At 32.2% G+C, this 60948-nt stretch overlaps 1 protein-coding gene across 1 annotated transcript; it reads left to right on the top strand.

The window, feature by feature from the left end:
- Positions 1 to 32308: 32308 nt before the first annotated feature.
- On the top strand, positions 32309 to 39852 carry LOC127715288 (homeobox protein CHOX-CAD-like). Its single transcript, XM_052221329.1, has 2 exons — positions 32309 to 32981; positions 39072 to 39852. The coding sequence occupies exons 1-2, from the start codon at positions 32477 to 32479 to the stop codon at positions 39572 to 39574; spliced, it is 1008 nt and encodes a 335-aa protein (XP_052077289.1). The 5' UTR covers positions 32309 to 32476; the 3' UTR covers positions 39575 to 39852.
- The last annotated feature ends 21096 nt before the right edge of the window (positions 39853 to 60948 follow it).

Below are 60948 nucleotides of genomic sequence, written 5' to 3' on the forward strand. Positions count from 1 at the left end.
TTAATTTAGTTCAGTCTTAGTATAAAATCTGTGCTTAAGGTACAAGAATATATTTAAGAGCTTGTGCTACCAAAATAATCTATAAAAAAAAGACTTATCCAAACAAGAATCCCTTATGCAATCGTAAGTTTTAAATTAATCGACGTTCCAGGCCAATTTAAATCTGCAACTGACCAATAATTTGATGTTCTCAGAAAAAAAACTGTCGACATTTAGTGGATACGCATAAGATTTCCGAATTGCTACTCATAATCATTGGCTACTTAATATGAAAATAAGGAGATGTTGAATGACTTTCAATAAGACATCTATCGACCAGAGATCAAAAGACGTGGATGTAAGCAAACTATAAGTCACCGTAGCCTCCAACAATGAGAAAATTCCACACCGTATAAAAAGTTATAAAAGGTCCCGTAAATATGAAACCATTTAGGCGAGTAACCCAAAGACCTGGTTCGTGCTATAACAATAAACGAAAAACAAATATGGCACACAGCAACCCACGACAACCATTATATTACGGCCCCTCCTGGCACATAAAGAGTGTGGCGGGGTTAATAGAAATAAGAAGATGTGGTATGAGTGCCAATGAGACAACACTCCCTCCAAGTCACAATGTGTAAAAAGTAAACAATTATAGGTCAAAGTACGACCTTCAACACGGAGCCTTGGCTCACACCGAACAGCAAGCTATAAAGGGCCCCACAATGACTAGTGTAAAACAATTCAAACAGAAAAACCAACGGTCTAATCTATATAAAAACGAGAAACACTTATGAACCACAACAAAAAACGACAACCACTGAACAACAGGTTCCTGACTTAGGACAGGTGCAAACAAATGCAGCGGGTTTAAACGTTTTAACAGGCGCCAACCTTCACCCTAACCTGAAACAGTAGTGTAACATTACAACATAGAAAGACACACTATAAAGTATCAATTGAAATGGCTTAACTCGATCAAAAAGACATATTAACAAAAAACGAGTAAACATACACTGAACGAATAAATTTGATCTATGACACAATATAAATACAATATTAAACATGTTTGTGAGTGCTTAATCCTCCAACTTACCTTTGACAGTAGTGTAACAGCCCGACAAAAGAACAAGTATAAAAATCAGTTCGACAAGTCTTGAAACATTAAATCGACAAAATACAAATAACAAGATGACGAAAGACACTAAGAACCAACCTAAGAGGAGTCACAGTTTCTGAAAGCTAGTTCAAAGGCAATTATATGTAAGTATCGCATAATCATTCTTTACTCGCATCAACGTTACCTGCATCCACTATGTTGGTGACATTAAACCCGAAACACATGTTGCGAGAAAGTGTATTGGAACCAATCAGCAACGATTTGATAGGATCCATAGATGACATGTGTGGCAAAAGGTCTAGCCTATACCTAGGGCTTTTCCGTTTTCTAATTTAACTTCAGTTATTTGCACTTTCGATTCCCGAATGTGAAGATTCAATGAATTGATTTGTTTTTTTTTCTTGAATATGCATGTAATATTTGTCATTTGACAACAACAATGAATAAAAAAAAATAATAGCTGAAATCGAACTCTTTGTTAGTCCTTTGGTGGAGATAAAAAAAAATAGACGGCACAATCAGTATGTCTCTCCTAAATCAGGAACATTTGTGTTTTTTTTCTATTTTAATGCATTTTGTGTTGATGGTTACCGCTTAATTTATTCACAAACATTCTCACACAAGGCACGACTTTATATTATGAAAAGACACATGAAGTTAGATGAATTTTTTTTCTGTGTTCATTTGTGTGGTTGGTTTGTTGTATCATTGACGTATATCCCACATCTTCATTTTGTGAATTGTTACTTTTTTGTATGGACTTTAAATTAGACCTCTTATAGTGAACTATGATAAGAAATCAAAACAAACGATTATTTGTGTCGTTGGATTGCTGTGTCATTGGCGTAAGCCCCACATCTCTTTTTTTTTTTTGTAAATTGCACTTTTTAATATCGAAGTAAAGTAAGATCTTTACTGGTGAGCTATAAAGTTTTCTAAATTAAATTGTTTCATATTTTTCATGGCGGGGCCTTTAATAGCCGACTATACGGTATTGGTTTTTCTCATTGTTGAAGGCCGTACGGTTGCCTATAATTGCTTACATCCACTTCATTTGAACTTTGGTGTATAGTTGTCTCATAGGCAATCATACCACATCTCCTTATTTTTATAAAAAAAGAACACAGACGATTATTTGTATCGTTGGATTGCTGTCTCATTGACGTATACCACACATCTCCTTTTTGTAAATTGCACTTTTAACATCGAAGTTGAATAAGACCTTTACTAGGGAACTATAAAAAGAACACAAACGATTATTTGTTTCGTTAGATTACTGTCTCGTTGGTGTATATTGCACATCTCCTGTATGTAAATTGAGACTTTTGTTAATATCTAACTTTAGAAACTATTATACATATATTATGCATAGAACTAAGGAAAAACGATTATTTGTATCGTTGGATTGCTACATATCATTGACGTAAACGCCTTATCTCCTTTTTGTTGATTTCACTTTTAAACAAAAAACTTAAAAACAATACCCCACTGGTGACCTATAAATAGAACACAAACGATTATATGTATCGTTGGATTGTTGTCTTATTGACGTATATCACACATCTCCTTTGTGTAAATTAAACTTTTAATTTATCAAAGTTAAATAAGACCTTTACTAATGAACTATACTTTATATATTTTAGTCTTAGATGCATGATTTATTTATTAGTTGTTATTGAATTTGAACTTGCAGTCAGTAACTGCGAGTACTTAGTATCTTTTTGTTGTGGGGATGTATAAGTACCCTGCCACGTTCACTCTGTGTTTTTGTTAGATGTAGTACTATTTGTATCCATCTGATGAGTTAAGCCTTTTTCAACTGATTTTTATGATGATTTTTTTTAGTTTTTTGTTGTACTGTTACACCACTGTCCCAGGTTAGAAGGAGGGTTGGCACCTTCAAACTAGTTTAACCCCGCCACATTCTGTATGTGCCTGTCCCAAGTCAGGAGCCTATAATTCAGTGGTTGTCGTTTGTTCCTGTGTATTATATTTGTTTTTCGTTCATTATTTTGTACATAAATTAGGTCGTTTGATTTCTCATTTGAATTGTTTTACATTTGTCATTTCGGGGCCTTTTATAGCTGACTATGCGGTATGGGTTTTGCTCATTGTTGAAGGCCGTACGATGACCTATATTTGTTAATTTCTGTGTCATTTGGTCTCTTGTCTCATTGGCAATCATAACACATCTTCTTAATCTTATATAAAAAGAACACAAACCATAATTTGTATCGTTGGATTGCCGTCTCATTGACGTATACCACTAACCTCCTTTAAAAAGAAGACACTTGGAATAAGAATATGAAATTTAGCATCAGTATTTAAACACAATTTAACAAGCAGACAGTACAGATTATTTATTATGCTTAAGTTATCAATTAAATGATTTACATCATCTACATCATCATCTTGTCATACATTCTATACAATTTAACATACCCTGTAATATAAATATTTAAATGTTTATCAAAAATAGACTTTATGCACATATCAATGTCAATAATGTCAATTTACAACAATAAAAGAAAATTAGAACAAAGTCCTATTTCAGCACTTAAGATGTGTTTTCAATTGTTAACAATATTACAGAGTAAAAGATGGAGAACTATCACTGTCACTACTGTTGGTGTCTTTCCAGGGAAATGATGACGTCAGAAGAAAGCTTGAATCGGAAGCTGTGGCGGCACTTTGACTGAACTTCTCAACTGGTGAGGAAGAAGGAATTGATGACTGCTCATGAAATGTGTTCTGGCAATCTTCTGTTGTATCGGTAACAAGTGGTGAAGTAGTGATAGTGTCGAACTCTTTTTTCTGTCGGCGTTCTTTGGCACGGCGGTTCTGAAACCAAATCTTGACTTGACGGTCTGACAGGTTAAGCATGGTAGCGATTTCGGATTTGCGGCGGATTGAGATGAACTTGTTGTAGCAGAACTCTTTTTCCAGCTCCAAACGTTGGAAGTCAGAATAAACAACACGGTACTTGTCCTTGGTACGAGTTTTACCAGGTGCTAAAAGAGAATAAAATGTCATAAAATATAATTTGAAATTATTATATTAAACAGTATGTCAATGTTTCATCATATTAAGAATTAATTTGAGAAATTCATCCGTTTACTTCATATAATGCCTCAGATTTCGAAATCGTAATGATAAATGCACGCAATAATTTCTGAATTTACAGTATACGGAATTTATTTGAGTTTTCGCCTCTTTAAACTTCAAGATGCCTATATTAATAATATTAATATTATACAATGAATGTTAAATTTCAGTACAACAATATTCTATTCTTGGGAGATTTTGTACATTACTAACAGCATTGGTATATAAATAGAGTAGCTTATCCTGCGTCTTCCAGGATCTTCGATAATCTTCAGTATTTTAAATAAATAAATAAATAAATAAATAAATAAATAAATAAATAAATAAATAAATAAATAAATAAATAAATAAATAAATAAATAAATAAATAAATAAATAAATAAATAAATAAATAAATAAATAAATAAATAAATATTTACCTCTGGAACCGAAGCTGCTGGTTGGTTTCATCCAGTCAAAGTTTACAGTGGGAAGATGTTGATCTTGTGGTGAGGAACTTCCAGCGGAGCTGATAGGACTGATAGAGGCTGCAGGTGAGGTCTGAGTCATAGTAAATGGCTGAGGTTGTGGAGGTGTGGTATACTGGTGATGGAAGTTCTGTGCGAAGCTGCTGTGGTCATACATCTGGTAAGGGTTGTAGCGGTAGTGGTACATACTGGGCGGTAACGTAGCTGTTGTATTCTGGTAGTATACGTTACTAAGCCAGTCTTCAACTGGACGTGGCTGATATCTGTCATGGCTGGACTGAGAATAGTCGATAGGTTGGCTTAAATCTGTTAGCTGAGGCATGAATGCTGCAGGAAAAGATGAATATCCCTGAAACGGATTGTTGAATCTACAGCTTGATGTGGAGTGGGTCTCCTGGTACTGGCTGGTAGATGTTGATTCTTGATTAAGCACCATGTTTGCAAAAGTAATGAACAGGTTGTATAAAATCCAAATTCAGTGACAAGTTATTGATTGATAAGTCAAATTCAGTTTGATGATGAAGATGTAAAACTGCCAAAATTTATACTTTACGACCTGTGAAGTTCTAATTGACCTGCAACTGATTGGACATCATAAAATACCTGCTTTTGATTGGTTACTGATCAATTTTAAAATTTCACGGTCAGCTGCATTCTTCGATGAACTACCGTTATGATTACCTGATTTACCTACAGGGTATTGGACAATATTAATGATAATTAAAGGATTTTATGGATTAAGAATAAAATAAAATAATAATTGAAAATGATATTTGCGATGTTCTTTCCATTTTGTAAATTAATTATTGGCTTTAGAAAACAATGCGATGTTTAATAATATATCTATAAATATTAGTTCAAAGAGGTAAAATTATAATTTGGGATAACAGTTAAATTTAATGCATTGTTTATTTCATATATTCCTCAAGACTTATATTTTTAAAAAGGATTCATTCTTGGTTATTTTAAAAAAAAATTATACCTTTGAATTCTGTTATGTAAAACAAACTAACTCACATTAAGAAATTATACTTTTTCACAAAAAGTGAGAAATAAATATTCATGTCATAATTATTCATTCACTTTTTTTTTGTGTTTATCATTATCTTTTCTTTTGTGTTTATCATTATCTTTTCTTTTAATTTAATACGATTTCATAGATATTCTACCGGTAAATGACGATTTAACAGAAGTTAATCGTTTTGGTTTGAAAACATTAAATTTTACTTTTCGCGAAGCAGAGTTTTAAGTTAATTTTATCAAATATTTTAAAAGTAGATAACATAGGACGAGATTCTAGATTTGAAAAAGGAAAACCGTGTGACTTTTGTCCAATCGCTGTGAAAAATTCATTGTGTAACCTTCTGTCCATTCTACGGGAATAAAATGGAATATCTACTGCAACTTTTGGTCCTTTGTCATATAATGACTTGCAAAATATGGAATATTTGTCCAGTCATGTTGTTGTTAATTTGTTCTCGTCCTGAACTTGCATGAAATATTTGCCACTGGAAGTTAAACAACCAGCAATATCAATCCAGTCAATTTGTGTGTTTAATTTTTGTCTATATATGACTTTCAGCTATCATCTCCAGTCCAATTACCTTTTATGACTTAAATTTAGATATATATTTTTAATATATTGAAATCTCGTGCGCTCAGCATTGATTCAAGAAAATTCGAGGAAGTAAGGGATGTGTACTTTTCTTTAATACGAGATTGACGTGTAATCGATATTGCGTGATTCAAATGAAATGCTTGATTGTTGGTTGCTTAACTTCCAGTGGCAAATATTGCATACATGTTCATGACGAGTGATTAAAACTAAAAGCAGATATGAAATATATTCGCATGTTAACGTAATTGGCTTCTTTTTTTCTAAATTTTGTATATAGAACATTGATATATATATATACTCGTATTTAGTCAAATACGTGGTTTGAGTATTTTTTTTTCGAAATTCGTAATCGATTAATAAAGAAATAATTCGTCCAATTTTATCTTATAGTAGGTATTTACAGGACCGAACCTACGTATGTAAAGAAACATATTCTACCTTGATAGTACCAGAGACATATAATACATTAGATGTATCTTATAGTACCAAGCACCCTAAAAAAAGTCAAGGATAACCTTATATAGGCTTTTTTGTGAATACAGTTTTTTCTTATGGTTGTTAATTCTTATGTTTGAAATAATACATATTACAAATAAAAACTTGAACCTATTTTGGTCTGTCACTGCTAGATTTCTTTACGAAAATTTACTTTTTCCTGAGAGTGCAGGTTAATTTATTGTGCTTTCCTTCAGAAACAATAGTATGATGACCAAGAAAATTTATTCCAACACCATTTGTAAAAAGAACAAGATATAAAACATTTTGATTTTGCTTTATAATATGTTCAAACTTTATTATATAAGTTTATCATAGAATATAATTAAAATTCTAACAATTTATTTTTCAATTTCTTGGATTATGATGTGCACTTTTCTTTCGTGTCAAAATAATAATCAGAAGACATTTTTACGGTGGAAACTTAACACTTATTGCATAATCAGAAATCAGTAGGCGCCTTCTTCACATCCTGAAGATGACACAGGTATTGCTTTACCTACAAATTAGTTATCTTTTCGATGACAGTAGGGTATTCCCAGGTAAGATGTTTTTTATTGAAGTCATACCTCCGCATCGACACCTTGACATTCGGAAATTGGGATACACAAAATATATGGCACCAGGTAAACTTCATTTCAGGAGGTGGACGTAAAAACATAAATTTAGTGAAAGCGTGAGAAAATACATAAAAAAAATAAATAAATGATAAAATGTGTTTATCCTTCATCATTTTAAATACATAATAACTTACATGTTTAAGTGATTTTCAGTGTTACAAAGTATATTAACAACAATATTATTTTAATTAATCTAATTTGTTTTTATATTATTTCATATTCTATTTTAATCCTTATAATTTATTTAAGTAATTCATTTTTTATTTTTTTATAACTTTATTTTTGTAATTTCTTTCTTTCATTTTTTTTATTATTTGATAGTTTTTGAAGAATTCCTCAAAGTTGTATTCAAATACACAAATTTTAACAGAAAGCATCAATAATAGTATCCTCTTTGATGTTCATATACGGATTATCGGGATTAACATACATTATCATATTCTATATACATACGGTTAGGACTAAACATTACTATGTAACGATATTGTTCATGTAGACGGGAGTTAGGCAAGGTTATTATGTGTCTCGGACATTGTTTTACTACAAGGAGAGTAAATAAAAACCTATGTTTTAATCAGTACATCATATGTTGATCTCCTTATCAATCATGTTATCAAATTTGTGATTAGTAAATATTGTCTTTGAAAATACCGACTTGTCCAAAATAAATTCAATCGAATCTGACAATGGTATGGAATCAAATTTGTTTATAAACAATTCACTAAGTTTTTCATCAATGAAGTTTTTTTAAATTTAATTCAGCTTGAAACTTTCGAGGCTAATATCTAGGATTAAAAGTAAAGTTTTACAGTACTTTCGTATCACGTTCACATAGCATACACAATATTTGTCCGAAACATTTGTTTATGAATATTAGCATTTTTTTTTAGTATTCATACAAGGGAGTATTAAAATGGATTTCGACGCAATTTACGGTTATATATAAGTGTAGATTAATATATATGTTAGAGAATGAAAAATTCGCCGGTGTTAGCGTGAAATTCAAATTTGAATATTATCTGAGACTACTATAACTATATGTGTTACAGTAGTCTCAGATATTATAGAAATAATCGGAGCACTTAACTATAACATTAAACACGTCGACAAATACGAAGACAAACATTAAAAAGAATTGGTTTTCTTATCTGCAAAATAACAAGTTTTCGTCAAATTAAAAGTTTCAATTTTATCTTAATATTTTAAGCACTAATGTAAAGTAAAAAGAAAAAAAACCAAATTGTTATCTTCCTAGACAGTAACTGTCAAATGACCAAAAAAAAAAAAAAAAAAAAAAATGGGAAGCCGAACTTTTTATTCGTGCAAAAAGAAGTTACATAAAGATTTTTTTCTGTTTTGAATTTTTTCCTCAGAAAAACGATGTTTGTAACATTTCGAAGCAATTTACAGCAGTGTTCAAAAAGAATTTCAATATAACCAATAGAAATAATTTAATCGTTCATCGTGTTGCAGACAGGTTTAAGGCAATTCAATTAACTGTCTCGATATTTGTTTAACAACACTGATCATATGTTTTATCTGTTTATCATAAATATCCATTATCATATCAGTACATCATAATCATGTTAATAATGATTAAAATGCACTTTGAACTTGTTTTGTTTTGACCGGGGTTACGGAGAAGAAATTGTTAAATAATATAGAGATGATAGTTTCTTCATCTAATTCAACTTAAAATACGTTGACAACACAGAAACTCTGATAATGACTTCATTTTGTTTATTCTATTTGTTCATAAATTTTAATTCAGAGTGAACAAATGAAAAAGAAAATGTTTACATCACTGTAAAGTGCATTTACAGATCTATTTCACAATTTTCTAATTGATTGCATTTTGGGAGGTATAATTTTTTTTAAATTAAAAGGCAGTTTGACTAGTTCTAAAGGTTTCGTTCAAAATGCGTACACATTTCATAAAAATGTACGGAGCCCTGGTCTCATACAGAACAAGAGTTGTGGTTTTGAAAGTTAAGCGCTAAACATTAAAAGTCTATAGGCAAATGGTACTGCGCGGAAGATAATAAGTCTAGCGCTGCAAATGTAAAAAATAGAGCTGTAGATAAAAAGTCATGCTCTGTAGGTGTAAAGTCCAGTGCTGCAGACCTTAAGTCCAGCACTGTATATGGTAAGTTCAACACTGAAGATATAAAGATTTCCGCTGGAGATGCAAAGTCAAGCGCTGTAGATGTAATGTTGATATGTAAAGATCAGCGCTGTATGTATAAAAAACGGCGCTACATATGTATAAAGAACAACTGGGAGATGTTAAGTCGTCCACTATTACTGTCAGATGGACTTGACATCTCCAGCGATTGACTTAGATAGATGCATAACATTTAGTGGAAAATAGTTAATATATCTCCAGGAAGCGGACAAATTAACAATTATCATAATATGTATGCTTAGCAATGTGAGTTTATCTGGTTGAAAGAGGGAGAGGGATTGCAACTTGAAAATGAAACATTGAATGTTGGATAGGGACAGAAATTATGAGGATCCTGCACGTGTAGAATTTTTACAATACCTCTCTACATTTAAATCAAATATAGAAATGTTGTTTGTTAAGTTAAAAGTGTTTCAATATGATAAACATACAGTCTCAGAACAAAAAGTAAGAGGACAGAAAGTCAAAAAGTTGATGTGACCCAAAGTTACAATTTAATACTTAATTTGCAATTGTTTGAACAGATAAGAGAAAATTCTTGAAATACTTACTTCTTGTAAAATAAGTTAATTGTACAGTTTGGGAAATTGTTCATAATCATTGTTTGATGAAGTATGGAATTTGATTTTTACAATTGGTATATTTCTTGGCACATTAGAGCCTTGTTTTCTTTGCAATACTTTGTTCACTATTTTATATTTGACAATAAACTTCTTTATAAAATATCATAGTTTAATAAAAATATAATAAATTATTTAATAAAATAAGTCTTGTTTAAGCAAATATAAAATCATCTCACTTGAAACTGAATTGTGACTTTTTGTCCGTGACTTTTTGTCCGTAACTTTTTGTCTGTGACTTTTTATCCTACAGTCTAAAGAAAATAAGCTTCTTCATCAGAATCTGATCATGATTTTACGGTCGTCACTTTTTTTATGGTCATCAACTGTTCATTTTGATGACTTTCAGTCTATATCAACCACCTTAATTAACTACCAAGATGAAGATAAACAATATTAGTATTGTTCCTTTGAAAAATATTTATTTCATAATTATTCTACAAAAAATTGTTTTACGTAGATCCCACCGATATTTCCAGCTTTCAAACTGGACCTGATGGAACTTTCAGCTTGCCATTGAATATCGATGAAGATCAGTTGGTAACCTTTACTTTAGGCAATTAATTTGTCTGGACTTGTTTTCTAGGGTAGCTGTCACACTGTTTTCCATAATCTTCCGCATGAAAAAAATCCATTTATGTTCAGCAACCGCAATATAAAACCAGTTTCAGTTGTGAATCTTGTATTTTGAAAAGAAGGAGTGGAAGGGGGAACACTCAGGCAAAATTAGTAAAAAGTATATGCATATAATTATGTATCTCCATAGGGGAGCCCACCCCTAAATCCGCTCTGAGTTTTTTACTCTTTGGGTTAATTGTGTTATCAGATGACTTTCCCATTTACTGATGATGAGGGTGTTTTTTAATGACCTTGACTACCAATGAGGAACTTGCACGGTCGGCAGAATTAATGGACGACCCGGGCAACGATCCCGGTACCTCTCCCATTTACAAATGCCCCATGAATCCATTTTTTCATGTGAAAAAAATCAACAATGATGGTAAAAACGAAAGACACTGGTAAGATTTAACATTTTATATCTATTGAGAGCAGAGGCGGATTTAGGGGGCAGGGGGCCCGCCCCCCCCCCCTTTTGTGGGAAAAAGTTGATTGATTACTTAGGGAATCACTGAATAAAATTGAGAATGGAAATGGGGAATATGTCAAAGAGACAACAACCCGACCAAAGAGCAGACAACAGCAGAAGGCCACCAATGGGTCTTCAACGCAGCGAGAAAATCCTCAGCCCCTAAATAAAATTGTGTACTAGTTCAGTGAAAATGGACGTCACACTAAACTCCAAAACATATAAATGAACTAAAATTAAAAAAAACATACAAGACTAACAAAGGCCAGAGGCTCCTGACTTGGGACAGGCGCAAAAATGCGGCGGGGTTAAACATGTTTTGTGAGATCTCAACCCTCCCCTATACCTCTAGCCAATGTAGAATAAAGAAACACATAGCAATACGCACAGTAAAACTCAGTTTAAAAGAAATCCGAGTCCGATGTCAGAATAGGTAACAAAAAAAACTATGCAAAATGACAATGATACATAAATTAACAAAGGACTACTAGCAGTTACTGACATGCCAGCTCCAGACCTCAATTAAACTGATTGAAAGATTATGTCTTCATCATATGAAAATCAAGTACAATCCCTCCCGTTAGGGGTTAAGTATCATACAATCATAAAATATATAAGAAGAACATACCCCGTATCATGACTAGAGCGTGCTAGAGCGGGCCCCCTCTTAGGCAGTCAGTGGGCCCCCACTTATGAAAATTTCTGGATCCGCCACGGGAAAGAATAAGACATTTAAGATTTACGATCGCTGTTGTCCGGGATCTCTTACTCTAGGATCCAAAGTACTTTTTGTCTATTACAGTAATTATCATTTCATTCATATTATTTTATCTAAATAATTCGTCTTCTAAATTTTGAATTTACACATTTTCTTTTAAAAATTTAGATGTGGCTTGTCTAAAAATTTACTCGTCAAATTAATCATAAATCAATATTCTATTAACTACTTCTATATAATTTCTAACAGACATGGTGTCATGTTAAATACATCTTGTGAAGTGTAACTCCTGTTAGTCAAGTTGAGGGTCATTTAATATCGAAGAAAATAAGCTTCTTCCTTAGAATCGGATCATGATTTTACGGTCGTCATTGTCATGGTCATTATCTTCTCCTTTACTTTACTCATCCTATATCTCAAACAGAGTTTTATTAGCATGATGAAGTAATAGCAAAATAACATGAAATTGTTTCTCTGAAAATTGTTTTATATAGAAATAAGGAGATGTGGTATGATTGACAATGAAACAAATATATCCACCAGAGACCAAATGATGTGGAGATGGTCACCTAACGACCTACAACAATGTGCAATATCTATATCGTACAGAAAGACACGGAAAAAAGAAAAAAAAAAAAAAACGATTCAAAGGAGATAACCAATGACCTGATTCATGATAAAACAATAAACGAAAAACAAATATGACAGATAGCAACCAGTGACAATCACTGAATTATTCTCAGGTCGGACCTTTGAATATCAAAAGTCTTAGTAGTTATTTTTCAAAAACACACTACACCCCTCATAAATTGTCTGAAACAGATAGATTAAAATTACTTCTATCTTCATTTGATATTATGCAGCTTACTGTTCCGTTTATTAAAAAGTCATCGCACTGAGCAGAGTGGACACAACACCTGCATAATTATTATTATTTTTACATCGGATGACCGTGAGGGCATTCCGGTGTATTGCTGTCGCCTAGATTTCCATTACGTAACTTTCGTGTTGGGATTGTAACCGATCTATAAACATGATAAATACGCGGACATTATCGAGTGCAAAATAACATTCCTTATCGCTTGTTATAAATTCATTTTTTCAATGGATACTCCTAAAAATATTTTTTTTAGAACATAAATTAATAATATGAAAATGTTTTGTCGTCGGAAATATATATATAAGTAAAATATCTTTAATATCTATGCACACGTACAGAAAATGTGTGTTAACGCATGCGGAAGAATATCTCAAGAACGTTTGCAATCTCCGATGCAGAGTTATCGGCCCTCCGGCTCTCTCTCAAGGACCGATAACTATGCATGGGAGATTGAAAGTTTGGCGGGAAAACATGAATGCCTAGTCAAATCCAATCTATTAGAAAAATCGAATTATTACAAAAGAGTGTCCACCATCACGCGGCACTTGCACTGCACTATTATTAATATAGTAGAATAGAATGATATACAAATGGATGAAAATTATATATACATGTAACTGTAATATACAAATATTAATATAATATATAACAACAAACCAGAGTATACTGATTTGTTATCACTTCAATATCATATTTATTACGGCGAGGTTGAATTCCCTGTCATTTATTTATCATCCACGCACGAACTTGTCTAAGAAAAAAAAAATAATCTGTACATTAAAATCACTTTCAGGTATAGAGATGTAATTTTTTTTCTGAGACAAGTGCTTGTGACCATCCACAAGAACTTGCAGTCATCCGATGTTCAGTACTTCAGTACTTTGATTTTCCTACTGCTATATATGATGTTTAATATGTTATGATTTTTGCATTGTTTATATATTTGTATTGTATTGTTTATATGCCTTCAACCTCTCGGGGTATAAATGTGCATTTCATTAATAATAAACATAAAAGAAAAACAGCTTAAACAATTACAAAAAAAAAACAAACAAAAAAATAAATAATCTCGAAACATAAATTTTGCTGTTAAAGACAATTGCGATAAAATATTGCTTAACTTATTTACTAATGAACTATGGCATGGAAGATTATATAGATTAACCCAATCTTTGCAACAATATTGAGTTTTTAAATCCGAATCATTTCTTCGACTGTATTATACAAGATTAAAAGACATCATGTCAAACCCAACATGATGTTGGAAGAAGCGTTGTTTATAGTTTTCCAGTAACTTGGTTTTTAACTGTTACCATTGAGAAATAATTCAGGTGTACGACATTTCCTATTTACGACAAAAGGGATAATTTTTCGTTCTCTATTGATAGTTTTCATTTTTTGGACGGTTATGTTCCTTTGGCACTATCTTACGGTGTTTATATATCACAACTCGTTCGCTATGCCCGTGCCTGTAGTGAAGTTTTGGATTTCTATGAACGTAATCTATGTATCACTGGTAAATTGTTAAAACAAGGATTTCGTTACCACAAATTACTCAAAACCTTAACTAATTTCTTCCATAGATTCAAAGATTTGTTTTGGAAGTTTGGAAATTTAGATACGATCCGGGTAATTATCGAGCCTTTAAATAAACTTATATTCTAAAAGATTAACAATTCAACACTTGATCTTTAAGGATGTACTTAGGTCAGGTTTAGGAATTTTTGTCAGATGTTCGGACATCTTGTTTTTTTCCTACGATACAGGGTAAAATATTTTGCCCCATAACACCCAATTTTCTTTTCATATAAGACTTCAATAGCTCATAAAAGGTCTTTTACCAAAATTTAAGCAGATTCTAGATTTCTTTTCCACTGTCCCGGGTTAGGGGGAGGGTTTGGCGCCAGTAAACTAGTTTAACCCCGCCACATTCTGTATATGTGCCTGTCCCAAGGCAGAAGCCTGTAATTCAGTGGTTGTCGTTTGTTGCTGTATATCGTATTTGTTTTATATTCATTGTTTTGTAAATATATCAGGCCGTTGTTTTTCTCGTTTGAATTGTTTCACATTTGTCATTTCGGAGCAATTTATAGCGTACTATATATGCGGTGTGGTTTTTGCTCATTGTCGCAGGCCGTACGGTGACCTATAACTGTTAAATCCTATGCCATTTGGTCTCTGGTGGAGAGTTGTCTCATTGGCAGTCATACCACATCTTCCTATTTTTATATCTTCAGGACCAGAAAGGTTAAGAAAAATGGGTATGTAGGGATGAATGGCGAAAAGTTGGACGGCAATCTGAAAAAGAGAATTTGCTTGATAAGGGTAACATTTGTCTTGAGTTGTGTCACATACATGAATCCCTCAATAAGTTATTGCATATATTAATTTACGCACTGATAGTGTAGTGAATGAAATTTTTGTGCGACCAAGGCGCATTTCTGGGTTGCCGGCGTCAGGAACTCTTAAACCCATTTATAACGCCAAGAATTATGAGAACCTGAATACGTGAAAAGCTTTGTTACCAAAAGAGAGCTAACAAATATAGCAAAATCCGTTCAAGGTCAACTTGAGGGCTTTGGAAACTTAGTTTCTTATCAACGGAGAATTTATAAAAGTAATGCTATAAATCATGTCAAATAACTACCAAGGACGTATATTATGTTAGTTATAAATCCTTGTGACTTCTAAGCAGATAATATCCTCGTGGACTAACCGTCCACCAGCCGCAAGGAGCATCGGATCTTAATCGCCTTTCGGGCTATGCGTTTTACAATCCAACAAAGCTAAACGGACGTCCAACCATACAGCTCGGGTCTTACTGACGACCATGTGAAGTCAAGTAAAAGAAATTCCCCCTAGATAAAATATTTCTAAATTGTCTTCTAAACCTCTAGCCTTTGTCAGTCTTGTATTATTTTTAATTTTAGTTTCTTGTGTACAATTTGGAGTTTAGTATGGCGTTCATTATCACTGAACTAGTATATATATTTGTTTAGGGGCCAGCTGAAGGACGCCTCCGGGTGCGGGAATTTCTCGCTGCATTGAAGACCTGTTGGTGACCTTCTGCTGTTGTCTGTTCTATGGTCGGGTTGTTGTCTCTTTGACACATTCCCCATTTCCATTCTCAATTTTATTTAATTGTGACTTTTTTCGATAACTTATTTTGTTACCCTCCTATTGAAAAAAATACGGGGAAATTAGTCCCAATTCTTATTAGAATGATAAAACTTGGAAAACAATTTTTTAATTGTCAGATGGAAACAAATATATATAAACAAGTTTTGCCAAGATCTCAAAAAGAAATCAATAATAAGTAAATGAATTATAAAAAATAAGGTCTTAACCAATTGCCAGAGCTTGGTCATCTTCAATAATGTTATCTTGTTTTAATTGTTAAGGGGGATTCTATTTTATTGCAAACAAAATGCTTAAGTAATTGCAATCTTTTGCTTGTATTATAATTTATTATTTGTAATAAAAAAAATTCGGGTAACAGATCCTTGTGTAATGTCAGACAATTTTAGTTACAGGTAAGAAAGTATTACCAGTTAACAAGATTTTGAAAGCTTGTCATCTTTGTCACAGGTATGTATTAATTAATTAATCATTTTAATTTACATATTTCATAAAGGTGAAAAATATCTGTCGATTGTAAAAACGTCAAGAAATTATACCTGACATGTTTACAGTAAAATTAACACGTGATAATACTGTTTACGTCTACACGTGTTTTTCTTCTTCTACAAATGTTTTTTGTTTGCTTCTGGCAACCAAGTTCTGTTACAATAACATTTAACAATGCATAAGTTTGTTTTAATTTTCAGTTTTTGAAAAAAATATTTTTTTAATGCATGGTTTCGCATCCTGCAGAATTAATTTCTTATTCAGGTTTGGCGAGCATAAATTTTCAAATCAGACGTGTTCTTTTGTAATTAATTTAGAACACACTTCACATAAGCTGCCAATCAATTTACAGCCAAATAACCTTCTATAATTGTATGTAACTGTATACAGCATTTCATATCAAATTTCTCTTGGTTTCGAATCCATGACAACTCGACACACTGCAAAATCGCCCCACATCAAATCGCCCCACTTTCTAAATAATCGCCCCACTCTTGTTTACCCGGTGAATATAGGTCTGCCAACTCGCCCACTTATTAAAAAGATTAAAATCTGCTGAATAAAGGTCTGCCAACTCGCCCCACTTATGAAAATAGTAAAATCCCGATGAATTTAGTCCTTCCAACTCGCCCCACTTATGAAAAAGGGTAAATTCCGTTGAATACAGGTCTGCCAACTAGCCCCACTTATTAAAAAGGCCAAGTTAAAATCCCGCTGAATAAAGGTCTGCCAACTCGCCCCACTCATGAAAAAAAGAATAACATCTTGCTGCATTAATGACTACCAACTCGCCCCACTTATAAAAAGGAGTTTAATCCCATTGAATAAAAGTCTGCCAACTCGCCCAACTAATGAATAAAAGAATTAAACTGTACTGAATTAAGGTCTACCAACTCGCCCCACTTATTAATTAAATAAATGAATACTGATGAAAACCTAAGAAATGCATCTTGCTTTTGTAACTATTTATGACGTTTGTTTTCTGGCAAATGTAATCACTGTTTTACTAGATAAGTCAAGAATCATGGGTGTTTATAATAATAATAAAGCTATTCTCCAATGAATACTTAAATTACATAATAATAAATAATGTATCTACAATTTTATTTTAAGAAATGAGGCATCATTTAATTTCAATCATAATCATATATTCAATTTTCGATTATTATTAGTATCACAAGTGATTTGTTTTATTCTGTGTAGATGAGTTTTCGTAAGTGGTGCGAGTTGGCAGACCTTTATTATATATTATCGGAATTTTACCTATCGTCATAAGTGGGGCGAGTTGGAAAACCAGAGTGGGGTGATTTTTTAGAAAGTGGGGCGAGTTGGTAAACAATAGTGGGGCGAGTTGGTGAAAAAGTGGGGCGATTTGGTGTGGGGCGAATTGGCAATGGGGCGAGTTGTTTTGCTTCCTTGGTTTCATAAAAGCTAACAAAACGAGAAAGAAAACACACAGTTTCTTATTTTCTATTGCTTATTTTTAAATGTAAATTATTTCAATATTATATAAATTTTATTGAAAATAAAACTTTAGACAAAAGTACATTCAACAACTACACACATTATGCTAAAAATGCATGAGAATGAGAGTTTTCAGCTATGGAATCACATTTAGAAATTTGATGTTAAAAAATTACATATGTAGTAATGAGCAATAAATTTGCTGACGTCTTACTTAGTCTACTACTCAATAGAATACTAAAAAGAAGAAATCTGTACGTTAAAAGTATCTGTACCCTTTTACATATAGCTCAATTTAAATTTTAATAATCCTCTATCAATATGTCTTGGTTTAAACATAGATGTATAAACCCATTTGATGTATAATACCATATGGGTTTATACATCTATGGTTTAAATGAGTTAAAAAAGTGTCAGAAGTGCAACGAGACGTCTCGGCAACCCAACCGCACAAATAAACAATACTCATTAGTTATTGTATTTAATGCACTAAAGTGGTTTGTGGACTCAGTTATCGTCCTTTGATTTTCAATACAAAATAGTCCCTAGTCTGGACAGTATAACTTTTTATAATTTTTTTTCCATACACCTTCCAAATTCATTTCTTTATATTTTATGCATAGAATATTAAGTAAGGGGATGGAATTAAACAGAAACAAATTTTAAGGTTAAGTAGTGAATTGGTCCAGTTGAAAAAGGTAAAAAATTAGTATGTTTGAAGCTGTCAAACTAAACAATAGACACCCTTAACATATATTTTTTTAGTTTGAGCTGGTAGAATTTTCTATAATTTTGTTAAAATTTGTCCCAAAAGTAGTACACTGTAAATAAATTTTGAGATAGAACCGGTGCGATTTTTTTATTTTGCATTTATTGTCTAAAAAAAACGCACTACAAAATAACTGTGTTCTCGGGCCATCTATAAGGTAATGTGAATAACAGATAAAACTTTTATTGATCAAAAAGTATATACAGTCGAACCTCATTAAGTTGGAGTCGACTGGACCGACGAAAGCATTCGACTTATCCGAGGTTCGACTCATGCGAGGTCGAGTGTGTCGTCATAAATTTGTTATCCATGAAATAGGGTATAAGATTTCTGTTAACTAGATATTTTGAACAGTGTATGAAACTTTATTATTGTGATGTTTTGGTCCCCGTAATAATTAAACTCACAAGTACCATAAATTTCACAAACAAAATTTACAAATGTCAATTACTATGAATTATGGAATCACTCGCGAAACAAAACAAATTCTGAAAGATCTCTGATGATGATCGTCTGCTTTGCATTCCATTATTATAAATCAATCATAAAAGTATATAGTTTATTTCAAACCAAAAGCAATACAGCTTTTAAGTATATATGTATCAGTAATCTTTCATTTCTTGGTCTTTCTATGAATCTCGAATAAAAGTATTCAACATTTAGCTTGTGTAATCATTGTCTATGCCTAGTTATAAATCTAAGACATCGTGGTGATCAGCTTTTTGTAAAATAAAACTATAAAATGAAAACCATACACCAGATGCTTATAGTATTCATACATTTCATGTTGTGTCCTGTGGTCCAAAATGTACTTTCTTTTGTTAAAGGTGTTACACACAAATCCTAATATCAAATTTACCATTTCTTAAACATATGCATCAATTGCGCCCAAAGTAATGAAACATTTGTGCAATTTACCTGAAAGTATTTTTTTTATGTTTTAAAAAGGTTTTTAATATTAATATATCAAGAATAAACTATTTAAATAATTCAGCAAAAATGTCGCATCGACTATCTTTCTCCATATTCTGGAGGGAAGAAAATTTTCTACACGTACATCATCAAAGATGCCTATCTTCCATGGCGGCTTAAACACATCCGTCAAAATATCTTTTTTGGTGTAGGCTGTGCTCACATCTTTATATATAGTCTCATTGATTAACGAGCTTTTGCCAGAATATCTATATAAATCACACTATGTAATCGGTGTACTCTATGAAATGTGTCTTTGCATTGTCGGTGTACTATGACTTCCATTTTGCAACACCAAATAACAACAATACATTATATTCATTTTGTTTATATATCTATTTTTCATTTTTTAATAAAATGATGTATTACAGAATGAATTTTGAATAAATTAATTGCATATTTACATTTAAATAATAATAATTTAATTTTGGATGTAACGCGTCTTCTGATTGGCTGACGTTGTTTTGTTTACTCATAGACATAATTTTGTCATGTGACCGTGACGTCATCAACGTTTTTTCATGGTTCACTCTGGTTTAAAATGGAATTTAGAATTAAATTATAAGAAATGAATGTAATATTTTTTCTGTCTATTCGAAATAACATAAAAAATGTGGTGCACACTTTAAAATAACCCGCTACGCGGGTTATTCAGTGTGCACCACATTTTTGATGTTATTTCTTTATAGACAGAAAAAATATTACAGTCATTCCTTAAGTAACTTTTAAAAGTATTTGTGTTATCTTTCTGAACGTTCTATGACGTATCAAGACCCCCTGAGGGGTTCACGCTTATATATTGGCGAGTTTTGGAAGTGTCTATGGGCCACTCGATATCCTCGGAATCACGATTCTCGGAACGTCTCGAAAATTTTCCATCATTTATACAGGTAGTTATTTATGTCTTTGATACGGTCCCTCTGTGAATAGGCTACCAGGTGACAATGTATATTTCAACAATCCGGCAGAGTTCATTTGTAGATTTGAAGGTAAAACAATAAAGACTAGGTTGCATTCTAAAATCATTTATATGTTATAACCTATTTGCCTTTTGACAAGACATCTATGTTTTTGATAATGTGAATGTTTATTAAATATCAAGTATAATGATAACGCAATTATATAATTCATGCTTTGAGGTCCCTCTACGCGTTTTGTGTGTAGTATTTAATAAACCTTGGAATAGTTTATTGATATACAATGACCCAGAATAAACTGAATTTTTCTGAACGTTTATCGTTTATATTTAGTATTTCAATCATAGCATGAGAAAATGTCGAAAAGCATGAAAAAAATTAAGAAAACGATATTTCTGTTAAAAATATTTATCTAAGGTCGGAAACACAGTGGTCGGAAAACGAAAGATAATCAAACAAAAAGATTTTTCTGTAAAAAAATATCTAATTTCATTAATAGATACTACCAGACTACGAGAATATTCATTGTTAAGGTAAAATTGAGACTTAATTTATTCCTAATAATTATAGAATGTAATTAGAATTGTAATGTATACGTGCATTATACATGTCTCACAGGTTTGATCAGTCATTACATTTATGAAAATTATATGTAACGTATGAGCACCCAAAGTTAGCTAAATATCTAAATTTTAAACGGTCGTGAATAAAAAAATACTTGCATGGTTTCAAAGATTTTAAATCCTTGCATCTCACAAAAAAGTATTTAATATTTTACAATAATCATAACAAAATTAATTACTATCATAATGCCAATTATTTTAATAATAATATACTGTTTTAGTAGGGATTTATAAGTCTCTGCTTATATTTTGTATAGCAATATATTCATACAGTGGAATGTTAGACTTTAAAAAGAGATTCATTTGACAAATAAAATGTCCATCCGTAAATACTTGACATTTGTGTTTATTGATATTAATAAATATATTCAAGCTATTTTCGGAAAAAAGTTCACTGACAGGAATGTATATGTTTATTATAAAATTTCAATTCTTTTTTCTTTTCTTTCTTTTATTAATTCAACCTTATAGCATCTAAAAATTTGTACTATGGAACGGTTTTGAAAATTATATTCATTGTGTTGACCAGCTATCCTACACGTCTTAATTCATTCCAATTATACATCACCCTGTTCACACGCACACTATCGGTTTGCGTTCACACAAATTCCGGATAAAATGTCAATGAATCCTGAGTCGAAACACTTGAGGTAGGTAGTTTGACATCCGAATTCAACTATTAGATTAATATATGTGATGACGCAAATAGTATTCTTATCCAGAGTATCAGTGCGTATGCTTTCTATTGACTATTTCTTGCGCAAAAATACCACGTTCATGCAAAAATATTAATTTCACTCGCGAATGCGAATTTTCGCTTTTCGTATCTAAATTCAGGACACGGCAGTAAGAGCTTGACATGTGACTTTCAAGCATGGCCATCGTTGCTTACTGTATTCTGACCCCTAGCTGTTTCTCTTTTGTTTTCTTTTTTGAGTCACTGTCCTTTTATTAAATTGACATTTTCGAAGTGCCAAGGATTTTCTACCCAAGGAATAGATTAAACTTAACTTCGTACATTATTTGACGCCTTTTTAACTATTTTTATTCGAGCGTCACTGATGATTCTTTGTAGACTTAACTCGCGTCTGGCGTACAACATGTTAATCCTAGTATCTTTTTATATCTACATGTCTTTTTATATAAATTGGTTCTTTTGAAAGTATATTCAGGTAAACATAAAACTTCTGAAAATAAGATATTCTCCAAAACCAAGTTTCCCTGTAGAATATTTGGATTGATTTAAGTAAAATCAGGAAATCCTTAAAATTTGAGATGTTTTATGAGACCAAAATAAGTCTCTTTATAAGAGGTCCAAATGAAGCTGGTGTGTTACTCTCAAGAAAAATAAACGAAACCTTCTTATAAGTTGCATGCCACAGAGTTTCACTGCACATGGAAAATGGACTTTAAATTTATCTATACAACATCAACCATGACAACTTCAATAACGAGTTGAGAATATGACGGCATCCATGCAGGAAACAAAATATAAAGATATGATGCATCCAGATTATATAGCAAACTGAGTGCTTAAATTTATATTGGGAATGGTTTGTGCAATTTGCATTATACATCCGTTTTTTAGAAACTTGGATTTGCAATAGGATTATGAAAAAATGATGTACAATCCCAAGTTATAAATGAAATAGTCGAGCTTTAAAATGTATATTCAAATAGTAGTTGTATCAGAGACATATAATACATTGTATTATATAATGTATTATATGTCTCTGGTTGTATATACACTTTTCTATTCACAACTATCCAACATTGCTTTCAACTGACTTGTGCAAGAATTTACACACTATTACACAGTTTTAATAAAGGTAGTTTAACTTCATCATTATCTTCTTTTATTCACAGTCAATTATTTCAATTCAAAAGCAAACAAAAATTCAGCAACAATCTTTTGATACCAGTCAGCAGTCTTAGGTTCACGTGTTGCTTTTCTTTTTTTTTTAAAGAAAGCAACTTGTTTACAATTTAGTAAGAAAATATAATTACAAATGTCAAGGCATGAATGTAATACCTCTTCAAAATCATTTATCTTTGATAAAAAACAAGCATTATTCGTAATATCACTGTATACTTTTACATTGAATGAATATTAATATACGTAGTCGGTTTAGTGTGACTTCACGTTCATAATCTGTTAGACATGTACAATATTATAATGATATATACACAATAACACTTTTATATAGATATTAATGAAAAAGCAAATTAATTTGCCCTCTTCGTATACAATTTGTAACATTTTGTTTTAAAAGATACAAGTGTCATTACTCATCTTTATTTCATTTGGTAAACTGATCCATATTTGAGAACCAGAATATATAAAAGTTTTCTTAAAAAAATTTGTTTTTGGCTTCCGAAGTTTTAATAGTTTTTCATCAGCTGAACGTAAATTATAATTTTGATTATCAGTAAAATGAAAAATTCTCGTAAATAGTTATGAACCATATACTTTAATGATTTAAATACAAGTATTGCATTTTGATATTGAATTCGTTTTTCCACATTTAACCAATTTAAACTGTTTTCCTATATTAGGTTGATCATATTGGTGTGTAATTTTAACTTTACCATATGCTAACCCAACAAACTTTGTATGAAACTATTAGTCGATGTATACGTTTTGTCTGTCCTTTGGCATAAGAGTCTTGTAAATTGTCATTCTCTGACAAAATATCCTGAAATCCAGATAAGCACACATGGTTGAATTTGGGTTTGCATGTGTAAACTATCTCCACTTGCAAACTACTTGTCGGACTTTTATACCAGACTGCAGACTTATTCATTATCATCAATAGCTTTCAGACAGTCATCCAAAGTCTCATCCATTTGATACAAATAGGTACACCACTTATCACTAAGGCATATATAGAATATTTCCAGTTGAAGCTAAGGATTTTTTTACTTTTATATATCGTAAACTAACCCGAATAATTCAGTCGTTATATTCAGCTGATCTACGTTACTTCTTCGCAAGTAGGAGAGATCGATTACGGGGAGGGACTGAATTATTCGGGTTAATCGTAAACACGAGGTTTGCTTGTTTTCAAAACCAAACAGATCAACACCGTCGCAAATTGATCTAGATTAAATGTTCAGTTTTATTTCCCGTCTACACAAATCTTGTAACTTTTCATTCTAAATAGTTCCAGCATGTGAGGAAGTAATCCTGGTTTCATTTCATTACTTTAAACATGCAGTTGATTGTTTTGTAAATTTGACCTTGATAGCACGGCAAAGTTGAAATGTGTTGAAACTCCATTTATAAAAATTTGAAATTTGATTTTTCTCAAGATATTGATATTAGAAATCTTCCATGGAACAATTTACCCCCAATTTGCCAGAATTGTTTAATTGCATCCGAAAATCTTAATTGCCTTAAATTATCTGAACTAAGTAATTTAACTACATCCAAAAACAGAAGATACGAACATTGGATTGCTGGAAAAGTCAAGATGTGCGTTTTCTTTCAAAAAATTGTGACCTCTGGTAAAAGTCGAATAATACTTTGCATATCATCATCTTAAGAAATATCCTCCGCGGTATCACCATCATCATCACTATTTAATGTATAGACATGAAGCTTATCAATATGTTCTTATTCAAAGAAAATAATCTCAAAAACTGAATTGTGACTTTTTGTCCTGTGACTTTCTGTCCTACATTCATTGTGGCTACGTCAGATCAATATCAGCATTTGATTGGTTTTAAACCACAGAAACTATATTCGTTGTTTGAAAAAAAATGAATTAGTTTTATTTACTGACATATCATAAAAACCTATGATCTTCAAAATCAATTGTCATAACATATTCTACTGTATGTATACCGAAAAATTACTATAAAATAACTACTACAATATCGTTTATTACATTTTAAGACTCGCCGATTTCTCAACATTTCATAATCTGTTATTTCATACAGAGTATGTGGACAAGTCATGTAATTCTTGTGTGTCAGGAATGTTATAAAGACTTGCGCATAAAGTAACTATTGTTTGGACCCAGTGGGATAATAATAATACAACTGCTAGGCCCGTAGCCTAAAATGTTATTTTTGGTCATGAAGCTGCGACTTAAATAGTAAAATCTTAATCAGAATCTTGACTTATATATTCTATACCAGTATTCTTTGTTGTTTTAGAGGGGGCGCACACAAACCCCTCGATCCCCAGGCTATGGGCATGGCTGCTACAAGTCACAGTAACGCAACCCAATGTCACAAGTGGAGCATGGTCTGCTAACCCTTCCAGATCACCTGTGGTCACTGCTGTTTTTTTTTGGCGGGGTCCATGTTGCTTAGTCTCAGTTTTCTGTGAACTGTTTTGTAGACTTGTTTTTCTTTTCGTCGTTTTTTAATCCTCACTTCCAGCCATTTTTTAAAAACTTATGTGGGGTAATTTATCTGGTTGGATTTTTAACTAATGATAATATTCTGAAAACTTCTGTCTACATGTTTATTACAAATATATTATGCATGTTAACTTGTGAGCTGTAAATTTTCAGGATATGAAGTACTTTTCTTCATTTATATTAAAGAACATCGAATAGCAAATAAAAAATGCAAACCTATAATAAATGATATCTAACAGAATAAGGTCATGGGAACATCTGAGGGAGGATTACTCTATTTGAGCAAATGTATAAGCAAAAAGTTAATTGATCTTTACTGAATTATGGACCTTTTCTGAGTATCCTTTAAAGACTACTCGAGGAGAATAACGTCCGTTACAACCAAACAACGATCTATAGCACGGCTTGAGGACCCTTTGCGAGCATGCAGTAATGAGCGAGAGTTTTGTCAAAGAAAGTCTCGTCCTATTTTCTCAAAAAGTTCACCAGTAAGTACGAAGACCTAATAGAAAAGTTTTCAGTGTCTATACTTCTCAAATAATACAGGATGGTCTTAAGATATAGACTCTTTACGTGACTCGGTATTTGTACATCCAGCTATCGGAATTTTGGGTGTTTCTGATGCATGTGGGTCCAGAGGTGCGATTAGGACGCATGATGTTTACCCTTGTATCTATATTTTACTTAATTTGTACTTTATCGGGTATATATATGTTTAAGTGTATATGAAAATATGTTTTACTATACTGTATGTACTATCAACTACAAAAACTTTTTTTTTGGCGTATTTGTCAGATTTATTTGTATATTTGTTTGAATTTTTAAGTCATTTGTGTTATTTGTTTACACAATTTGTACTGCCGGCTGCCAATCATTAGGAAAGTGTATATGAAATTATATTTTACAATACTATATGTACTATCAACTGCAAAAACCTTTTTTGTTGGCGTCTTTGTCAGATTTATTTGTATGTTTGTTAGATTTTTATACGCCCGTTTGCGGGACGTACTATGGTATACCGTTGTCCGACCGTCCGTCGTCAACATGTCGGACAATAACTCATCCAATTTTATCCAATTTGCATGAAACTTTGGTGAATTGTTTATATCTATTGACGTGAGCTCCCTTTCGATTTTTATAAATTTCAGAATTTTGCGTTTCCAAGTTATGGGGTTTTATTCATTCAAAAAGGGGGAATTTTCAGTTTTCGGACAATTACTCAAAAACACTTTTACCAATTTGCAAGAAACTTTGGTGAATTGTTTATATTTATTAAAGTGAGCTCCCTTTCGATTTTTATGAATTTTAGATTTTACGTGTCTGAGTTATGTTTTTTTTTCATTAAAAAGGGGGCGGATTTCCAGTTTTCGGACAATAACTCAAAAATGCTTTCAGCAGTTTTCGTGAAACTTTGGTGAATTGTTTATATTTGTTGACGTAAGCTCCCTTTTGAAATCTGATAAATTTTAGATTTTAGACTTCCGAGTTAAAGGATTTTATTCATAAAAAAGGGGTAATTTTCCAATTTTCGGACAATAACTCATAGTGCTGTCAGCAGTTTTCTTGAAACTTTGGTGACTGGTTTATATCTATTAAAACAACCTCCCTTTAGATTTTTTATAAATTTCTGATATGACATTGAGGAGTTATTGAACTTTATTCTTTGAAAAAGCGACTGGATCTCAATAATTGTCACGTTTGCCAGTTATGTCTATATGGGTTGCTCATTCAACTTCGTCAATATAACAGAACCTTAAACAACTGTCATACATGTGATAGGTTTAGCTTGCTATAAAATTAGGTTTAACCCACCATTTTCTTCGGAAAATGTCTGTACCAAAGTCAGGACTATGACAGTTGCTTTCCATTTGTTCCGTTGGTTGATATCGTCGAGCGTTTGATTTTGTCAGGTTTTATAGACTTCCCCCTTTTTTAAATTTACCCTGGAGTTCAGTATTTTTGTTTATACTTTTTATCCAACGTTGAAGGTGATTTCGTTTTTTTAAAATGAGTATTTATGCCACTGGACATTGTAAGTCGGTATTTTGTTATGCTATTTTAACATGGTTTTGCCATTTTTAGCTTGGTTTTCCTATTTTAGCTTGGTTTTGTTGGTTTAAAGTTTTCACTTCGGTACAAAGGCTATTTTCAGGGCCAGGTCAATCAGCTAAACATTCCACCCAGCATATCAATCCATAAAGTCAATGCATAGGCGACGACGAAGTTAACTTCAGGAAGCCTAATGGTATATACTTTATTCGGCTTTGAAAGGCAACTATTGCAGACAAACTTTGTAACACCAACAAAAAACTAGGAAACATATTATGAATGACTGATAATCAGGTTTGACACGTCCGACCAGTTTAATGAATGAAGAAATTACTATATATTTTCTGTGGGATTCTCAAGTTAGTTATTATTTTAAGTTCATGATTCTTGGCAGAATAGGAACTCCGATTATCCGTTTAATTTTTACTTTTTCGATGCATACATTGAAGTTTTAAAACTTCAATTTCGTATTTGGTGTAGATATTTGGGAGAGTTGAAATTATAAGTAGCGTTTTGTTGAGGTTGAAATGAATGTTAACAGAACGATTTGTCCTGGTGTAAGAATATAAATTGAATTGAAGGTTTCTGGTATGTGTTTTTGATACAAATTTTTTCAGACATTCAGATATCCCCTTTGTATTTGGGATGCGGTGACTAAAACATGGGAAAGTACAATTACGTTGTTCTATTGCAATCATTTTTTCTTAGTTAACTTTTATTTAATCTTATTTTTTTTCTGGCCTCCATCCCCCCGACAAAAAAATAATTAAATAAAAATAGATAAGAGTCCAGGTTCGCATTCACATTTTTGTGATTTTTATATACAGAATAACTGCCCTTCAACTTGATAAAAGTATAGATTTTAGACCTTTCCATGTATAATGCGTCTCTGATACATAATGGTCCCTACACTGAAGTCTCATCAGTTGTTCCTTGTATTTATAACTGAAAAATACTCATTGCAATCTTACTGTAGAATGTCAAGGTTTACAGTATAAATATAAGGAGGTGTGATATGATTGCCAATGAGACAAGTATCCACCATAGTTCAAGCAATTATAGGCAACCGTATGGCATTGTTTTAAATTTTGTGTAAACATTCGTTTATTGTTCAAGGTGTCTATTGGTTTTCTGAGTCAATCGATTGTGGTGTTATAGAGATCGATGTTGTTGCAGGCGATAGGTAGGCAATAATACCAAAAATTAACTTTGCATAATTTACTTTGGTCCAAATTACTAGCATGCTTCAATATTGGATGACCAGAGAGTTGACCGGGTTTAGAGGATCGCCTCGAAACGACACCAGAAGCGAACGTGGTTGCCTGGAAAATCGACAAAATTTGTCTCTTTGTCTGTCATATTTACAGATATGATAAAATGTATATGTTTTGTTCTAGATACAATAATTAAAAATACTTAAATGGGTTATTATTAACACAATCATGTAGCTCTACACATTGAATAACCTGCCTCAGATCCGATTTTTTTTCTCAAAAAGGGGAGTTACAAACGATTAATATATGTTGAGGGAAAGGTAGATGGGGTAGCCATATAAATAAGTCAAATTCCCAACCATATACTAGAAAATAAACATATCAAAGAAACGTCTACTAGGTCGTCAACCATAAGTCGTAAAACAAAATCAACATACACTATATACTATGTATTATCTCTTTAATTTCAGCCATGTTAATATTTTATATGAATTTCCGAGAGAAGAAAAAACAATTGTATTAGGAAATAAGTCACTAAAATTCTTTCAATTTGAAACCAATTAACATGAAGCAAAGGAGATATTATGTATATCAATGAGACAGCAACCCAACGACAAAAATAACCAAAAGACATTTAGAAGTCAATATTCAGTCTTCCAACATATCTGGACTATGCCAATCCCTAAATCTTTAATAAAAATTGTGACAAAATTTAACAGAACTACATTAACCATGTTTTGAATTTCTTTTTTAGTAAAGAAACCAAGTGATTACAAACGACATTAACTGTAATATGTGAATATGACGTAGATCGTACGGAAGACTTTGCCAATCCTAAATATTTTGATTTAAAGATTTTAATATTCAATTTTGCAGGAGTCATCAAAGACTTAATAAGAGAATCTTATCATAATATAAAGACGTTTTCACTTCCACGTTTATAGAACAGAGACATTCAATTCGTTTGTAATTTTCTTAAATAAAGTTTCTTGTATTTGAATATCTCCATTCATTCAAATTATTAAAGTGTTTTAACTTTAAATCACTTTTAATTCAAGAGATTGATAAGTTTACATCAAACTGATTTGAAATCTTTTTTGTTTTAAGCACAAAATCAACGTGCAAAACCAATACAGTATACATTCTTTGGTAATGACAACGATCTTGAAATATGCTTTTTGTTCCCAAAACTAAAACTGAATAATATAAATGCTCCTTGTTGTTATCTAGAAGTATTTTATGGAACAATTTGTCTACAAATTTAAAACAATGTAACACAATCGAATCTTTTTAAAAAAATATATATATTTAAGAATGTTTTGTTTAGTTTCAATAACAGTATAATATAGTTTAATATTTGTATTAGTATTTTTATTATTGAATTTGATACTTTTTGTTGTTATATATGTATATATTGCAGGACCTTATTGTAAAATCGTCTTTTGACTAAATATGTTATCCTGTTGAAATAAAGGAAATTATTATTATTATCATATTCTGCTTGCCGAAGTAAATAAGCATATGGGAATTTTATTCAGCAAGCCTTCAAATGTCCATAATATCACGAAGACATGGGATAGTATCTACACAAAAATAAATTCTTCAAATACTGGCTGAAGGCCATATTTGTTGTTTTTATTTCGACTTAGGACATGGTAACTTGTAGGACTATCCTAAGATACCTATGTATATATCCTAACTTCAGGACCAAATTTATGACAAATCTTATATTAGAAGACTATTGTTAACTATTATTCACATTATATCCATCACTGACATGGTTCCCTCAGATAATCTGAAATAACTTTTGGAATGATTAAATTATAATAAAAAAAAGTTTTCCATAAGAATTGCGAGTAACTGAAATAATTTAAAACTTGGAGATGAGAATAAATAAGGAGTATAATGATATTAAATCACCACAGACGAAAATGGCGCATATATTTACTGCAACTAGAGAAATATATACAATATATATGTGTCTCTGGTTTAACATATGCTCTGAATATTCCCTTATACCAGAAATGGTTGATAATCTGACCCAATGGGCTGTTCAATATGTATAGTGCTACATGACATGAGTCAGTTTTAATGTATCGTATATATGTGTAGAAAATTGCCAGTGGATCCCAGCTGATATATAAATTTTATTATTGGGGTAGATTAACAGCACTGTAGTTTGTAAAAAATGTGGCACTTTGTAATAAGTTTTAAAATATTTTTTCAAAATTAGTTTTCATTCAAATGTCCAATTTAGGAGAATGTAGATCTTTTTTTTTTTTTTTAATTTTCTTTATTTTACAACAAAATGATAATTATGACAATTTTGTTCTTCCATTCTGGTATATTCTTTATTATGTGTTACAAGTGCCTTTCCATATCAACCCACGTCTGCGCGCGCTTTCTACTATATCATATCATGTTCATTACAAACTGCTACAAAACAAATATGTGGTGTAAATCTAGAGAACAACGTTTTTACGTGGAAACGCTGTGAATTGTGTTGAATTTATGGAAGCAGGAACCTATTTAAAAAAAAAATTGTCCAATTTTCCTATTTTTATGATTTGTATACTATATGTCTCAGTTCTTATGATTATCTTTTCATCTTTTGGGTATTAATTCATCGATATTTTATAAACAATTATTGCTTATTCGTATCGTATAGGGCTGAGACTACTTTACTATGTGTTATTGTAGTCTCAGTATAGGGTAACTATTTTTTTTCTGTTTCTGACCATTATTCTCTACTCATTACACCTCATCCGATAGCTATTACATGTAGATCGAAAACTTTGAAATAAACTTTTTGAAAAGTTATGTTTGCCGATTTATTATAAGAAAAAGCTTCCTCTAATATGTTTCATTTGTGACAGTTAAAAAAATATTCGAAGACGGTCACTGCGGTCATACGTTGTTATAATTAAAGTGGATAAACTGAATAAATTAAAAAAGGCGGAATACTCTGCAAATTAAAAAGACAACTCTATCGAATGTTTGTAACTAGTTTTTTCCCTTTTAAAAAGTTCTAAGTATCGTAGGTCAGAGTATAATATCTCTACGCCCTGGTCAAACAATAAAATTAATAATGTAATTTAATGTATAGAATTTTTGTAATCATTTAACAGTTTTTATGTAACACTTGACACTGTCATGACAAAAAATAACGTTTTTTTTTATTTTGTTATTAATTGTTAAAGTCTTGGTTAGTAAAGTATATTGCGGAAAATTATATCGAGAATTTGTGCCAGATCAAAGAAATTCCGGTCAAGTACAGTATGGCCGTCAGGAGGTTATCCAATCAAACAGCGCGAGATAATGAGGAAGGCGTGGTTACTTCTACTATGACATTTTATATCCATAAACTTCTTGTGTATCAATAAAACTGACAACCTTCAAATTTCAGGTAATAATAAATTGAAAATGAGGAAAGTCTGCAATTGATTTACCTGTCAAATATCTATCTATTTCGAGATACAGTTTTTTCCGTGTTTTAGTGAATTTCCAATTTTGTGCGATTCGAACGAACTTATTTTAAAATTTGTATGGACAAATAGTGTATTTTGACTGTACTATGGTTTTATGTCAGGAGACACCTTCAAACTCAATGTATCAGACAAGAACATCACCCCCAGCTAACTACAATTTTGGACATTTTCCAGGATACGTTGGACAAAATGGACATTATGCTAGTCAACCCCATGGGTTTGAACAGTTTAACATTGACCCATCATCGGCCTTCCAACAAGCACAGTGTTATCCAATGTATGGCCCTGGTGTGTCGCGCCCAGAAGAATGGAATGGTACGGGAAATATGAACTATTCGGCAATGAACAATGCATCTGGTTCTGTCAGTCCGCATTCCATGAACGCTATGTATCAATACAGAAATGATTATGTCCAGACCCACTGCGGCAATGGAAACATGAATAATATGTCTACGTCACCACAGCCAACGGGGTCCCCTACTACATCAACTGGGTCCAGTGGGAGCAACGGTTCACCTTCCAACAAACAGATTAGACCCCCGTATGATTGGATGAAGAAAACCTCGTATGTTCCAACGGGTCCACAACCAGGTGAGTAAGACAATTAAAAGTTAATTTACTTCTATCATATGTTTGTTTATGCAGTTTTTATATAATATGGGTATTTTTTCTCTCCACTTTATGCTAAACAGATTAAGTGTTTCTTGTTGACCCTCAGCAAATGGAAAATGATTGACCCCCTTTAACAACAGTATTAATACAAATATAACTCCGTGATGTACCCGTAAAAAATATTTTATTCGTAAAGATGTAAACAGACCATTATTTCGAGGTACATATTTGTATAAAATTACACAAATAAGGCTGACCAGTGTTTGAATGTCAAAAACTATAAAATTTTAGAATAAAGACGGATATTAATATTATTGCATGTATTTTATACACATATAACTTTAAGTTTTCTCTTTTATATATTAAATCCTAAGTTATTACTAGGAACTTCTGATTTTATATATCAAAGAATATTTTCACGCTGTTAACGTACGATTATTTGCTACCTTTAAAAAAAATACGAAATAAAGTGAACAGTTGAAACCTAGTTTCTTTTTCATTAAAATACTCCAAAGATTGTTATAGTAGTGATATTGTCTTACTATTTAAATCCTTGAATAAACAAATAGATACAAATGTATACTATCAAATAAATTTTCTACCAAAAAGTAATTCCCGAAAGTATAAAAAAAACTGTCATTATTATTATTATTATTATTATTATTATTATTATTATTAACAGGGTACATATTAAGTTGCCAGTGTTTTCAGTATATGCCTGTAATATTAGCCACTTTACGTTAAGTAAACACCTGCAAATATAGTCAAGAAAAGTGAAGGTAACGAAATTGAAATTTTTCGGTGGTGTATAAAATGTGTCTTGTAGAATGTCAATGCTGTTGAAGGCTAGTTTTTTGTTGTCGTCTGTAAATGGATGTGTCTTTATAACTTGAAATATGTAAAACACATGTTTTCTAACAAATTTCTATAATAATATATATTGTGTTCGACTTAAAGATTATTTATCAATTTCGTATATCATATATTTTACTTATAATATTTTTGTATTTGTGTGTTTTAAGTATTGTTAAAAATATGTTTAGTTTTGTATGTGTGTATATTTCGCACCTTTATGGGTTGGTAAAAAGGAATACAGATTCATGATGGTATTGTAGGTTTGGCAATTATACCAATTAAATTAAATCAAACATAAAAACATGTGCACACACAAATCTAATCTGTCACGTGAATGCAATCTTCAAAATGTAAGTCTCAACCAAGAGGGAAAAAATGTGTTTCCCCCTCCTATTACTATACAGAATCAAATATTTAATATGGGTTGAATATTTTAAGCAAGTTGTACCCTTCCTTGGCATGGGAAATTATCCGATTAATAACACTAATGATGCGCTATACGCGCTCTGAATGAACAAGCATGCATATATGAACATATTTGATAAAACGGAAATTTTGCAATATTTGCGGCAAATGATTCCCTAGAGAAGGTCCATGGTCTATATCATAGATCTAGATCACCTATCATCGCACTTGGAGCTTTGAATATTTTGTAATCAAAGAATGACTTAAATCTATCAATAATGTTTTTCAAAAGAGAATTTTGATTTGATAAAACAGATTAAGTGATATGTTCCATTTTAAATTTATTTCATTAATATCAAAAGAAGGTGTCGGTGGGATAACCAATTGCCTTTTAAACTATTATTATTTCTGATAGGAAGTCGTGAAAATTTGAAACATCAATCTTTGTGGTGCTTAGTCTTATCCGCCACGCGACGATTTATTTGCCTTAAATAAGTTCTCTCAGAACAATTGTCAATTCATGTAATACTTTTGAACGGGCTGAAAGGATTTGAAATTGAACCCCCTTTAGAATTTTCCCTTCAGTATTTCGTAGGTGGTGATACAATTATTCAGGTTTCTATGTAAAAAGATTTTTTTACTCAGCCAATATTTGTTCTGTCTGCAGAAGGTACACCATCTGCCAATATTAGAGAACCAATATCAAAATCTGTCAGATTAATCAGTCCAAATTCAAGTTTAATGAAAATTTAAATCTAACATATATCAAACAATTTATGTCGTTTTTGGATGAAAATTGAGATTTAAAAAAAAATAAAATTCAGATTTACGAGACCAAATGAACGTGAATTAGCTATGAATCAAGTCGGATAAACACACTCATTACACTCAAAAGGATAACTATTCTATAAATTTCTGTATTTTTCTTGCAAAACAGAGCATGTAGTTGTCCTTTAAATTATGGGTGTCCTGATAAAAAAATTAGAACCGGATAGTTTTCAGAATAATAAAGACACATTTTTCCGTAAATAAAGTTATTGTACTGTGTACTTTCAATGTTACATTAAAAATGTGAACATCAGAAAGCTTAATTACTGCATTCGGTTTTTGTACATTTTGAGAAATCTACCGAATCCCAGTTTCAAACAGAAATTAGACAAAAGTTTCTTCCCATTCGTTTCACATGAACTTTTACTGCTCTTAAGCAGAGACTTTCTTATTATGGTTAAAAAAATAAGACAGATTTGTTCTTCATCGGGATCATAAAACATATAGAGAAGCAAACAGTCTTATTTATGACAATTCTCAAATAATGGTTCTCCGTATCGTAGAACTTTATACATAAATGTGTTATGAATAATCAAAATGTTTTCTAATGTGTAAATTAAATACAAAAGTGTTATTTACTTTTGTACTAGTAATCGAATTAACTTGATTTTGTCAGGTTTATTACGTTGTTAAGTGATATCCGTACATCAAAGTCGCGTAGAAATTCGCACCCTTTTGACACATACGGTACAGTTACGTACACCGGAAGACCTACATGAGAGAAAATCACCAAATAAAACCGGTTAAGTCGTAATTGTCCGGAAAAGTTTTGAAATACAAATGAACATTTATATGCAGTAAAACTAATATTTATTCTATTATTCTTAATTTTTTATTATCTTCGATTATTTGTTTACATAAACCTGTCAATAAAAATTAAATCAACGATACATGTTTTATGATGACAAATTTCAACACCATAAACATAGACGGGAAAGCGTTTGCTTTCATGCCGTCACGGTTCATTAGTTATAAAATCCCCAAAAATTAAATAATTCAATTAACGAAAATGAACATGATGACATAAGAAAACGGTTTCGTTGTAGGTGGTAAATTGAAAACAAATTAGAATAAATAAACTAATTTACTAAAATGGTTTTTGTGGTTTTCAAGTTCGGATGAACAAAAATTACATATATTTTCATAATAGAGAATGCTTACATAACTTATTATTATTAGTTGTAAAAAAAAAATATGTAAGAGAAATCATCATAGTACATTATTGTATACTCAAGGACCAAGTATAAAATGATTAAATTCCCTTAAAATAATATTGTCAACCAAAAATCTTAATTTCAAAACGAAGCTTTACATATGATTAATCAATGGTGGTGCGGTGCTTTTTTTGTTTAAACTGGGCACTCCTTCGATTATGTTGTGTGAATCCATAGATATAATAGCCATTATATCTATGGTGGAGCCAACAAATAAAAACTTATATTGTACTCAAACTTTTCCGGTCGTGTGAATTTTCTATTTTGCATAAATTGCTTTTTACTTGACGGAATGAATACATCAAAGTGCACATGAGGACTAAACGAAAAGTAGAAAGCAATACAATCCCAAATATTGAAAACAGACATTAGTTTTAAAGGAATAGGCATGTCAGGTTCGCAGAGAGTGCTTGCAAAAGCAAGCGTTTTCAGGAACAAAGCAGAAAGAATTAAAGAATCATTATTTTATATTAATAAATTACAAGAAAAACCGGGGCGACGTGAAAGAAAATAATGATATGATGGTATTTTAGGGTATTTGATTACGCATGGGGATATCTTTTGATTTATTTATACCGAACCTAGTACCTCGGTATATATCTTACACAAACAGATAGAAAATCAATCGAACTCGCACCTCAACAAATTAGAAAATAGTCTGGACAATGAATTTCTGATTAAATTGTTTGATGAAAGCAATTTACACCTGTTTTTATCAGATAATTGCGCAATTTCTACAGAGATTATCAACCTAGGGACGAGTAAAAGTTCATTGTTAACATGAGTCTAGTACGATTAGCATGACTGTGTCAATCGTCTTGTAATATTTCGCAATGAAAAAATATTTACAAGATATGAAAGGGACTGAACCCTAGAGATAGAGACACAAGTTTTTATAAAGGGGCAATTGGAGAAATAAAGAAATATTTTTTTTCTGTTTCAATTTTTAAACCAATTTTCAGACACTCATTTGGTAGGGTTGATTTCAACGTTAGCCACTCGATTATTCAAATGCCTTAACGCACTGTAAAACAAAAATATCAATATTGTCCCAGAACTGTTACATATCTTATTATCAAATAAAAGAATTAACACTAGGTTGTTTTAATACTAACAAGATTTAGAAAATATTTAGATGTTTCTTCATGATTTATTTAATCATAATGTTTTCAAAATATACCAACATCATAGCTGATTTATCTTTTGGAACTGTTGGGAAGCAAGTAAATGAGGTTAAAAGTTAACTGACTAAGAAGAAAAAAATGAACAAAAAATAAAAAAGAAATAATAAAATATTAATTATGGAAATAAAACAGTAGACACACATGCACCACTGTTTATTTTGTCATTCGACTCTTGAAAGGAATATTGATGACTCTTTATGTTCGACGAACATGGATAATTACTTAGGCTGTGTCTGTTTCTCAATTTGATTTGCTTCAAACTTTTGAAACATACTAGCCAGTCAGGAAGACGAACTGAAACGAATATAAAAAAAAAACACCAAACAATAAATTAAAAAGGCTTTATAATTTCTACACCAATTTTTAACATAAAAATATTGTTAATTGAATCTTTCTAACTAACTTCACATCAATCTATAATTAAATGTTTTTATTTTTGAACAAAATAATTATTAAGGACATACAAAAGTTTAAACCCCTTAACATTCCCGTTTTTTTTCAAACGATATCTCTGAAATATTTATCGCGTTGATCAGTCAGACCATAGATGTAATAGCAATAGATATGGCTATTATATCTATGGTAAGACCATCAAAGACCTACCATCAAACCGGACGTTAAACAATGAAAAATACCATGTTTGCCTCGCTGGTGTTATCTGGTGCAATATTTTAGTAAAGTTATGCATGGAAGTATTATATAAATTAACATAATGTCACGAGAAATTTTTTATATTGTACGAGCTTGCACCTATTTTCTTCTTTTTTGGGGGGTGGGGTAAAGGGGGGCGCTCTTGATAAAGTACGGGTTATTGTGCAAAATACATTACTGTTAATTTTAACATAGATTTTTGAATGTTCTGTATCTCACTGTTTTATTCAAATATAAGATGGTATAAAAAGCAGATGTTCATCTATCCATTCTTAGCATTGTCTCACGAAGAGTTTTGAAATAAATCCTAAATGATTGTTTTGTGGATTGAAACTGATTACCAAAAAAAAATAAGAAAAAATATATTCTAAGCTTTTTCAAGATGAATAAAACTATATTGTGACCCCAGTAATAAGAAACAGTTTATGCTCAAAACATATGAACTCACAGAAATTAATTTTAAGATATCTTCTTGGTTTTATTGTGTTGAGACGTTTGCTCAATTGTTGAATGACAGTAAACAGTGGGGTGTTAAGGATAACAGCCTATAGACTTGAATATGTTATATAAGAATTTAATCAAACAGCATAAACCTAATAGGTATCTGATCGCATAGAAATGACGATGCCACACACGCAGGATAAAATCATACATCTAAAAATGTTTGCAACTGTACCTATAAGAGATAGATACGAATACTAATAAGATCATATCATATATAAACGAAAAGAAAAAAAACAAAAATCGGCAAATGGTCAGTGTAGCTGGTCTTAGCCTACGCCAATATGGGTATGTGTGCGTGTGTTATTTAACCACACACAGAGACCGATACTGAGATAGACCATTTGTTGTGCCGAAATAGTTATCGTTCTATAAATAGAAACCGTTAGCAATGTATATTGATTTACTCTTATGTATATTTTCTTCTACAGGAAAGACCAGAACCAAAGACAAATATCGTGTTGTATACAGCGACCATCAACGTTTGGAACTGGAGAAAGAATTCCATTACAGTCGTTATATAACAATTCGTCGAAAGGCCGAACTCGCTCAGAACTTAGGCTTGTCAGAGAGACAAGTTAAAATATGGTTTCAAAATCGCAGAGCTAAAGAGCGGAAGCAGAATAAAAAACGAGGTGACGATATTAAAATAGAAGAATATCACAATGAGACTTCCGGTCATATTCCAAACATGCAACACCAAGTACACAGCTCACAGACACCTACAATGCAGCAGGTTACAATAAAACAAGACCCTATTGACGATTATCCCGTTCCTCACGTGACGATGCAAATTCCAATGTCCGATCCCTCTGATAATCACGCATCAACATCGCCAATCCAGACTCCTCATCACATGACAAGCTCAGTATCGGACACTATGTCAAACATTAAAGTAGACACCGGGGAACCTCCGAATGTTATTCAGTCATAGAAATATTGCATCTATATTTATTGAACTTTGCTAAAATTCGAGCTCAGCTTCCAACATCTTGCCAGATTATTTTTTTTTAAACAAAGATGGTTTAATGTGCAGAGTTTGGGTTATGTAACCATGACAATACTGAGATTAATTAGAAATATGAAGGAGACCCATTTATATGGATAAAAGTAGAAACATTGTTATGTTTTGTAAATAATATTCTATATTAAACAATTAATGTTAAATTCAATTCAATATTGAGATGGACAATAATAATAAAAAAAAAATACACGAAATACAAATGTGTGAACAATAAATTTGCCATAGATATGAAAACTGTCGCCAAGTCTTATTTAATTGTCAACAAGTTGTATTTGTTTATACACTGGAAGAGTATCGAATTTGTATAAGAGGTTCGAGTTGGAAATTTATTGTTTTATTACCGGGTCTAAATCACTCCAGTTCATCAAAATACTATCTTTTATTGCCCTCTTAAAACCCGAGATAAGCTAGGAACACATTTTAGAGTGCTATTCCAACATGACTTGGAGTATTTAACATATTCCACAAGGCTCAGCGATATCACCCGACTTCTTTGCACGATACGGCACTTTTGATAGTTCGATTTTATGGTGTTTGTGTAAATCAATATTACCTAATTACAAATTCTTATGATAACAAATACCGAAGCAAATGTAGTCTTAACTTTTTAGATTACAATAGCATAGAAATAGGAAGAACAGGATACGCCGTGGTATATGTCAATGATTATAATTTTAGGAACATTAATGTTGTATAACAAGAACGGCGTCATTGGGGATACACTGTTGCAGATATGATTATAAAATGGTTATGGGTCTGAAATAGATGATCAACATGAATATACATATATATAGATAGGTACCAGAATCATGACTGCATCATATATCATGTTTCCTTTTTATGTTGGTGATGATCAACGTGTGCAGTATCATGGTAGCTTTTGCCAAAAAAAAGTCTTAAGTGAACAGGACTGAAAATGATTAACATCGTTTTAATACACGAATATAACTAAAAGGCTAGAAATATATGCTTGTAAGAACTAACTTACTAGGAGTTGTCAAAAATTATTTTAATTTCCGCTTTCAGGAAAACACTCCCGTTTAAGCAAAAACAAACGAACGCTTGTCGTTAGACAGTTCAGCTTTTTCCAGATTTTGCTAATTTTAATGGTGTTTATAGTATAACTGAATATGAGAAACTAACTTAAAATCTTCAACAATAGACTATATCAAATCTCATACTCTAGATCGACAATTTAAAAATGAATTTAACAATGGTTAACGAGATCTGCCGTCGACGGCATATTCTCTTAAGACAAAAACAAAGAAGCAAATAGAAATATCTATAGAGATAACAAAGGAGGGGGGAAACTGACTTGATTTATGTAGGAAAGGTGTGGGTAAAAAATAGATGTGAGGTTTCAACCTCCGTTTCTATCTTGTCAAATTAAAATAAAACTCACAAAAACATACAGAACGTATACTGTAAAAACAAGCTTAGAAAAGTTCCCGAACTCAATGGTATTGGTATAAGAAGGACAAAAATACCTAAGTACAATAAACTAACTTCAAATATATGATATCAGAAAAAAATTGCAGTTGCTGAAAGTAAGTACTTGATCTGCTGATATATGGGAGACGCAGACGACTTAATTTGTGACGCACTTCGTAGTTAAATGGACGATATTTCGGTCACATTATGGAAATTTGTAACTACCCGGTATTGGACTATGCTAAGATCTCCTGTTGCAACAAGAAACATAAAATTATTCAAACCTCGTATTGGTGCAATTTTTTTTTTTATAAAATGATGATTTTGTTTTCAAATCAAATTTTAAAGTAAGTGAAATATATTAAAATACAATGATTCGGTTAGATTCTTGTAATAGTGAGACAGTATATATAGTTTGACGTTATCAAAAGAACACAAATTCAAGTTTAGAAAGATAACGTTATGGATCTCCTGATCTGCTTTTTTATGACAATCTTATAAGATCTAATTTAGTTTTGGCCTACCGAAGTTCGTTGGTTCTCTCCGGGGACTCCGGCTTCCTTCGCCTATAAAAAATGACTGCCACGAAATAGCACAATAGTGCTGAAAGTGACGTTAAACACCAATCAATCGACCTATTAATCTAATTCAACTGTGTACTAGAAAAAAAATATTTTGCAAAGTACATTTTCCATTCCGTTTTTTTTTTATAATCTGGACGATTTCGAAGAAGATAAATGATGGCTCCGTTTATCATGATTAACACGTCGACAGTGTGATCTTTCAGAGACCAGGATTAAACCATCAATTGGTGAGGTTTTAAAGCAAAACAACAGAAATTTGAAGTATACGTCGATGTAACAGCAATCCAACAACAAAATACTAAGAAACATCTAGAGTACAAAAAGCGTTTTCAACAATAGAAAGGTGTCTATAGATACAAAATGTCTAGCTTTATATCACCACGAAGAAACAAAAGTAGCAAATATATTTGAGAGTGAATATCTAAGATCTACCACCAATACCTATTCTGACCCCTCCCTCCCCCCCAAAAAAAAGATAGGAAAGAAAAAAGAAGGAATGCCATTAACGATGAGGTTCATAGATTTGGACAGACACATGACCATTTGGCGGGGTTGATCTTGTAACCCCAACCCTCGCTTTTCATCTCGTTGGGTGCACCTATAACAAAAATTTCGCAAAAGAAAACACAATGAAAATCAGTACTAGAAAAGCATTTGACACAAAGACAAATAAATAGAATAAAAACAAACAAAAATTCACGATATTATTCAGTATCAAAGAACGCGTGCAGTTACTTAAACTGGTACTGTCACAATGATTCCCGGTCTCATACGGTTATCATACATTGAAAGGTATAGATAAAGAAGAGAGGTAGTCCGTGATATGGCACACAAGGAGCATAGTACAATATCAAACAGTATTTAAGACAAAAAACAATAAAGTACAAAGTATAAAGTACAAACAGTTTGTATAGTCATTATATATCTCTCCCTGTATAAATATAGAATTGAGAATGGAAACGGGGAATATATCAAAGAGACAACAAGCCGACCAAACAGGAGAAAACAGCCCAAAGCCACCGATGGGTTTTCAACGCAGCGAGAAAATCTAACACCCGGAGGAGGGCTTCAGAAGGCCACTAAACAATCATGTATACTAGTTCAGCGAAATAGACGCCACACTAAACTCCGAAAAATATGAATGATTCAAGATTAATAAAAAGCACACAATACTTACAAAGGCTAAAGATTCTTTACTTAAGAAAGGCGCAAAAATGCATGTTTAAACATGTTTTGTGAGATCTCAACCCTCCCCTATACCTCTAACCAATGTTGAATAAACAAACACACAGCAATACGCACAGTAAGAAACGAGTCCGATGTTAAAGTAGGTTACAGAAGAATCTAAGCAAAATGAAAATGATTTACACAACGTAACAAAGAACTACTAGCAGTTACTGACATGCCAGCTCCAGACCTCAATTAAACTGATTGAAAGATTATGTCTTCATCATATGAAAATCAAGCACAATCCCTCCCGTTAAGGGTTTAGTATCATGCCATCATAAATTATAAGAGAGGAACATAACCCGTAGAATTCAAGCAACTGGTTTTAGAATAAATGTGTTTATTTCCGATGCAAAGACCCACGAGTGAATCAATATTAATTAAAAAATGCCATCTTTAATGACTTAGCAAAAGTATCGTAACTATATCCATTGTGAATAAGTCTGTTTGGTTAGCTTTTTAGGTAAATGACATTTTTGTGATTTGTATAGAATTTTACCATAAAAGATGGGATGTGAAATACCTGACCGTATAAGATGTCTGCACGTTGATTTATATTGAAGAATGATGTCCTTGTAGCGATGATAAAATTGAGTAAAAGTTTTGACAAGTTTGTGATATCGAAAACTCTGGTGTAATCATTTTTCAGTAAAACAGAGATTTCTTTCGTTAAAATCAAATATGGTCCATACACGAGCGAATCGAACAATTTGAGATATATAAACACCATACGATGGTGCCAAGGGAACGTCACCATCTACAAACGGATATTCAACATTAGGAAATAAAAAATCATCTCTTTTATCGTAAATTTTAGGTTAAAGCTCCAGTTCAAGATATAGATATCAAGATCCAGAAAAGGGCAGTGTTCATTGTTAGTATTAGCTTTATTTAAAGTGAAGTCGTCATTCTTGAGAGCCAAAATATCATCCAAAAAGTGTCATTAAATTTTTGCATCAGATGTTGTTTCGATTGGTCTTTTCTGATTTTAGACATAAAGTGTGATTCTTAACAATACAGAAACAGGTCCGCAATAAGTGGTGCACAGTTAGTCCTTATTTGAAATCCGATAACTTGGCGATATAAATAGCGAACAAAAATGTCATCTCGTAAAGGTTAAGTGTAGTTTTATCAAAGCAGGTCCAATTGACATAGTTCTTTTTGTTTGATGTTAGGTAATAAAAAATGACCTAATATCTTTTTAAATACCCATTTAATTAGGTATGTGCATTTTTCTTAATGAAATTATGAGGCAAAGTGGTATATAGGGTAAAAAAATCTAAAATTTTGAAACAGATTCGAAAACACCAATATGAGCATGCAATTTATCAAGTACTTCCAATAAATTTTTGACACTCCAAAAGTAATTAATTCCACTATTTTTGTAGACCTTATTTGAAAAATTTATTACAAGGTTTTTTATTGTACCAAATGTATTAGTAAGTAGAATAGACAGTCAAGTAGTGGAACTATGACTTGAAGAAGAAATAAATCTATATTTGTAAGGTGTTTTGTGCAGCTTCGGAAGCCAGTACATAGTTGGAACTTTCATGTTATTCGGTTCTGCTTGTAAAGTGATATCTAAAAGTTTATGTTTGTTAACGATGTCATTTTAATCGCCTCGTTGGTCTCGTGGTTGCGTGTTCGCATCGAGTGCTGGAGGTCGTGGGTTCGAACCCCGGCCGAGTCAAATCAAAGACTTCAAAATTGGTATTTGCTGCTTCTCCGCTAAGCACGCGGCATTAGGGAGTAAGAGCAAAGACTAGTCGGCTCGGAGTCGGAATAATGTGTCCGGGTAAGGTGACATGTTTTCCTGCGGACTGTTACCTTGTGAACTAGCACGTTAAAATGTCGTTGATGTAGAACAGGAATAGTGAAGACCCAAGGACTAAGCCTTGGAGTACCACAGACTCTACATCAATATGTGATGAGCTCTCTCCATTCACTACTGCAACTTAATTTGTGCACGATGTGACAGGAAGCTAGTAATCCACCTATTGACATTTCCTCTGATTCCATAGTGATCGAGTTTATGTACGAGGAGACTGTGACTGACCTTGTCGAACGCTTTAGAGAAATCCACAATCAGTACGTCTGTCCATTTACCTGCAGTCATGTTGTTGGAGATGTCGTCCACCAATGGTCTATAGTTCTCTGCTATATATCTCGCTCCTTTCTTGAAGGCATAGGGCCAAGTGAGCAAATCTCATCATTTGGCGTCCGTAGTCGTCTTCCGTTAAATCTTCTCTGAATCTACAAGGAGTTGGTTCACTAACTCATAATTTTGGCCCTAAAAATCTGAAAAATGTTCACTGTGATAATGTAGTGAAAAATTGATTAAAACATGTACAGGGCCATCGTTGGTGTATCTTGTTAAAAATGGCTAAAATAGATCATAAGGGTATGTTTTGTCTTATCTTGAAAACTCTGTAGATAGATAACTTCAGACGGGGCAAAAATGTTCAAAATGTTGAGATCTACCAACTATCCATTTACATCAAAACAGTCAAACGGCTTCTTGTAGAAGTTACTGCCCTTAAATGACGAATTTTATCAATTGTTTTCTCAATTGTTTTGCCTATTATCTTGAAAACTATAACGAATAGACAGAAATTTTCAATAGCAAAATTAATAAGCAAGACAAGATCTACAATTTAGTTAAGTAACCAAAATCGTCAGTCGACTTCTTATTGAAGTTATTGCCCTTTAAAGACGATTTCAACAAATTTCTCTTTTTTGCCTACTATTTAGATAACTGTAATAGACAGACAGAAACTTTAAACAGCTGTAATGACCAGTATGACAAGATCTATAGATTATTCAAACACGGCCGAAATCGTCAGTCGACTCCTAATTTGAGTTATTGCCCTATCATGACAATATTTACCCTTTTAGTGTTTTAGGCAAAAACTATAGTAGATAGAGAGAAACTGTAAACCGAAAAAAATGATCAGCAATACAAGATCAACAAAAAAGAGATATTAGTCATAACTTATATTCTAGTCTACAATGTTTAGAAGTGTTCATTATTGAAGATGTCCGAAAGAAAAAGAGCAACTGAACAAATATTTTAATTAGCATTACTCACCTCGCCGCTGTGAAGGCAACAGTTTTAGTCTTATCCGTCAGTCTGCAACAAACTTCTCCTCTATTACCATTTACCCGAACATTTCTTGATTGCACTCACTATTAATAACTCCACTACTATTATAATTTAACAGTTTTGCGGGAGTTATGGGACTTTAGCCATTTTTGCAACATAACTACATGAAAACGCTATTCATTAGAGACAATTTACAAAAATATACTTGATGGGGTTGTTAGTCATTATATGCAGTTGACCATGCTCTACCTTTTTTTTTTTTTTTATAGATTTGACAGTTTTCGAGGGAATTTTGGGAATAAGATAATTTTTTGGCGTATTGGAGCATAATATCACATTGTGCAATGCCACCTTCGGAGACTGCTTTCATACGGAATTTGATTAACTGTTATCATGCGCAGCTGACAATACTATGGGCAAAATTTGTTTTATAATTGTTTGTGCGAGTTATGGAACTTTGATAATTTTGTCCTATTGTAGCATAAACATACATTAAGAAATGCCAATCTTCTGAGATCGCAAATGAATTAAAAGAAATGTATGATTTAAAACCAACGACACAACACAGCCATATAGAGGTTTACTTATAGTCATCAGCAATATATAGATGTTGATACAATATGTCCAGCTCTAATTCGCCCCGAGTCAAAAAGAAATGTGTAAGTGAAGTTAAAAAAACTATCAAAGATCTACCGTCAACACTCAATCACCAAATATGAAAACAATAAAATATGACAAAAACAACTGCTGAAAAAGTTCAAAACTTGGGACAAAAATAAACCATTCCCCTTTTAATCTCCAACTATGGTTTTTCAAAAGATACCGTGAAACCGCGCATAATTAGATATAAGAAGATGCAGTATGAGTGCCAATGAGACAACTCTCCATCCAAGTTACAATTTATAAAAGTAAACCATTATAGGTCAAGGTACGGCCTTCAACTTCATAAGTACTTAAAACAAACAATACAGTAACCAGCAAATTTGTATCATATAGTATGCTCAAAGTTACTACAAAGCTTGTATACTTAGATGAATAGTTTGTCATTATGTGTAAATGAACATACTATTCCGTAATTTTGATTTGACAATTTTTAATGGCTTTTCAGATGTTGCAGATTGCATGACGTACACCGTTCGATCCCCAATACTCCCTATGGACTCTTAAGTGTCCAAAAATGTATACATGCTATACACGTTCAATATATCTAAATAAGCATGATACACCACCCTTACAGTCCCTATGGACCAAAAAAAGGACAAAAAATAAACACATGTTGCAAAAATACAATTTATATCAAGTATGTTGTATAAGTTTCACGTCAGACTTTCTGTGGGGATTCATATATTCTAAACAGTTATCACCTAAAAATTGCAATATAAGATCTTTGAATATTGTTTTTACCGCTTCTTTCATTGATTTTCTAAAATATTCGGCTATGAGCATTCCTGGTGAAGGTGAATACAGAAAAGCCCTTCGAACGAATGAAATTTGTAAAGTGTTGTTTTCATTTTTTAAAACACGATTAAATGTGCATTCTATACAGTTATGAACACTTACCTTCATACATCCTGTTGATACTTATATTTTTGGCATTGTATGTGGGCATGTTTTTCTCAAACTGTTTATACCGTTTTTACACTAAATTCATCAGATGTGTACTGATTGATATTTTAGTCTGGGAAGCATGCTTTTTTATTATTTGTAATTGGGTTTGAAGTAGCTTCCTGTAACTGCTAGTATTCTTAGAACGGTACTTTGTATCTTTAGTCTTTTTGTTTATTATTTTTTGCGTGATTTGTGTCGATCTGACGAGTCAAGACTTTTCCAACTGAGTTTAAAAGTTTGAGCTTGTCTTGTGCTGTTACACCACTGTCCCAGGTAAAGGGTAGGATTTAACGCTCGCAAAGTTATCTAACGGTGCCACATTCTGGCACGTGCCTGTTTTAAGTCAAGAGCCTTTAATTCAGTGGTTGTTGTTGGTCGCTATCATATTTGTTTTTCGTTTATTGTTCGCACATTAAGTAGGCCGTCAGTTTTCTTTTTTTCATTTGATTTTTTTTACGTTTAGTCATGTGCGGTCCTTTTTTAGGGCTTACTTTATAGTGTTTTCTCATTGTTGAAAGCCGTACAGTGACATATAGATGCATACATCTACGTGAATAGCTGTCTAATTTATAATCCTATTTTTATAGGTCAATAAAAAAATAATATAGATATTTGTGCGTACATTTTGAACTTTATGGGAAATTATATCATTGATTGCCAGTTTCTCTGAAAAATGTCAAAAAATCAACCAAGACAATACAAGCTAAGTGAAAAGTAAAACAGGCCCCGTGCAAATTCATAGTCCAGTCCGGTTCAATTAAACTTAAAATAAAAACTCGACGTCTCCAAAATAAAATAATATTCAAAACTAACTTCCCCATTACTAAAATGACGAACATTCCCATATTTTCAAAGTTATGACACATTTTGTAAGCAGGCATTTAATTTATTAGGCATTTAATTTATTTGTACGGCGAAGTTTGCAATATAAACGTGCATAATTATTGGTGAAAAATTAAAAATTTAATCATCCTGAGTTATTTTGATATGGAGTAACACAACTATTTCATTCATATTGATATAAAACAATATTTAAAACAGTAAAACAGTTTGTTAACATGATGAAATATTGCCATTCAAATCTACAAAGAAAATATTTCTTTTATATAAAGCAATAACAAACATTGTAAATCGAGAATATAGTTATATTGGTGATATTGCGGGCTATATATCCACAGTAAGGTTAATTCCTTTAATTCCTGTAATTTATACGATTCTAAGCTAGTTTTTAGACTTTATGGTACAGAGGGTGTACTTTTTACAATATATCATAAACAGTTATAAAGTAATAGATGAGAATTTATGATATTAACATCAAAGAAAACTGGCTGTAATTTTCTCCTCTAACCTGCCTTTATAAAAGCATTTAGCAGTTGTATTTTCCATAGGGCAGAATTTCTTTAGAGCTGTTCGGTAGCTGGAATGAACTGAGCCATCTCACTTTTATAGTTAAGAATGGAGGGAGCTTTCTAACAAGCTTTATAGGAATGTAGATTATTCAAAATGATATGAATCTTGTCGTGCAAAATTGTCATTATTGGCAAATATTGTGTTGAAATCATTTTGGAATTTCCATATGCCTGTTAGAAGAGAGAAATTATATTCCAGTGTAAACGAATATTATTACTCAATTTATCCCAAAATGCCTGCAAAACCCGGGCATAGTTAAAGAAAATGGAATTATTCTTGTGATGTGTATTAATGGCTGATATTATAAAATTCAATGGGAATTCCAGTAGTTTTTAAAATTTCCTTATTCCCTGGAATCCAAAGAAGTTGCACTCCTACATTGCGCTGAGGATATATGGGTGAAAAATATCTGCATGTACTGTGTCGTCAGAATTTCAATGTGTATTGCTTCAATATGATGTAAAGGATGTACGTAATTAACGTCATGTATCTGTACATTTCATTGTCCGAATCAGTGTCCCGAAGCATAAATGTTTGCAATCCTGGCCAATCAGAGTTGTTTTAAGAAAAGAAGCAAAGAACATAAAGTATGGATATATTACAATTAGGTTAGCATCAAAGTATCCAATAGTACACGACGAGAAGGAAAAAAGTCACGCTGGAGATTACGGATCTAGATGCTTGTTGCTAACATATAATACGTCATTGATCGCTTGGAGAGTTGTCTCATTGGCAATCATACCACATCTTCTTATTTCCATATTGTGATATACTTCTTGATTTAGAAATTTAAGTTTCATATTTATATATAAATTTGATTGATAAGAGATATTAAAAGAAATTAAGAGGACAAAAGAACAAGATATTTTTGTGTTGCTTTCTAATTGATGAACACCCCGATGTCTCATTTTATTCATATGCTTCTATATTACTTCGGTATGATAAAGTCCAAGCAATCAGGAACGGTCGAACCAGTATTTTTATATTTACATTATGACTAGCTTCTTGTTGAAGGAAGTAAAGCTCCATTAAGTTTTGTAATAGAAAAGTGCTTTACGTGAAATCTAAAAGGGGAGTTTTGGGTAAACGTCAATGAGTCAACAATACAATAACACATTAAAACAAGAAATTGCATTTGAATGTGCATAGAAGGAGATATGGGGTATACGTCAATGAGACAGGAACCCAATGACTCAAACAATTAAAAGAGATATAGAGGTCAGCATAAAGTCTTCAACAATTACCAGTATATACAATATGTCAAGCTCTTAATCTCCTCGCTTTTTAAAGTGTAACAAGTGAATAAGACAAGCAGATAAACAGAAACTCTCAAAGATCTGCTACTAACTGCACACGAAATCTTCAAAATAAAAAAAAGAAAGATATGATTCGTGAATATGTGATGGGGTTTATTAACTTGTGACTAGTGTTTTGAGATCTCAACCCGATCCCATTAAATCAGTTGACTTATACACAAAGTACAAAAAGTTAGCTTCTAGTTGGTTCTGTTAAAATTATAATGGTTTTCCAAATAACCTTTATATACATATACTATTTAAAATGCTTTTGGTCATCATTTGTCAGCTTTATTGATTTACAAATGGCTGCTTTTGGTCTGGTGGCATTATTGCATACATATTCAGGACTATAACATGGAAATGAGATATGAATATACTCTATGTTGTCCTGGACCGACACGATAGGTTAGTTTGCAAGAAGATATATTACCCTACTTAGGCAAATTATTCTGACTTCGAGTCGACCTATCTGGACTCTGAATTGACCCAGTCGGCAATCTAACCCCTGACTTCCGACACTGGAGTCGAGCAGGCTACCTAGAAGACCACATTGGCGGTTAAGCTTTATTGAATCAGAAGTTTTGCCAAGTCAGAGATACTTTGCCCATATACTAGACTTTATGTAAAGAATAAAACCAAAGAAGAGCCCAGACACGTTTTTGGTGTATAGACTTCTATCTTTAGGACAAAAAATACACTTCAGAAAAGTTCCCAAGATAGCTACAGAAGAAACAGTGTCGGTTTATTTATTTGTTTCACATTCGTCATTTAATCAAACATAGGTGAAACACAGTAATAATTCATGAAATACTCAAAGTCAGACTTCAAGAGGGAAAACTAACATCGTAAATAATTTATGGTTATCATAAAACTCTCCGTGCGCCCATTTTATGGCTGGTTGTAATTTTGAAGTTGTTTTCAAATGAAACTATTGTTTGCACAATTTTATCATTTCAGAATATGTTGATACTGTTTTTAATGGAAATACGAATGAACATGCTTTAGGAATTAATAACTATAAACTGGCAATGATTTTTTAACAACTTCTCTCTTTAGTCAATACCAAATAATCATTTAATTAGACTTGGGTTTTGCTTAGACAAGGACGAATGAGCGAAAATTTCATCATATTTTTTCTACAAATAATTCTTAAAGGAGATGCTTGCAAAAACGTACCATGTATACCTTACAACAAAATTATTTTTATTTACTTGTGTACGTTATTTTATTTGGCGGCATCTTGTCCAAGGTTATGGTTGTCTTTCTGATATTGTTTTACATCTACCCCCTTTTTTTTTTAACTAATTTTGTATTTACACTGTGTCATAGATCAAATTTATTCGTTAAGTGAATGTTCACTTGTTTTTTGTTAATATGTCTTTTGATTGAGTTAAGCCATTTCAATTGGTATTTCATAGTGTGTCTTTCTATGTTGTGATGTTACACTATTGTTTCAGGTTAGGGTGAAGGTTGGCGCCTATTAAAACGTTTAAAGCCGCTGCATTTGTTTGTACCTGTCCTAAGTCAGTTTGTTAATGTGGTTCATAAGTGTTTCTCGTTTTTCGTTTTTTATATAGATTAGACCGTTGGTTTTCCTGTTTGAATGGTTTTACACTAGTCATTTTTGGGGCCCTTTATAGCTTGCATTTCGATGTGAGCCAAGGCTCCGTGTTGAAGGCCGTACTTTGACCTATAATGGTTTACTTTTACAAACTGTGACTTGGATGGAGAGTTGTCTCATTGGCACTCATACCACATCTTCTTATATCTAACTATTTATATTTTTAAAAGGAAATTTGTTTCAGCAGTGAAGTGAAAATGAATCTTATCTGTACTTAATTCCATCTGAAAATACGTGTAGAATTCCAATGTTTCGGTTAGATCTTTCATTTTTTTCTTCAAATGCATTCGACATTCAATGACGAGACATATTTTTTGATGTACTTCACATAAAGACTTAAAGAACCTCCTACTCTAGTTGTGGTGTGACGAGAGAGTGGCTATAAATCACAACCTCTTGCTCTTGTGCGGCAAGGGTATAATAACTTTAACAACAGCAGTTTCTGGTTACAATCATAGGACTAAGGAAGCAATGTTTACTTCATACATACACAAATGCAATTCTCTGGCAGATCCAATCTATGCAAATTATATTTCATTTTGTCTAAATATTGTGATTTTTTGTGCAAAATATTTCTACTTAATTCGACAATGGAAGTATTATATGTTTATATTATACTTCAATGATCTGATATATCGTGAGACCTATGTCAATTCAAATATGTGACTTCATGCAACAGAAAAGGGCAATTACTCACATTTACGAAAATAGGCGAAGTATACTTAAATGGGCGGTAAAAAAAATTATACAATTATTAACTTTTGATGAGGTTGATACAATGATTTATCAACACAAGAGATATGAAATTCACCGACGCAAACGGACGAGGGTGAATGTCATATATGCGGAGTTGATAAGTCATTGTATCAAGTGATATATCTTGAGTCAACAATTGTTTTATTATATGACTTTTTTTCCGTATTTGCTCTTGATGAAATATATCTAACTTCTCCATGTTTTCATGCTAACTATAATATCTGGTTTGGCAGTTACTGACTTTTTTAAAAGTTGAAATACTATTATATACAACAAAATTTACTTAACAAATGTTAACACCGAAATGAAGAAGATGAAAACGAGAATGTGCATGACGTCATAAATCCTACGCCATTGGCGTTGCCTAGGGAAATTACCATTTAGGTACACGCTAGCTGTTCCAAATCTTATATTAACCAATGAGAAAAGAAAATATTAATCATCGGTGATCGAAAAATCGTAATTTATAAATGCACTAATCGCTTGGTGGCAAATAGCTTTATTTGTTACCGTTGACGGACAAATTTTGGACTGCCACGCTTTTAAGCAAAGATTTTCATTTCTAGGTAAACCGTAAAACGAATATTAGGTTTTTGTCGGCGATTTATCTGATATTGAATAGTGAAGAAAATTTCTTTTTTTTCAAATTGTAAGTTCACCGTCTTAACACAATAAACCAAAAATAAACAACAAAATTCAGAATGTTCATTGATACTGTCAGACTGTCAGTTTTAACAAAAGTAAGGTGGAATGATAAGAGTAACTTAATTGTACGTGTATTTGGATTTTTATGAAATTGTTTATGCATTTAGAACTCATTTAGTTGCATACGAAAAATTATATCTGTAGCGTTTATACTTCCACAGATATAATCAAGTGAAAATTTACGAAAAAAGATCTATGAATGTATAGAATAGATGTAAGAAGATGTGGTATGAGTGTCAATGAGACAACTCTCCATCCAAGTCACAATTTGTAAAAGTAAACCATTATAGGTCAAAGTACGGCCTTCAACACGGAGCCTAGGCTCACACCGAACAGCAAGCTATAAAGGGCCCCCAAAACGACTAGTGTAAAACCATTCAAACAGGAAACCCAACGGTCTAAACGAGAAACCAGAAACACTTATGAACCACATCAACAAACGACAACCACTGAACATCAGGTTCCTGACTTAGGACAGGTGCAAAATGCAGCGGGCAGTTTAAACGTTTTAATAGGCGCCAACCTTCGCCCTACCTGAAACAGTAGTGTAACATCACAACATAGAAAGACACACTATAAAATATCAATTGAAATGGCTTAACTCAATCAAAACACATATTAACAAAAACAAGTGAACATACACTGAACGAATAGATTTGATCTATGACACAATGTAAATACAAAATTAATGAATGTACGTAAAAAGCGCTCAAACTTATTTCTTTCGTTTTATAGCCTTAACACCCATTCATATATAATATTTTTATTTCAGGGAATGTAATAGCAATAATAGTTTTATATGCCCGTAACATAGATTAAATTTACTTATTTTTTCGTTGTTTAATTGTTATCAGGTAAAAACATTAGTTTACAAACATCTAACTGTCATAAATGGGAGACAACACATGTATATTCCTAGTGAATATTTTGTAATGTAATAGCACAATCCGTGATGTACAGAAGATCAGATCAAGCTTGTCATCCATTTCATATGGAGAGTCTAGGTCCAAGGAATAAAACTGTAGGACGAGAAGGTATACGAACGAATATATTAGATTCCATGTTTTTTTCCCGCAATCTTTCAAAGCATTTTGATTAATGTAAACATTAAGATGTAGCATGATTGCCTAGGAGACAACTCCCCACCAGAGACCAAATGACGTAGAAGTTAAAAACTTCAGGTCACCGTACGGCCTTCAACAGTGAGGAAAAACCCATACCGCATAGTAAGCTATAACAGGCCCCGAAATGACAAATGTAAAACAATTCAAACGAGAAAACCAACGGCCTGATTTATGTACAAAACAATAAACATGTTACCGTGTATGTACAAAATTGGAGATTAGTTTAACACTGTGTCTAAACTACCCCGGCAAAAAATGTTTGGACTCGATAGTAGCTAATGTCCGGTACGGTGACGGACAATCAACAGACAGAGAAAAGGTAGAATTTCTGTTTATTTATTTGTTATTTAATGACATTGAAGAATAAACATACACATATAACTATTTTCGATTGTGTGATGTAATATTTTCTACAACCGTTCTAGATTAATGGAGAAATAAGTAAAAAGGCACACGAAAATGGTGAATTGAGTGAACATAGCTACGAATTTGTTTAATTTCTCTTTAAATTGTGCACATTGTACGGAAAGAAAAGTACGGAAAGAAAGATATTAACACAGAGATTGCATGGCTAGTCACTATGAGCACCTCAATATTTGCATTTCTATGCATGGAACGAAATAAATGGGTCATGTCAAAATGGAAGGACCCTGTTTCGTCAATGTTGTTTATTACACAAGGACCCTGTTTTGTCTCAGTATAGGACCCGGTTTTGTTTTGTTTTGAAACCACAAATTTATGAAAAGCTACGTTAGCACGGATCTGGACATTGCCCATCGGAAGAAATTAAATATTTGAGTCAAAAAGATGTTTTAAAGATGTTATTGCAATACAAACATGTGTTAAAATATATTCCAAACCGGAACTTTTCGTAATAGGGAGTAGACATTTTTGAATGCTATACGTATACCTTATTGATCTTTTCTTCGAACTAAGTTTAAATGGAAATAAATACTTTATATCATGTACTTACATTAATTCCTTATGATAGAAAAAAGAAGATGTGGTATGATTGCCAATGAGACAGCTCGTCACAAGAGAACAAATGACACAGAAATAAACAACTATAGGTCGCCGTACGGCCTTCAACAATGAACAAAGCTCATACAACATAGTCAGCAATAATGGTTCCCAAATGACAAGTGTAAAACAATTCAAACGAGGAAACTAACGGCCTAATTTATGTACAAAAAAATGAACGAAAAACAAATATGTAACACAGCAACAAACGACAACCACTGAAATACAGGCTCCTGGCTTGGGACAGGTAAATATATACAGAATGGGGCGGGGTTAAACATCTTAGCGGGATCCCAACCCTCCCCCTAACCTAGGAAACTGGTGTAACAGTACAACATAAGAACGAACTAATAAAATCAGTTGAAAAAGGCTTAAGTCATCAGATGGATACAAATAGAAATACATCTCAAAAATGTTTGTTTGTTTTCTATACTACTGTAATGATGTAAAAATAAGAAGATGTGGAATGATTGTGTTACCATATCAATTTATCAAAAGAGTAAGGATAGTATGCTTTACTACACTATACGCTATGTTTACAAAATATTTACTCATTCGTTCATCCATTGACGGACAGTGAGAGAAAAAGCTCCGTTTTGAAGGCCGTACTTTGACCTATAATGGTTTACTTTTACAAATTGTGACTTGGATGGAGAGTTGTCTCATTGGCACTCATACCACATCTTCTTATATCTATTAGAACGTTTTGGATATCTCAATCAAAATGGTTGCCTTTCGAACGTGTATTTTATGTCCGCTTCGAAATACACAAGTTCTAAACTTCCCCATTAGAAACAAAATAATTCTATCATGCCATGCTCTACGCTCATTTTAACATAGGTAGACATTATATTTGTCAATATTTTATACCTGGCTAACGCTTGGTTTAAAAATTTTAACAAATATAATGCCTTCCTATGTTAAAATGAGCATTGAGCATGGCATGAAAGAATTATTTCTTTTTATAAATAAAAGTTGGTTTGCAACATTATAACGTCCAATATCTTCGTCTTCGTCTTCGTAGAACAACCTAATAGGCAATTTAGCCCGTGAAAAATGACAATGAGACAACTTTCCATCAGAGACCAAATGACGTATAAGTTAACAAATATAGAACACCGTATGGCATGCAACAATGAGAAACGTCCATACGGCATAGCAAGCTAAAAAAGGCCCCGAAATGAAAACTGTAAAAAAAAACTAATGTGGAAACTAACGACCTAGATTTATGTACAAAATAAAAAACGAAAAACAAATACATGTATGATATATAGCAACAAAAGACAACAACCGATTTACAGGCTCCTTCGGTACTGGTACATACAGAATGGCGAGGTTGAACGTGTAAGCCCCCCCCCCCAAGCTCCCCCTCCAAAAAAAAAAAAAAAAAAGTGGTATAACAGCACAACATATGAACAAACTATAAAATTCAGTGAGTTGAAAAAGGCTTAACTCATTTGATTACAGAGCCCCTATAGTAAATATGGGATTGGCGGCTGTCTCTGTTTTTTCGTCTTTTTTAAAATTTTATGATGGTATACGATATAGTTACATTATATCAGTGGCGGATCCAGGGGAGTAGAGGGAGTACGCCGACCCCCCCCCCCTTTTTGGTGGCTAGAAATAATTATTTTATCATGTTTTTTAGGATTTATATATGATTTTTTATTTAGCATTAAATCGCTAAAAAAAAGTTTCCCTTGCTACGCTCGGCGGTATAAAATCCGTTTATGAATACGTCCCTTTCAAAAATCATGGCCTTGGTCCGCCCTTGCATATTGGCAATTTTAAACTTGACCAAATTGCTTAAATTGTAGAACATTTGTCAATGTACGATAATCATTATACAATAAAGAGATAAACCTATATATAATAGTTGTACTATATAGGGCAGTTGTTAACAACTTGATACTAGTGCATTACAGAATTTGTTAATGCTAAAAAAAAAAAAAGAGAGATGAAACATCGTTTATTTATATAAATTACTAATCAAATAATCATTATTGCAATTTCCGGATGGCCTAAGACTTTTATACTAATTTATACTTAGTATTATTATAACAAGGAGGGGTAAACAGATTTTTAACGCACTATTATTGTGATCCTTTGCGCCGCATGGAAATTCCTTTTCTTGGGCGATTCTGCATGCACATACATTTGTCTTATTCTCTTGCATTATAATGAACGTTTAGTTTCAGAATATTTATTTTCAAACGATTATACTGTCTTCCCTTTAAGTAGAGCGGAACACTAAGATAACCATCTTGTTGTCCCAAAAAATCACATATCAAATGTGTCCTTAAATTTTCAAGGCCGTACCCTAATTAAGTTTGAACACTTAAATTTACATAGATGATATAAAAAAAATCTAATTCCGTTTCAAAACCTTCATTTCTTTTTAATTTTTCCTTTTTTTTTTATACAAAACAAAATTGAAATTTGCTTTGTTCTAATATAGCAGGAGTTCAAGTGTTTACGGATTCAAAAAGGTTATAAGTTATCCTCTGAAAGAAAATGTTTTTCAACGATCCCTCAAACTGCTGTTGAACGCCATATTTTAATTTTCGTCATGCGATTATGCATTATTTTCTATGACAAAACCGGGTCTGCTTTGTGAAATATAAGGACAAAACCGGGTCGTACACATTGACAAAACCGGGTGCTTCAATTTTGACATGACCCACTTCTTTCATTCCATGCACAGACATGCAAATATTGAGGCGATCATAGTGAAAAGTCTTGAAATCTCCGTGTTAATATCTTTCTTTCCGTTCCTTTCTTTCCGTACAATGTGCTCAATTTAAAGAGAAATTAAACAAATTCGAGGCAGGGTTCACTCAATTCACCATTTTGATGTGCATTTTTACTTATTTCTCCATAAATCTAGAACGGTGGTAGAAAATATTACATCACACTATCGAAAATAGTTATATGTGTATGTATATACTTCAATATCATTAAAACAACAAATAAATAAACATAATTTCTACATTTCTCTGTCTGTTTATTGTCCGTCACCGAACCGGACATTAGATACTATTGAGTCCAAACATTTTTCGCCGGGGTAGTTTAGATACAGTGTTTAAGTGTCTCAGGTAAAAGCATGCTAACTTATCCTATAAGTTGTATTTTATTTTGGAATAAAGTATTATTAAAAGACGATTTTTACAGGCAAAGCGTAACTCAATAATATATACTTATTCATTGTCATTTGACTTTTACATATTACTGTTTCCATTTTTGTTAGTAATTTGTCAGAATTCTATATCCGTAGTCAAATTTAGGCAACATTAGTTTACCAATGTTCTTATCTCATAAATCGATAAAGAAGATACAGATCAAGGTACTAGTGATCAAATACAGTGATTAACAAACAAGAGCCTGTAATTATTTGCCCGCGGGACTGGGAGGGGGTATATCCAGGGTTTGAAAAAGGGGGGGGGATTAGCAACAGAAATATTTTCAGGGTGAAACTGATTTAAAAAAAAAGTTTTTACCGTTGAAAATTATCTATGTCAGACGCCAGTTCCTTAGTTTGGCTAGTGTCGTTAATCAGAGTTGTCTTACTTATTATATATGGCATATGGAGAGTCTGGGACACCCATTGGTCACTGTCTATAGGACTAGTCTATGTTGTATGGAAATTCAGGTGCTCGTAACCATAGATAAGTTTTGAGAATATAAAATCTTTGAAAGAACTTGCTTAACAAAGACAACACAATAAGCTAAAATATACCGATTAAGATGGTCAAACTGCCATTACAACTCCCTCTAGAAAAAAAATGGATGATTTTGAACTTTCTATCAAGTTGGTTAAAAATAAGAAGATGTGGTATAATTGCCAATGAGACAACTCTCAATCAGAGACCAAATGACATAGAAATTAACAGCTATTATAGGTCACCCTGGGACATAATATATATATATATATATATATAGTATAATAGTCCCAGGGTCAACGTACGACCTTCAACAATGAGCAAAACATATACCGCATAATCAGCTAGTAAAGGCCCCGAAATGACAAATGTAAAACAAATCAAATGAGGAAACTAACTGCCTGATTTATGTAAAACACAATAAACGAAATACAAATATGATATACAGCAACAAACGACAACAACTGAATTACAGGCTCCTGACTTGGGACAGGCACATACAGAATGTGTTGGGGTTAAACATGTAAGCGGGTGCCCTAACCTTGGATTGTGGTGTAACAGTACAACATATGAACAAACTATAAAATCAGTTGAAAAAGAGCTCAACTCATCAGATCGATACAAAGCAGAAAAACAAGTAACAAAAACACAGACCGGACGTGTCAGGGCCTTTTTGGTTTTATGTCTCAAACGTTTTATATTTTTGGTTTCCAGACTTGTACTCAAGTGTAACGGATGAAGGCAATTTTAGAAACAAGTCTTGTACGCTCGGAAACCATAGGCTACGTTTATTTGAAAAACGACCCAGACGTTAACGCGATGAACAAAGAAAGATAACTCAATTATATTCATGGCTTTTTTTCTTTTTTAGTTCTTCAGTGATAACTTTAATTTGTTTACACAATAAACATTATGCTGCTAAATCATTTTCACTCATCGAAATTAAGTGTGTACCATGCAGGTATCAAAGAGTATAAAGCAGAAAAAAGGATAAGGATTTTACCAGTTTTAATCACGATTTTTTACAGTGAATTATATTTGCAATTATATTGATAGAATAATTATTACAATTTTAATTTGTGAATTATGACTTGAAAAATATAGCAATTTATCAAATCCGTTTACCAAATCTATAATTAATTTAATTCCTTTTTCGAATTTGTAAATTCGTATGTGATTAACTAGTTATAGTTTGTATCTAGTTGTATAAATTGGCATTCATAAATTTTTATATAATAATAAAACAAATTCCAGAGTGTAACAAAGCATCTAAGAGTTCATCAAAACAAATTTCAAATTTTGTAATAACGAATTCTGTTTTTTTCTTTAGAATCTGTTATTAAATGACTCAACGTTTTACTTTTAATACACATCAAAGAATATAAAATTTTAGCTTGAGTTACGGCTCTTTATTCACAGAATTGATTGTCAATTCCCTACTTAATTCAGTTGACATAAAATTTTAGATGTTTAGTCCATTGAAAATTGATAATATATGATTTCACCTACATACTTACTGTTACTCTGAAACAATAACTTGTTCTTGACCAATAATTGGACACCGAATAAAGGTATCAAACGACATTTTGGCACTACTGACATGTCGGTACTAGTTTTCGTGTTAACTGACAGGAACATTGACAAAGGTTTGATTTGTTTTTAGTAGTGCTAATATTTTATGTTTTAAATTATTGTTGAATGATAAAAATAAAAAGGTATCATTAGATAATTAGAAAAT

This window comes from Mytilus californianus, unplaced genomic scaffold (genome assembly GCF_021869535.1).
Source record: "Mytilus californianus isolate M0D057914Y unplaced genomic scaffold, xbMytCali1.0.p SCAF_9, whole genome shotgun sequence".
Taxonomy (NCBI): domain Eukaryota; kingdom Metazoa; phylum Mollusca; class Bivalvia; order Mytilida; family Mytilidae; genus Mytilus; species Mytilus californianus.

Coding starts and splice junctions, on each gene's coding strand:
- LOC127715288 (XM_052221329.1), top strand. CDS start 32,477: ATGGTTTTATGTCAGGAGACACCTTCAAACTCAATGTATCAGACAAGA. Junction 32,982..39,071: donor TCCAACGGGTCCACAACCAG/GTGAGTAAGACA, acceptor TTTCTTCTACAG/GAAAGACCAGAACCAAAGAC.